We start from the raw sequence: 71,918 nt of genomic DNA on the forward strand, positions 1-71,918 counted from the left end.
GCCTCAGCTGTACTTTTTGTAATTAGCACGTTAGTATGCTAACACACTAAACAAAGAGGGTGAATATGGTCGACCTTCTACTCACTTAACATCAGCTGCTGATGTTAGCCTCACAGAGCTGCAAACATAGACTCTTGTGAAATATTGAATATTTTCCCCTCTTTAGACCTCTAAAATACTAAAACAATCTGCAGCTTGTTTTGATTTGCACAGGTTAAAATTGAAACTGACAAAGACTGACACACAAATACCAAAACTTTATGTGCAGGGTTAGGGAGAAAAGGCCTTATTGATGACCTCTCTGTTAAAAATATTTACGTTATGACGTAAATAGATTATTGAAGATTATGGAACAGATATTATGCTCTGTAGGATTTAAGGAAGATGTAATTATAATCAAATCTGGTTGAAAATGTACCCCTACTCACAATAAAGGTTTGAACACTGGCTGGTTGAGTAGGAGTGAATTTGTGAATTAGTTTGAAAATTAGACATGAAATAATATGGAATATTTGTCTCTTTGAATTGCATCTTGTATATAAAAGCATACAAACTATTATGCAACCAGCTATTGCTTTATTTTAAAGGGTCACAAGACAAAAAGGTTGGAAACCACTGGCTGATTTTCAGCTCATGTTAGTTTTCAAGGACAACACAAGCGGTGTTATTTCAACATGCATCTGTTTGAGAGTGCAGTCGGACAAAAGCATGAGGAATGAAGTCGATGTTTTGATTGACATCCGTCAACTTTGAGTGATGGATGTCACGGTGATGATGTTTCTGTTCGCCTATCGACAGCTTTTAGGCTGAGTGATGCGCTGTTTTCAACACTGATACACTTACATTCACATACACACAAAACACTGTTCTTTACACACAAAACACAGAGATACATGCACAACACCTACAGACACAATGCTGTGGCGCAGTCAGACACTCATCTCATGGACTAAATGAAAGATGAGCTTTTAGGAAAAGAAGAACTGGTGGTGTTTCAAAAGGTGCTAAAATTGTATCTGAAAATAAGAAAAATATATTGTTAGGAGTATAAATCAAGTTTGTCTTTACAATGACTGTATTTAAGTTTGTCGTAGTAATGAAAAGGCACTATTATTATTTTACTCTTGTATGAATATGAACTAATTAAAAAGGCATTTTAACTTTGTACTTGAACAATGTAAGAAATGAACCGTGAATAAAAAAAGGACTGTTTCTTGTGATTTAGCCTAAAGGCCCAGTGTTATCTAACTGTATGTTACAGTTAAAGGTTTAACTACTCAAATCCACTGTGTGATATCACTTTGAAGTCAAAAGTCAATGTGAGTTTCAATTTTTGGGGGATTTTTTTCCCCCCTTAGAAGCAGCTTACTAATCTGTCTTTGATGTCAGGTCCCTCTTCAGTCTCCACTGTGGCTCAGCAAAGTTTGCTGACATCAAATGAACACAGAGATACTCAGCATTTTCCTTGCCTGTTGTAAATGTGTGTGTGGAGAACACATCAAACTCTTGTGAGTGACAGTTTGTTGACTTGCAAGGGTTTGTTGAAGACAGCCGGAGTTGTCTTTCTGTGTCAAACTCTGGTTATTTTTAATAACTGTAAACAAAGAGGAATAATATGAATGATACAGTTTGAAGCCAAAATTGTCGCCCAGTGTCAGTGAACAGGGGCGGCACATGGCATAGGACACATAGGTAGTCGTCTAGGGTGCCAAATAAGGAAGGGGGCATCAAATGAGTGGGATATGTTTTTCTTTTGTTTTTTTCTTAGCGACAGGTGTGCTTGCTTTTATACAGCTTTTGGAAATACGCACTTACTGTCCTTTCTTAATGTTTTCCTTTTCTTTTTCCAATGAAACAAAATAATCGTGTGCACATCTGCAAAACCTCAGTGGGATAGGTGCTGGATACAAACAACAACTAAACTAGATACAAGGAGTACCTGCACATTGAATCAGAGCTCCCTTTTATTTATTTGCCACGTTTCGACCAACTACAACTCTTCCTTCAACTACCCCACTGAGGTTTTGTGGATGTGCACACCACTAATTTATTTCATTTAAAAAAAGGAAAAATATCCAGAAGGGAGAACAAGTCTGTATTTCCAAAAGTCAGAGTGAATAAGCAAGGTTCAAGTTTGTATTTTAGTTTTTGTAACAATGAGGAGTGTTGATTAACAAATATATCAGTTAAATACCAAAGGTAATAGCTTTTGTATATTCCCTGCAAACTGAGACTTTGTAAATCTAGATTATAATTATTTATCATACAGTACTTTATCACATAACATTCTGTACAGTAAGTCATTAGCTTCACTGTCTCTCTGAAAATGCTGTGAATCTGCAGACAGTTTTGTTGCTTAATTATTCATCACTTGAGACCTGTAACAGACCTCTGCTTGCACTTCTTGTAATTCCCACCACAGCGCCAGTCAGCCATGCTGCCAAGGAAAAAAGGCTTTCTCCATCCTGTGGCCCTTCAGCCTCATATTGATGCCTTCAAGAGCCCCTTGTAAGCTCTTGTCACTGGAAGTGCAGCATTCAAGTGCTCTGAGTCTGAAAACTTGAGCCTGTGAGAAAGTGCTTTTTTTTGTTGCTGTTGTTGTTATCTAGTGTTTCATCTCAGCAATCAATCAGTACAGAATGTCTTTGTGATGCAGCAACAGAACTAAATAAAGAAACCATAGCCTGCACTCCATCAGGGATGAAGGGCCATAAATGTTTTCATCAGTTTAGATCTTTGCAAATGAAATATCAGACTTAGCTTTTTTTCAGGGAGTTATTTAACTAGCTTAGGTTTGGTTGTGAACCAGTGTGGGCCTGTAAAGTCCAATGTGACATTGTAAAGTAATATTTTTTGTTTTTTTTTTTACAAAATACTATTCTGTGAAAAAAGATAACATAAGATAAGACTTAATTGATCCCCTGAAGAAAGTTCACTTTACAGCAGTACAAGAGAAAGGCTTAGAGGTAAGAAAACAGATATATAGTCTTTGAATGAAATTAAATAAATAAATAAGGCACATGGCATTAAATGACAAACCTGTATACATTATGGTACCTTAGACTATAAAGCAATGATGAGTCCAGTGGTGCAACTTTGAAATTCTTCTTGAGGTTGCAGAATGATGTGTTAGAGTCCTACTGATGTAAAAAATAATCTCATCACAAGATCCATTAGTAGCTTTTCTGGAGCTTTGATCATAGCACACAAACTTCCATAGCAAATGGAATTGCCAAGAAATTGATTTTTTAAAAAGTAAAAAGTTGAAAAATCTATTAAAATCTTTTTTTCCAATTTCTCTGTGCACTTTAATGACTTCTCATTCATTTTGGGTTGAAGGTTGAGATTAAAAATTCATTGATTCAAAAGCAGCAATACAGCTATGTAAACATACTCCATTACAAGTAAAAGTACATAAGTATTATGAACTTGATGTAGCTAAAGTATTGCAGTAAAAATACTGGTTTGGTCCCTCTGACTGATATATTATTATATATGACATCATTAGATTATTAGATTAATACTGAAGCATCAGTGTTAGAGCAGCATGTTACTGTTGTAGCTGCTGGAGGCGGAACTGGTTTCAACTATTTTATATACAGTTAGCTAGTTTAGTCCAGAGGTTCCCAAATTAGGAGTTGGGCCCCTCCATAGGGTCACCAGATAAATCTGAGGGGTCGTGAGATGTTAGTGGGAGAGGAAAGAAGAAAAAACAAAGTTCTGATACACAAATCTTTTTTCAGTTTTTGGACTTTTTCCTCTATCTTTGATTTTTGGTGAAATATTGGGTCATTTGAACATTTATTGAAATGAGACCACGTGAGAAGTTCAGAGGAAAAAAATCACTATTTGGTGGAGCTGTTAACAACTCATAGACATCTGAAATGTGACCCCAACTAAACACTGCTTTTTGTAAGACGTCAAAAGCCAAACAGGTTGGAAACCACTGGTTTCATCTTTAACGATGTGTTGTATTTTAAAAGCTTGTTATATTATCCATTTTGTCAAATCTTCATCTGAAAATTAACTAAAGCTGTCAGATAAATGTAGTGGAGTAGAAAGTACAATATTTCCCTCTGAAATGTAGTGGAGTGGAAGTATAAAGTAGCATTAAATGGAAATACTCAAGTAAAGTACAAGTACTTCAAATTGTACTTTAGTAAATGCACTTCAGTGTTTATACTTAACCGTTAAGAACTTCTATAATTAGTATTATCAGTTGCATTAGCAGCTCATCAGGTACTAACCGCTATATTTCCGACAGCATTTGAAGGCAACATACGTCTCCAGAGGCAGGAGACACGCCCCTGTCTACTCAGAAGAGGAGACCCCTTCGCTAGACACATCTCGTCTTCTATTGGTCAGTTTTTCCGTTGCTCTGTTTCGAACGGCCTCTGATTGGCTACTGCCGGACTGTCGGCAAAGAAGCATCTGCGGCTCGCGCTGTGGCAGCTGTCCTCGAGCACTCGGCAGGCGCTGGGCAACGGAGAGAGTCTCCTTTGGAGGAGGATCTGGGAACCTGGAAAAAAGGGTAAGAAGCCAAAAAAAAGGCAGAAAAATTGAGATGTCAGGCTTTCTTTTCAAAAGTCCATTAGCCGTTAACAAGAATTGATGCAATTTATTATACATATTTTTATTTTTACCATTAAAATTATGTATTCTATGTCGTGTAACATTAATAACCGTTAGGGTTTTAATGTCAGTTTATTTTCAAACAGGTACATTAACAGTAGTTAGCTTAAAATCAGAGATTTCTGTTCAGATACCTGATGATGCGTGTCTATATCTAATTTGAATGGGAATTTATTCATGCGAGCATTTTCTTTACAAATGAGAGAAAAAAATTAATGGCATTATATGATTTTCACATAAATCCGGCGATAAATCGATAATTTGTTCGTGTGTTACAAAATAGCATTGCGTGCTTTTCGGCGACGAAATATGGGTGAGATGTGAATGTGTGTGTGTGTGTGTGTGTGTGTGTGTGTGTGTGTTTGTGTGTGTGTGTATTTGGCGTGCCATCAGTGCAATAAGGCGATGTGTGTGTGTGTGTTGCCCGTTATGTAAGTCTGATATTCGTTTATGGGTTATTCTCCGTTCTCCCTAATAGATTGAGTCACGGTGATGATGAAGAGGAGGGTCTGAGATTGTCATGCATACAAACGAGTCTTTTGGTGTGGGTGTGTATGTGCACTGCATGATCATGTGTGTGTTTGTATGTAGGGAGCAGGTTGAGTACAGAATGTGAACTGAACAGGTGATTTGAGCCCCGGTTTTATATCCTTTGTTGGGTTCAGTGTGGAGAGGGTTTTGCATGCAGACTTACTCTGTTTTGTGCATCATGGGGTTTTGTAGATGCTCAAGGGTGCTTGAGGGGGGTCCGGGGGTCCTCCATGCAGCACAATGAAGTGAATATATTAGAAAGGATCCTAATGAGATGACGTAACTGTTGGCCTGCACAATATATTCCATTAGGGCTGAAAACATTTTTTTTTTATTAACTACATTATCTTTTAGTCTGCAATCACTCACATTTCAGAGGCAGCAATTACTTGATACAGTTTCTTGGTAAATGGGTGGCACAGTGGTCCAGTGAGCAAGATGGTTTCTGGGTTTCAGTGTTGAGCTTGAATGTTCTCGCTGTGTCTGTATGGGTTTCCTCCTGGTGTTTGGTTTCTTCCTTTAGTCCAAAGACAAGCAGCTCAGGTTAACTGGTGACTGTAAATTTCCCGTAGATGTGAATGCTCGTCTGTTTTAGCCCTGTGATAGACTGATGATCTGTCCAGGGTGTTCCCTGCTTCACACCCATGTCAGCAAGGACAGCAACCCATGTTCCTGCCAAGGATGATGGATGGCTGATACATGATATATGACTTAAACAATCGAGCTAATCAGTTATTAATTGTCCGCAATTAATAATTTTCCATCTACTGACTACCTGTGAAGTCAGCTAATTGTTTTAGTAAATGTTTCTATTCGACAATAGAGTATTCTATTCGGCTATAGAGTAAATCAAATCACCATATTTTAGAGTGGCTCCGTCAAACGAAGACTGGAGTCAAATTCACAAAACCTTTTTAGGAAGTCAGTGGATATAGATAATGAATGAATGAACGGATGGAAGAATAAATGTCTAAAGGCAGGGCTATGCTTGAAATGAATTAGTTCTTACAACACGTCCAACTGTGTCTAAAGCATAGATGTATTGTAGGAACTGGATACCTGACTCAAAGGTGGCACCCATTAACTCAAATGAAAACCGCTCACCTAGTGGGTTTTCTTCTGCATTGTGCGGCTCACTGCACATGTTCATTAATGTTTCTCCCACATTTAAAAAACACTTTTCTGGGTTCTGGCAAAGTTTTACAAATATAAAACCATAATGGATTCAAAATTCCTAATACAGAGAGTAATTATTGATGTTGTTTGCAGTTCTAAGTGTCTGGTCAACAGTTATACAGATGTCTCTTTTATAATAGTGGTATATAGGTGAAATCTCTTTTGGGCTACAGGGGATTTTTTTGTTGCACTACCACAAGTGGCCACTGTGTGATTTAGACCATTGAATACATCCATGGTCTAAGTCTTTATAGCACAAAGTGTTTATGGCTGTTCCCAGAGGCCACACTGTGAAAATGCTGCCATCATACAATAACCCTCTTGAACAGTACACGCTTTTGGACAGTATGTCCTCGAAGGCATTTACAGTTGGCGCTCGCCTGCATAAAAAATGACAGTTGTGAAGTTGAATCAAGTGGTGTGAAGAATAGGAAAACTGCATAAAGTGGGTGTGCTTGTCAGATTGTTGGTTTCAGAAAATTACAGAAATTGTTGTACACAACCCCCAAATCCGACATCAGAAAGGTGTGGGGAAGGAGGTTTCACACGCTGTTTAACCACTGTATAACATAGTTTGAGGCACTCTGACCCCCTTAAAAAACCATGAATGGTCCCTAGATGCTGCCATGCTAATTACATCCCTCAATATGGATGTACTATACTCTTCTCAGAGCCCGAATGTCACATTATATTTTCCATGTCCATGTAGGGTGAAGTGGTGCTGGTGGCATTAATTTCATCATCTGCTGTGGACTTGTAGCCCGAAATTTATAGTAGATCATACATGCCAACTGGACATGTACCAATGCAGACTACTGTAGTGCAAACTGTACTGTGTGGTCAGGTCAAGTTTGTCTTGATGGTGGTACTATAGGAAACATCCTTGGGGATAAATTCACAATTTTTCAAGTTTGTCTTAAAACAATAGTACCTGCAGTGGAAGGATTGTAACAAAAAGAGGGAAATTGGTACTAAAAAGACAGTAATTTGGAAAGATATCAACTTGATTTGCCTAATTTGGAAGACCAAAACCTCATATTTGCTTCTAGTTAACTTTTATTTACATTTTTTCACAGAGGGCAAGCTGTGGATTTTGTTCCCCATCACTAAAAGCACATTTGTAAGGGATATCTTAATGGCTAATGTGAACAAGGGGAATGATTATAGCAAGAAAAACATGTGTTATTATTTATTTGGGCAGCTGACTATTGGTTTTAGAGAAAACTTGAAAAATTGTGAATCTATCCTTTAAAATCAAAGGGGTTCATCCTCTAAGGAGCAGGAATGTGTTCAGTACATTTCATAGAAGCTTTCCCATTAGATTAGCTTTCCCAGTGGATATTTTAGCCTGATGGTGGCACAAGAGAAGGAGTCAAAGGGTGGTCCAGCTAAAGGTCAAAGATCAGACTACATGAAATAAATGCATAAAACAAAAACTGGTAGAATGCACTCAGTAGTGTCATTAACTTTATTCAGCTGATTTCTTCAGCAGTAGATTAGAGCAAAGGGAAAGGTGGAGACACACCTGTCCATCCTTCACAAAAGTACAGAATTGCAGCAGGATGGAGCGCATGTAGAGAGAGAGACGTGCCCCTAATCCTCAGAGTGATGCCCTAGTTAGTTGTGCGACTGCTGTTGTTATTGTCTGTTTATCTGTGTGTGATTCACTAATGGCTTATTCATCCATGAACCTCCAGTAGTACCCACGACCCTTTAAACCTCATTCTGTGACAGTGTGTGTGTGTGTGTGTGTGTGTGTGTGTGTGTGTGTGTGTGTGTGTGTGTGTGTGTGTGTGTGTGTGTGAGAGGGTGAGAGTGTTTTATGTCTATTCTTATCTCCAATCGGTTGTAAATTTGTTTGATGCACGTTTGTTCTGGCTTTTTAAATAGCTCACACACACACACACACACACACACACACACACATACATACATCCTGCACCTCCTCCAGATCAGACAGGAGTCAGCAGCTGTCTAGTCCGTTCTTCTCACTTACAGCATGCATCAACACACACATACATACATTTCCATGACACACGTAGGCCGCATTTACCCAGAAACAGACATCCGAGGATGTCAGCTGCTACGATGTCAGATTTAAACTGTTTCTAAACACGCAAGCTTTTCTTTCTTTTCATCACAGTTTCATTCTTTATTCTACCTTTTTTTTCTGATTGCATCTGGATCACATGTTGATAAGAATTAAACATGTCTATGATAAATTACTTCATTAGTTTAGTGTTTTTTTATGGAGTTTTTAGGTGCTTTTTGTGGAAGTGACTACTTTTATGTTACATGAGGATAAGCATTTTTAAGAAAGCATTAAATTGAAGCTTTAGATGTGCGTTTTCTCAGAACACTGTTATGCAACCTGACCAATTAAGAGTAAGCAACACTGATTGAAAACATGGAACTTGCATGAAAGAAAGCACATTTTTCTTGAATTTTATTTCATTTTAGTTTTGTAGCTCACATTTGTGTTTAATACTACTTTTTTGTCATCTTGTGCTGTATTTTAGTATATGCTTTGTTTAACTAAGAGGATTAACATCGAGATTCCTCAATGAAAGTATCACTTTTCTTATACAATAATGTCGATAACAGACAGTTTATACCTAAAATAGCAGCATGCAGGAACTGTAAAATGGCTGTGTGTCTGGGATGGCTATGTTGTCTGAGTGACTTTGTGAAGATGTGACTTTGGGAGGCAAAATCTGCCTCCTGCTCCTCATTCATAATTAATTAACACCCCCATTAAAAAACTGTCTGCATGAGGAGTGGAGAGAAATCAGGGTGTGTCTCAGCGTGTGCATGTGTTTAATTGTGTGTATCTACGTGTGTGTGTGTGTGTGTGTGTGTGTGTGTGTGTGTGTGTGTGTGTGTGTGTGTGTGTGCATGCTATGGCAGCTGGTCTGAGGGTGAGTAAGTAATGCTGCCCGGTGTATGTCTGTGTCTTTGGTTGTCTGTCTGTCATACCCACTATGACACAGCAGAAAGCACACACGCACACTGACTGCTGACCTACACTGAAGAACTCTAGAATAGCTCCGTGCTTTTAAGTCTGGTGTTCTTTGGAGTTGGTATTTTTGGGTGGAGTTGGGATAAGCCATCTAATTCAATTTTTCCTTTTCAAATTTGACCCCCTGTTCAAGCGTTAAAAGCATTTTTCCTAAGAAAATGCCTTTCCAATGTGACCAAATATGGTAACAGCAGTATCATGTTTTAGTGTAAACAACAACAAGTGTAGCTCTCCAAATTAGTATCGTGTGCCTTCACAGTTGCTGTATCCGGTCGTGTTCAGACCAAATCCAGCAATGCGGCACTACCATGCAGGTCTCTGCGGATGTGTGGGTGTGTCACTACATGGCCCATTTGTGTGATGTGAAATATCTGATCATAGCATAAGTAGAAATACTAACCAGAAATTCCGACTTGCAGCACAACTGAGTGCACAGCGATTTACATCCTCGTACTCCCTCATGGCAGGGTTGTACAGCTCTGGAAAGGTCATCATGGCGGCGATGGGTCTCTCTTCCATCCTCACAGTTCCTCGATAAGCAGCGGTAAATAAGGTTCCTCTTCCCTCGGGCGTCTTCAGTCTGATCACCGGCTTACATGATTGGCCAACACCGCGTGATGCTGGGTTTGCGTTACAGCAAAAGTTAATTCTGGTTCAACTTTCGCCATATGAGCGCTGCCTTTTTTTTGCTGAGCCCTATGAGGTCCTCACTCCTGCAGTCTAAACGCACTGCCTCCATTCAAATGAATGGGAGGGCTGCCGTTTGTCACACATTGCCAGATTTGGTCTGAACGTGGCCTTACAGTAATCTAAGGGCTATTGTTAAAGTCCTCCTCCACTAAAACATTTTTTTTCTTCTTGTTCCTTCAGTGGGATGTTTGAGCTTCACTGTGCAGAACGATGTATGTGCAGAGTTTAACACCAGATGGCTGTTTTCACATTCACCTGCTAAAAGTTGAAAGTGTCTCACCAAAAATCTAAGTTTAAGGTGTGAACCTGTGAGCATGATTAGTGACAGAACTAGTTTGGAGCCAGTTCTGGTCCAGTATTTAACTAACACAAGTGTGATGTGAAAACTTGAAGCCTCAAGTGCAGACAGACACTGAGAATGGACTCTACAGAGAAGTAGGAGACATCTTGTGTCCAGCAGTTAAAATTTTGAAAGGAAAATATTTATATAATATTTGCATATTATAGAGTCTGGGATTTTTAATTAGGGAGGGAGTAAATGCCATTTTAAGGATTTTAACTATATAATTAAACTTTTTTTTGTGGAAAAACCATATTAAACACAAATTATTATACATAAAGCATACATAAACTTATTTTATATACATCTTAAAACATGTATGAAGGGGATCTTCAGGCATTTTTTGTCATTTTTACTTGTATTGTTTAGGCTATCTCATCCTCTGAGGGAGCTACATGGTGGATTGAGACCTTCTGTCCTGTAGTAATTAAAATATGAGTTAAAATTAGTACAAAAATTATTCACATCAAGCCAGCTTCATATAACTAGCGGTGACAAAGATGTTTGCGCCTCCTCACGTCACATCACGGCACCTCACAACACTTCATGTGCACGCTGTTCCATCAGGTCGCATCACGTTGCTTGATGTCACCTCACGTCACTTCAAGTTGCCTCACGTCTCACATCTATAAAAAGTCTCTATTTTCTAATCCAAAAAAACGTAATTGAAGGTAAAACAAAGCTTTATTTGTAAGAAATAAGACAAAGACATTTGGTGAAACATAAGCAGAAACTGAACTACAAAGGTGAAATCACTGATACACTTGACTGGACAGCCAGTCCGACTGCCTGTGACGCCGATTCCTCACGCTAGATTGGCCGGCTTCTGATAACACCCACGTTACAGTTGATATTTTCATAATGTAAGATGTCTGTAAGTAAATAGTTATACATATTTCAATCATAAAGCATTTGGTGATGTCATAATTTAAATTATTTTCTTATTGAATTCATTAATTTTAGTGAAATTGTCAATATAGATAGAGAGACCATGTAGTGTGGTGGTGTATTAGTACCTCATTATTATTTTATTTACAATATTTTAGCAAGATTAGGGTGTATGGATTTGAATCTTTTTTTAAATAATCATAATGCAAGATGACTAATGGAGAATTCTGTTTTGTTTTTTATGACTATACATATGACAGACGTATTGTGAAAACTAAAAGTGACAGTAAAGAGAGATGTTTTTGTTCTCCTGTCCTCTGAGCAGCTGAAGGTTTTATTGTGTGCGTTTTTGTGAGGGTGAATGGTGTCAGTGTGCAGAATGTCAATTATATAAGTTGACTTTAATTTTCTTTGGCTTTACAGTCCTTACGGACACACAAAGCTTCCAGTGTCAGGCGCAGAGGTCTGTTTAGTCAGCGCTCCCAGTCCTACACACACAGTCAGTCAGCTGTGTGGGTTTGGACGGAGCTGACTGGAAAATAGTGACAACAGCAGCTTCAGCTTTAAAGTATCAGATATAGAGAACAGAATTTCATATAGACATCACTCTCTCTGCTGACCTCTCTCTGTCAACTTTACTATTTATATTTCTCTACTTTTCTCTCCATTTTCCCATAAGATTGAATGCAATTATGTGTCTGATAAAAGGAAGAGTTTGTGAAATTTATTAATCTTTTCCTTTTTGCGTTCTGATGTCATTCTTCAATGGGAATCTGCGGTGGAAGGAGACAATGCTTCTGCACTGCAGAACGTAGTTACCTTAACTGTAAACACTCAAATGAGAAACTAAGAAATTCAATTGTACTGCAGTTACATTTTTAACATGTCAACATGAAGTACTTAAAAAGAACAGAACAAACACTTGAGATGGGGACGTTGCAGTTAAATGGTATGCATCTTGACCTCTAGGCTACCAGGATGCCCCATTGTTTTGTCTTGTGTGTTATTTGCTAGTTTTATTGGGCTATAACTATCAGAATGGTATGCCAACAAAGTAGAATAACAACAGCAGACTGTATTTTCCCTGTAATATCCTGTGAGAGTGTAGAGATTTTAATATTAGAAGCTTAAACCCCAGCAGTACTAAAGTAGTCCTTTGATTTGGCCTGCTGGAACTATAACAATCCACTGTTTCTAGTATGGTCAGGTGTCAGTTTCTATTGGATTTGTTGGTTACAACTGTTTATTTGATATTTTCTATACATAAAAGAGACCTAGCGCCATCAGCATCACCTATGTTTTATTTTCATTTTGTAAAAAGAAGATGAACCCCAAACACAAAACTGGAGCATAAGACATTAAGAAGTCATTAAGATTGCATTTAAGACATTAAAAGCAAGAAGACAAAAAGACATTAAAATTGCATTTAAAAGACAATAGAAACAAAAACAAGCAAATAAATAGTTAAAGATAAAAAAGAAGTTATGTATTTAATTTATTGTATTATATTATAGCCGCCGTAAACAATAATGTCTTAGATAAGCTGACAGTTTTAGCAGACCTCAGGTATTCAGGAAGCTTGTTCCACAGGTGGGGAGCATAGAAACTAAAAGCTGCTTGGTTTTTATCCTGGGAACACTGAGTAAACCTGTCCCAGATGACCTGAGGGGTCTGGGGACTTCGTAATTTACAAGCAAATCAGAAATGTGTTTGGGCCCAAGACCATTTAGTGCTTAATAGGCTAGTGATAGGTTTTTAAAATCTATCCTTTGACACAGAGGAAGCCAGTGCAATGATTTAAGCACCGCTGTAATGTGCTACATTTTCTTGGTGTCAGTAAGGACTCTGGCAGCAGCATTCTGGATGAGCTGCAGCTGCCTGATTGATTTTAAGACCTTTGAAGACACTGTTACAATAGTCTAGCCTGCTGAAAATAAATGCATGAACTAGTTTTTCTGTATCGTGTTTCGATTTTGTAGTTGTCATTATGTGGCTGTTGAAATTTAAGTCCGAGTCTGTAACTACACCAAGATATCCAGCTTGATTTGTAGGATTTAGTGTCATTGGGTCAAAATGAGCACTGACTTTTAATCTTTCTTCTCTGGGGCAAAAAACAATTATTTCAGTTGTATAATAATTCTGGCACATCCACTCATTGATTTGTTCAATGCACTTATACAGCAAATGTAAGGGACTGTAGTCATGTGATGACATGTGTTATGTAGAGTTGTGTGTCATCTGCATAAGTATGTTGGGAAATGTTATAATGATCTATAATCTGAGCAAGGGGGGGCATGTTGATGTGAATAGAAGAGGCCTGAGAATGGACCCTTGAGGACCTCCGCATGTGATTTTTGTTCATTCAGATGCATAGTTGCCAATTGATACAAAGTAGTCCCTATCTTGTCAATATGATTAGAACCAATGTAGGACAGCATCAGAGAGTCCCACCCACTTTTCCACTCTGTCTAGCAGTATCTTCTGATCGACTGTGTTGAATGCCGCACTGAGATCCAGTAATACCAAAACCAAAATGAATATCGGAGCACAAATCTGCAATCCGTACAGGCAATATGAATTATGCAATTGCAAACATTTGCTGAAGCAAATCACAGTTTACCCTCTTCATTAAAATTAGAGATAATGGTTTTGATATACACACTCAACACTATGACATCAAATGGACTTAATGATGACTTCAGCTTAAAATGGTTTTAAGTTAGGACTGTTTGTGATCTATATGTCCCTTTATTGCCATCTAATGTATGTCCTTAATAATGAATCAATGATGGTCAGAAACAGTTTTGTGAAGTTACATATTGTATGTAATGGGGTTTAAATCAGAATTAACTATATACTTGTGATCGGTCCCTGTATCTAGAACCATGGGATCAGAAAAGTGACTCTGCCCTTGTACATATGACTGAATTAAACCTGTATACTTCAAACACTCTGAAGAAGGCTCTGTGCCGAAACGTGCAAGCGTTTTCTATCGTGATGTGAGCCAAATAGACAAGTGAAATGTTAGTATTTTGTTCCCCTTGACTGGAAATTTGAGATGTGCTACCTTTCCATATTTTTCGAACATGCTCACTTTCAAAAATGCTTGGCAAGAAATTGGATGAACCATTTGTCTATCACCATCTATCAGGGACTAATGTCTCACTGTCATCACACCTAAACCAGGCCCGTAGCTGCCAGTAGTTCCTCATAGGACACTGATTGGTCTGAACCACTTCAGTAGTAGTTCATAACTTGATCCCTGACAAGATGGATTCTCATGTGATTGCGTGATCGCGTGATCTCCAGCTGCCTGGCAAGGTAATGCTCAGATGAATGTCGTTTAAGACTTTCATGAGTGAGTCTCTGTGCTGTAGTGAGGTTGAAATCCAGACTGAAAAACACTGAAGAAATTATTTTGCACCAAGAAAGCGTTGAGTTGCTGAAAAACAACCTTTTCAAGGATCTTTCCTAAAAAAAAGTAGGTTTGATATGGGCCTGTAGTTATTTATTAATGAGGCATCCAGATTAGCCTTTTTTAAAAGCAATTTAATAACTGCAGTCTTCAGGGCCCTTGAGAAAAGTCCTGACTGAAGTGGTTTTATGCTGAGGCACAGGCAACATAGCCATTTTGCCTGAGGTGGAGTTACAGACTCTTTGCCTTATCCTCAGAATTTTATCTGTAAAAAAAGATGCAAAGTCATTGCACGACTTCGTGGATAGCAGTTCAAGAGGCACTGATGCTGAAGGGTTTGTCAATTTTTTCAGTGCCAGTAAATAAGGTGTGTGCATTGTTGTTTTATTAATAATCCTGGAGAAAAATGACTGCCTTGCCCTTTTAGATGCAAAGTCTCTCTTTATAGATGTTATAATGAATCTGGAGTTTGTTTTTTCGCCACCTTTTTTGAGCTGTGGTATTCCTCCATGGTTCTTTTTTCTTACCAGAGACAACTTTGGTCTTCACGGTATCAATAACATTTATAACTTCAGAGCTAAAGCTGTCCACGGGATCATTGACAGGAACTGAAGGCAGAGCTGGTGTGGGTTTAAAAGCCTGGGTAAATATTGTACAGGTGTTTATGTTGATATAGCGTTTTCTGATTATCTCTGTTTTACTTCTGCTGGTGTAAGCAGAGATGGTCATTTTAAAGAAGACAATAGCGATCAGAAAGGGATTTTTGCCAGTAAATGAGTGGGGGGCTCTGGGTGCAGGCAACATGGAGGGAAGGTAAACATTGTTCATTTGCATATACTGCCCACATTGTAATGATACAATGCTGGTTGAAAATTGGCAAAGTTTCCCTTTAGCAACAGAATGCAACATCTTCAGCATAACTGTGATGCTTTCCTCAAATCTTTCTAATACTCAAAATAGAAAATTGTTCCAAACCACTAACTGCCCTGACGGGAGCACTACGGGTAAAGGTCAGAAGGTCAGGCAGGTTGGGCTTTTATTTAAAGCAACCAAAACAATATCTGTCTGTGTTTGTGTTGATTTTATATCAATTTGACCTCAACTGGCAAAATCAGTCTTGGTGTTTTAGTATGCCTGACCATACTGGCATGTGTTTGCGTGTGTGTGCGTGTTTGCATGTGTGTGTATAGCCATTTTTCCACTGAAAGCCCTCCAGTTCCCATCTCCTGGGAAACCAATCTTTTATTCTGGCTGCCAGGCCTGTAGGGCACTGCTTTCCATACTGCACACCCCCACCACCATGTTTACCACCATCGCTGTGTCTTTCATCTCCACACAATCATCCCCTTCTACTCTTCTTCTTTCTATCAGTGGACTCATGGCTTTCTTCAGCCATCCCTATTCCTCAGGCTCTCTTTTTTTCATCTCATCTTTCTGTCCCCCTCATCTCAATCTTCTCTGAGCTCTCTAAAATCACACTGACCTTGAGCTTGACCCGCACCTCTGTGTTTTGAGCAATATACTGCTAGCACTGAGTGTACTATCGTTCAGACTAGTGAACACAAATGAGTTAGGATGCAGCACTGAAAGAGCTTTGATCTACCAGGCGTACATGGGTGATTTTTGGTCCATCATTGGTCCATTTGAGTCTCATCTGGTTTGGGATACAAATTTCAGGATCCAGATCTTTTCACTCATCAATATGTTCACTGTTTTCTTTCTTCCCCTGTCGTTCCCCTCTTCTCTCCTCTCTTTCCTCTCTCTATTCTCCTCCATCTCTTTGAGTTGATTCTGTGTGACTAGGAGACTATTGTGTCCTGCCATCAAACACATTACATACAGCCATCCATGCAGAACACACACACACACACACACACACACACACACACACAGTGGGATGTTTGTCGAAGGACCTCTCAGTTTGTTGATCCCGTTAGACTTACTCAAGCTGCTCTTTTCAATATCTAGCAGTTTCAGATATGAGAGCAATAAGTTCAACCCATGTGGTAAAAATACACTTTTCATGTACACATTTCAAGGTTTTATTGTCATTCCAACAAATTTCTTGGGTCCCAGTGCTAATATATTTAAAAAAAAAAAAACAGTTAAAATCACAAAATATTGGAATAAAATATTGAAAATAACAAATACAACTATAAATGATAAACATGAAGTGTCAATAATTTTTTGGCAATAATTTGTACAAATTTAGGCAATTGAAATGCTCAAAAAATTATTTTGATAATTTCAATTCATCATATTATTCTTACTCTTTCATTCAAATCTCCCTCTCATTATCTTAAGGTGTTTTAAACAAATTTGCTTAAAATTCCCAAACCATCAGTCATATGTCTTTGCTCACCTTTATTACTGTAATTATAACAGGTTTAAATATTTTGGAAAATGAAACAACAGGATCATACATTGAATAGGAGTCTATTAAAATTTCCAAAGCACATAAACTGAGTACCACATCTACTGTAACACAATCTAAAATTACCATAGCCAAAAGGTATAGTTATCTGTAGGAAAAGAGGGGGCAGGGACCAAAAAATGCACACAATAACCACCAGGCATTCATCTTGAAAAGTGCTCATTGTGCAACATACAGTAGAAATGCCTGAAATGAGGTTAATTAGATCCATGTTTCTTTACTAGAAGCTCTGTGGGATCATTAAAATTCATCTTGTTTTATATATCGGTAGCCAGCTGCATCCATTATTGAATGCTCAACATGTCCACTATGAAGTGAAGTCACATCTGCCTCCTTAACATCAATCTGTGGAGACAAACTTCAAAATAGTGCAACTATTAGTCATTGAACACCAACTTTCTGCCATTGAGCTCGTTAGTAGGATGGTATGTACTGTCCTTTATCAATCCCCTTATTATTAATAATGATGTATTAAGGAAGAGACCAGTGTAGGAAGTATGTTAAAGTCATGAACATCAACCATGTTTCCCTGTTCTCCACCAGTCTGTTATCAGTTATATCCAGATACTGTATCAGTTATACCGACACTATATCAGTTGTATGCAGATACAGTAATCCATTTGTAAATTATGTACTATGCACTGCTCACTACTTAATATTTCATAGGCTGACACACTCAAAGCTTGGAGGAAGTTTTCTGTCTCCTGAGATCAAAGACATGTCTCATAAACAGACGAGCAGACTTGCGTAATTATAGATGCTTTATCCTCTTGTGCTCTGGAAATAAGAGGCAACATGGTATCTGTTTTTTAATGTGTGAAAATGTTTTTTCTAGATTTTCGAGATTGTATTAATATAATTTCTGTAACAAAGGCTGTGAAACACACCACTTACTTTGCACTTGCCCTCTAAGCCACCATAACGCCACTCTGGATGTTTGTTTCCCCTTTTGCATTCATCCTTGTTGGCACTGGCTTTAGATTTGTTCAGGAATGACTGTTAAAGGGCTTCATGACTTCAGTAAGGCCAGGTTCCTTCCACATACCTATCTACCTCCTCGTCTGATTAAATCTCCCAGTCTCTCTGTCAAGACTAGAGCTGTTTTTTGTTGACCAAATAGTAATTCAGATAATACTTGCTTTTAATGCTGTTGTTTTTGTGGCTTACAAATGTCTCTGTATGTAAGGCCAAGTCTGGGAAGGAACTTGGCTTATGGTTGCCTAATGGTTTACATTAGGCAAAATATAATTTACTTTGTGGTCAAATTCATTTGTGCAGGAAAATATTGAAACACAGTCTTATGGAAGGAGTGTTGAGAGTTGAAAAAATATTTTTTTTTTCCATTTGGACTGCCACTCAGTCACAAAGATGCCAAATGAGTCATGCATGCATAACCCAGTTTTATTCCCACAAGTGGTTTCCCTTGCAGACGTCAGGCTATGTATTAAAGGATATGGCTGGTGATTTACTATATTTTTCTTATTGTCGAAAAATCTCATGTGCAGAGCCAAACCAACAATGAATTGATCTACTAACAAGTATTGTATGTGTATCCAAAGCCTCATATATCTTATTTTTCTGTGCTGCAGACCTCTGTTGTTTTCCAAAAACTATTCAAAACACGTCAATGAGCTACACTGTTCCGTTGTAAAAGGAAACACCACTATGCAAGGCAGACGCTATGCATAGTGTTGTCTGCCTTACACAAACAGAGTAAAAACATTTGCTTTTATTAGTCTTTGTAGCCGTTTCTAAACAAACTATTGTGACCATAGTCTTCAATATGAAGGAACATGCGTGGCTCATTAATGTGCTTTTAATCATTTTGGAACAACAACAGAGGTCTACAGCACAAAGGAATACGATATACCAAGCTTTTGATAGACACAATACTTGCAAGTGGGATCAATTCTTTGTTAGTTTGGCTCTGCACATGAGATTTTTTGACAATAAGAAAAAAATAGAATATAGCCAGCCCTATCCTTTAACAATGTCTTCATCCTACATGTATGTTAAATGCCCCTTTTTGTTCCTCTGGTAGGACAATGGCTACCAACATGGGGTCCATGCGTATCCTCATCAAGGGAGGGAAAGTGGTCAACGACGACTTCACCCAGGAAGCAGATGTCTACATTGAGAACGGCATCATTCAGCAGGTAGTCCACATTAACACACACACACATACACATACATGAGTAGGCTTTCTTATTCTGCATACACATGCACATGTATTTTTTTTTCAGGTACTCACATTCACTGTCCAGTACAGTATGTCCCCAGCTGTTATTGTGACTCACCTCACAATAATACAGTATGAAGAGAATGAACCACCCAGTGAACTCAGTGGCCCTATGCCATGATAATGAACACTATAATTATCTCACAGAATGTTGTCATGGAAATGAGCATCGGTTTGTGTGAAGATGATGCATTTGACTCAGAAACCTGGAAAGCTCAGCTTTACTCCCACTGAAACACTTTACTGCCATGGCAGCACATGAGCTTTCTCATATATTTTGTCAGCACTTGCTTCCATCGACACAATAGCATCATAAATCATACCGCTGTTGAAACAATCTGTAAGTAATCATTGAAAGAGGGTTCTGTATATCACCATGCTCAGTTAAACAGAGCCTCATACTGCTAAAAAGAACCATTTAAGAAAGCATAACTGAAAGAACACAAAGACACACACACTTACTAGGTTGTTTATTCTAATTTGCCAGTATCACAGTATCTGTTTTTCAAGGCATTATGTAAATGATAATGCAGATTAGGGAGTCCCAGTAAAAAAAAAGAGATTAGATGAAGGCCAAAAACACTTTGATGCAAAGTGGCATTCCCCCTCCAAGTCCATGATACTCCGGTGAAAATGCAAAGTACTGTATGTGTTGGCACAATGTTTGTCAGCTTCGCAGTGAACATTTATTACTCAAGCATGCAGGAGAAGCCAAAGCCAAGTAACAGGTGAAAGAAGTGGTGAAATATGAGAATTTAGGCCTGCAACTAACGACTATTTTCATTATCTATTAATATGCAGATTTTTTTCTTAATTAATCGATTAGATGTTTTGTCTATAAAATGTCAGAAAATGGTGAAAAATGACCATCACAACTTCCCAGAGCCCATGATGACGTCTTCAAATTCAAACCTCAAACATCATCAGTTTTGTATCTTGTATGACAAACAACAGCAGCAAATTCTCACATTTGAGCAGCTGGAGGCAATAAATGGTTGACATTAACCAACCATGACTGAAACAATGAATCAATTATAATTGGTAACCAATACAACAACAGAAAAAAATGTTAGTTACCAGCAGAGGAAGACCTTGTAAAATCCTTAAAGGGCAGATACCGGTATTCTCTAGTCCAGCTTAATGATCATGTTTATTACGGACCACATTCTGTGATTTCACGATGGTTAAAACTCTGTCCAGAACAGTGAAATTATAGAGGAGCACTGTAATTATTTTATTCCCCACGTCCCCATGTAATGATAATTCTGTACGAATGGGGCTTTAGTGTCTGTTAACATGGACTACTGCAGATTAAAAGCTCATGGATCCAAATATAGATGACCTTTATAGCTGTTAAATGTTCTCTGGTTCACATGCATGTTACGGAGACAAAAACATTAAATGTATTAATGAAGTTGTGTAATGTGTGTGTTTGTGTTCTCTCTGGCAAGGTTGGAAAAGAACTGATGATACCAGGTGGCGCCAAGGTGATTGACGCCTCCGGAAAGCTGGTGTTGCCGGGCGGAATAGACACCAGCGTGCATCTGCAGCAGACTTTCATGAACGCCACCATCCAGGATGACTTCTACAGCGGGACCAAGGTACACACACACACACACACACACACACACACACACACACACGCAGACACATTCACACACACGCTGTGTTATGACTAAGCTCGTCAGCATGCCTGTGATAATACATATTTAGAGTCCAGAGACAGCTGTCATACACAGACTTTCTCTCTCACTCTTTCTATAGTCAAATATCCATCCTATTCATATGTTCATCAAGACTAATGACCACATATGTTCTCACTCTGATCCTATAGGAAGACAACCCAAACAGCTGTCCCTAGTTACTGGTTGAAAGCAAAGACTTCTCTTTTTACACACTCACACTATCACTCACACACACACACACACACACACACACACACACACAGCTGTTCAGTCTTCATCTGCACTGAGTTTATTAGTTCATTTCCAATGGATGATCTGCATGTTTTCCACTGATCCCCTGAGACTCAGAGGAGGGAGGATGATTTAATAATAAGAAGACTTAAAAAATTCAAGAGGGAGTGTAGCTTTTGCCTGCATATTATGCGTCAGAGGATGTTTTGGGCTGGTTTACTTGTTGTTGCCTGGTATATTTTTGTCGCTAGGGGCTTTACTAATGGGTGTCAACTGGGTGTATGAAGGTGTGGCAGTCACTTTCTATACATAATACAATAACACAAGCCGGGAACAAGGCAGGAATCTATTCTGCTGAGACCATTTAGCAGAGAACTTTCCAAACCGAAAGATATTGTGATATATACATAGACTATATATAAAGATGGGCGTAGTGAGGTATGGCGTCACTCATTATCTTATGGTCGGCACCATCTTTTCCGTTTGGAGCTAGGACCTTCTAAGGATTGCCGGGTGTTGCCTTTCACGCTCTGGAAACACGCCTCACTACCTTGGACCGAAGTGAATGCTAGCTTACTGATAACTCAGAGTGGTGCACACTTGGGCTAACGTTAGCTACTTTAGCTAAATTACGCTAACATGGCAGGTATCATAATCAAGTAAGATTAAACTTTATGAAATATTGTGACAATAGTCTGACTCAGTGCAAGTCCCGCAGCTGGGGAGAGCAGCAGGTGAGTGAACTGTCAATCACAGCTGTCAATCAACACCCACACGGCAGACATCAAAGCTACTATAAGTCTTCAGATCTTATTAATGGAGCAATAATTTTCCTATTGACCTTATTAGAGGCCTGAATTTAGAGATTGAGACTATAATGACTCATTGATCAATTGAATGGTTGGTTATTGACTTGGTATTTCTAGAGAGAAGTGAACGCTTTTTGAATGGGAGCACCTAGTAGCTGTCAGCGGCACTTTAAGGTACTTCCACATTGGCTTCAACCTCAAGCTGTGGTAGTTGCCACTTGGATATATATCAATGTTAAAAAAGGCCTACTGGTTATTAAATTTAGTTTTTCCATCCATCCATCCATCCATCCCTGCATGTTTGCTGGCCTCCAACAACAGCAGGTGATTATCTGGAGAAGATCTTAAGCAGTGTTCTGGTATCTTTTCCAAATACCTGCAGTGCGCTTGGAAGATTTCATGGCAATTTACCCAGACTTTGCAGTGCCGTAGCTTAGTGAAATGACAGGCTGAATGCCAACTGAAGAAGGGTGAGAGGAATTTGGGGGAAGTCCTCCGTATGCCAGTTTACCCCAGCAAGCCCCCCAATCACCAACCCCTACCCACTGACCCCGCTACCATGGCAACTAACCCCCATTCTTAGTGTGGAAATCAGGATTGTGTGTATGCACGCATGGTCGTGGTAGTATTGTGTGGTATCTATGGTGGCTGCGTTACCATGACAACGGCTCGTGTGCAATTGTGATGGACCCCAAAACTATTTCGCTCCGCATCCTCTACTCACCCTCCCATCGTTTTGGAACATTCTGCTCCCTCTGCTGTTTTCCTTCCTTCCCCCTCTCTTCCCTTCACACTGTTTCCTCTGCTTCACCCCCTTCTGTCTCACCACCCTCCTTCATACAGACTCACAATGACCTGCAGTAGGAGGGTGATTTATATAACATGGTGAAATGGTGGAAAGTAGAAACAAGGAACATACAGTGTAGATAAAAAACACCCTGTTTTTGCATCCATACTTGTATTTTGTTTTGGTGTTTTGTCCATATATTTTGCTGGATTGTATGTACACCTGAAATCAACAAAGCACACTGACAAAAGACTTTACATACATTATAACAAGTTTGATCAAGCACCAGCTGCACACTGAAATATAGTCATGAAAATGATTTAAATCTAAAAATGTGCAATTTTGTTTGTTTTAACCTCAACATGGGTCAATCTTTGATTTGAATTTTCCAGAATACTGAACAACAGAGAGACTTTGCAGATGTGTCACAAAACTTCTACTTAGCTGAGAGAAGAGAAACCGTCAAAAGATTTCATTCAAGTTGCCATAAGGATTGTAGAGGGTATTATTTTTGGGGGCTTTTTAGTAAAGCCAAGCTAAAATAGACAATAGTATAAGATGCATTAGATGAACTGTCTGTGAATTTATAAAGCAAAAATTCAAGGCTGAACAAAGAGCATGTTTTCATCTTTGAAACTATTTAAGATATTTTGGGGCATTCTGCCTTTATTTGACAGTGACAGTGGAGGTACAGACAGGAAACACAGGGAGAGAGACAGAGAGAGATGAGATGCATCAAATCGCATATATTGCACATACTGTATAACACAGGGAACAAAACAACCAATGTTAATACAAATATATGAACACTAGCTACTTCTAACACTTTATGTAATGGAACCCAACATGAGAACATCATGTCGGGATGCATTACATCACCTGAAAGCCCTTTATCACATTAATATTATGTTGTTGATGCATTACAGTCAGAGGTCAGTTTTAAAAAGCCTTTTAAACACCATTTAGATCATTTTAACGACAAACTCAAAACCGAAACCATCATAACAGGTTTGACCCTATCTCACTGTTATTCACAGTCTGTCCAGTGCAATATTGATCATGTTATATGTTAGATCAACTGTACTGGACCAGATCAGTGGGACTAGTGGGAACTAGTATTGGCCTGAGTTATTGGCAGAGTAGTATCTATCACAGCAGGCTCTGCAGAGATCCTTTTAATGTCTCTGCAGGCGGGAGAGGCGGACGGGGGATGAGGAATAGGAGGGGATGAAAGAAGGTGAGGTGTTCAGCTGTAACGTGAAGTATGAGCAGAGCTGATAGAGGCTGATCAGAGAGCTGCGGTGGTAATCTGTCTGACATCGATAACCTCTCACAGAGTCTAACACACTGAGATCCTCTCATCCTCTCAGATCAGTCATGTCTCACTCACGCTCAAAGTCTCTCGCTCCCCCGTCTTTCCACCATATTGTAAATGTACTCATCCACCAGGACATTAATTGCTCTTTTGATCTGATTTTCCAAGGGCTTATTAGTTATTTTGGGGTAGTAGCTAAATTAATTATTGAGCTATGATATATTTTCACTGCATACTGGAAACTAGGTCTGCAACTAATGATTATATCCATTATCCATTAATCATTTGGTCTATAAACTGTCAGGAAATAGTGTAACCTCTTCAACTTGCTCTTTTAATGTTCTAAAACCCCAAATGTTTTAATTTACAATGATAAAAAATATATAAAGGCGTCAAATCCTCAGATTTGAGGAGCTTGAACTAGTGAAAGGTTGGTATGTTTGCTTGATAAATTACAATTGCTTATTAAAATAGCTGTTCATTCATTTTCTGTCTGTACCATCATCATCATATTGAGTGTTTTTTGTGCCAGTTGTTTCCTTTCTCTCTATCTCCTCCCCCCTCTCTGCTTCTCTTTTTATACTTTCTTTCCAGGGGATTATCTTCACAGTAGGGGTTGGAGGGTCTTTAATAGAGTGGGGGATTCATGTTAAAGCACTGTTTGGGTTTATGTGTCACCATCCACTTTAGCTGTGCTGTCAATGATCAGTAATATGCTTTAAGAGCCAAAAGGGAGGACAGCAGTTTGTTGGGTTTAGTGTAGCTTGATAAGAGAGCTATTAGATTAAAACCATGAAGGTAATATGATGGTGTAGTGCATCATAACACGCCCAACTTCACCATATGTATAGGAATATTTTACCCCTACTTCTGGATGTCAAACACAATGGCACCAAAATGTGTTTTGTTACACTGTGCTCCATAATTTACACAGCGTTGATTATTGCAAAATAAAACCACATGCTTAGTTAACCACCACTGATGTGTTGCAGCTGCAAACTATTAGTAAAGAAAATAGCATTTCAGAGAGATATTATGGCTGTTGACATTCATCGTAACATCTAGTGGGTTCATTTCTCTTAAAATCTAACAAATGGCGCGCCCTGGTAGCTCACTGATTAAAATGCATGTCAGGTAATCGCAGTGTTGGAATCTGGTAATGGAGCATCAGGTCTTATGAATAATAACAGGTTTCTCCTTAAATCCATCCAAAAAAATCCACATGTATGTTTTATTCTGTAATACTGCATAATGCTTGACAGAATGTTTAATCTAAAGTGTCTTTCATAACATAATATTACATAAAATACAGAATTATTGATGTCTTGTTAATCCTTTTCTTTGGAAATATCTCGTCCAGAATCTAAAACAAAAACATGTTGGAAGGATGTGATGATGAGATTAGGATGAAGAGGTTAAAGAAAGAAGAAAAAAAGTAAAATATCTGAAAAAAAGGGGATAATAGATGCTCATAATCAAATCTTTACAACAGAATTGGTTTTTATTATGTATAACCACAGCAAGTGCCTTGTCAGTGAGGAATTGAACTTTCTTGGATCTCCTTCACAGGTTTATAATTTAGCACAGTCTAAAATTGGAAGTTTATTTGGTGACTGTATTTGCATACGCAGCCTAAAAAGAACAAAACAGGGCAGGATGAAAGCCATTTCAACCAGTAGACAGCTTTTATAGCCCAGCAGAGAAACGTCTGCTACTGGCCGCTGAAACCCTCACACTGATAAACACGCACGCTCATACTGTTCAATATGTGTATATACCTTCCTTTCCCAGTCTCTCTTTCACTGTTTCCTTCTCTTTTTCTACTCTTACATTCCCTCTTCTTTAAAGAAGTAGACTGGCAGTAAATTTTAATTAAGGCCATGCAGACAGACAGTGTAAATCCCACAATCCCCAGCTGTGTCCACGTCCTCTGATCTCCTCCACACACACACACACACACTCACACATCGACAGTGATGGATGACACTACGCTCCTCGTGCACATACATACGCAGAGACCTTCGATGCTGACGCTGCAGATGATTCAGACTGGTTTCTATGGTAATGGGAAACCTGATAGCTCGTTGGCCGGCGGAGCTGTCACTCCAAAACAGAAGCTCCTTCCCTCTCGTCTGTGACACGTCTGGAGTCTGGAAGAACGAGTGCACGCTGACGTGCACAGACATCAGGCCCTAGTCACGCTTCATTCGAGTCGTATCAATCATGGAGAGAGATTTTAGTGGTGAACTTCAGTTTTAGTGTTTATTTTGACTCGTCTGGACTGAAAATTGAAGACAGAATGAGGCTCATTTGACCGATGTTTTCTATCTCTCTCTGTTTATTCCCTGTTTCATAAATGATTATTGCCAGTTTTTCATCACTCCTCAGTGCAGTAGCCCCGCTAGACTGTGAGGATATTGAACGGGTGACTGGCAGTGCAGTTGTGGACAGGGAGAGGGGGAGGAAGAGGAGGAGGAGGAGGAGGAGGAGGAGGAGGAGGAGGGTTGGAACATGCGACAGGCATGGCAGAGCAGTATCTGTTGTCATGGCTACAAAAAAGTGGATTTACCGTTCAGCCGACTGAGACGAGTCACGGCAGACCACTCCCTTCACCTCTTCAGTTTTCCATCCTGTCATCCTCTTCCTCTCGTTCTTTTGTGTTTTCTCCTCTAACCTCCACTTTCTTCCACTCTCTTCTTTTCTGCATCAATGATTTAATATGAATCTTCTCCTTTTCATATTTCATATTTTCCTTCATGTTGCTGCTGCCTTGCAGCTGCTTTGAAAAACTAGAACCAGATTTGAGAGTGTTCATGAGTTTTTTATGAAGAGGTTTCAGAAAGTTTTTGCAAAGGCTTCTTCTAAAGTGCTTTTCAAAAACAATGTCTGATTTTCAGAACAAAACCAAGAGGTTTCTATAGAGGGCGAATCAGTGACAGCAGTGCTAAAACAAAACACTTAAGAGACATGTTGATAAATTTAATTTGACTGTGGAAAACTGTTATTTTCCTGTGAATACTGTGTCTTAGAAAAAGTAAGATTTTAACACTTAACAGAACAGGAATTGAGAAGTATATTTATCAGAATATATACAGTTAGATTAGATTACAAGACACCTCTTATTAACTTAACTGTAACAAAGCATCCACCGGTAACAAAACTAACAGAAAAATATTAATTCTAAACATTATACATAGGCTATCACTACAAACTTTCAAATAACTTATTTATTTATCTGCAAAACATCAAATAAATTGTGCTCTGAATAGCAGAGGAGAAGTTCATCCTGATAAAGGGCGTTTTTCCTCATTTCTCAGGCTTCCTCTGCTTAACTTAAATGTTTTGTATAATAGCATCCTCAGTGTTGGTGCATGAAGTAGACCATGATGAGAAAACAGTAAATAAGGAAGGACTATCAGTCATTGTCACCAGGACAAACACTATCTATGTGCTTTACACTGGAATCATTGTTCTCTTGTTTAATTAATCTTTTCTCTCTTCCTTCCTTCCTTCCTCTCTAACTCACCCCCGCTCACCCTCTCGCTTCACTCAGGCTGCTCTGATGGGTGGTACCACCATGGTGATGGCAATGGTCCTGCCTGAACAACACTGCTCCCTGCTGGACGCCTACGAGCAGTGCCGAGCTCTGGCCGACGCCAAGACGTGCTGCGACTACGCTCTGCATGTCGGGGTGACCTGGTGGGGACCAAAGGTAAGACTGAAAGAGGGGTTCGAGTGTGAGATGTACCAGGAAACACTTCCACCAAGATCTTTACAGACTGATGTTCATTCTTCTCCATTCGCCTCTTCAAGCTTTTATCCTTCCTGAATGAATAATCAGGCAGTCAAACCATTTTCATTTATGGGTGAAATGTGTGATGACCTAGATTAAACCTTACAGGAACTAGGTTAACATGCTCACTGGGCACGTTAGGCAGATTCTGTGAGTCAGTATGCTTCATTCAGCCTTTGGCTGTAATGTCTCTACTATATCATCTGCTCACTGTGTGCATGTGCCATATCTTATTATATACAGTAAAGTCATATACAGTTCAGTTTAAGGCCAGACTGTCTAAAATCTAACCGTTACCCTTTAATACCATGATAATGGCAACAAGGCCTGCAACTAAGGATTATTTTCATTGTCAATCAATCTGACAGTTATTTTCTCATAATTCATTGATCATTTGGTTTATTAAATTTCAGAAAATATTGAAAAATGCCCATAGCAAATTCCCAGATCCCAGGCTGATGTTTAAAGTTCAGTTCAAAACCCAAAGATATTCATTTCAAATATATAAAACAGACAAAAGCAGCAAATCTCCACATCAGAGAAGCTGAAACCAGAGAATTTTCTCCTCAAAACCACCATTATTAATTAAATGTTTAACATTAATATATGAAAAGCACGTTATTTATCTTTTATGATACCCTGCCGGTGTTTATATCAACTCTTGGATCAACACTTTGATGCTTAATGTGATATTATGTTCCTGCAGCTGTGGAAACGCTTGACAAGCATCACTGACAAAAGAAATTACATTTACAAGAACGTACATCCTTGCTGATGACTGTGTGGTTCATAAGTGCAACTCTTGTTGTTTCTCAGGTATTAAATCAAGGCAGATACATATACAGGTGTTCATTTGCCACCATGTTTACATCAAGATGTTTAAGGGATGCTGTCAAACTGTCAAAGTGAAGGAATATTCATTGTTTGAATTTTGCTTCCATCAACAAAACTATGATGTGCTTTTATCCACTTTTTTATCATTGGATTTACAACCATTTTACCGCAAATACTTTGTCTTTCCTGCATTTTTTAATGAATTAAATTAAATAGATTCCTCTGTGTGGTGAACATCTCTTTGGGACCGTGATCATCACCAATGTGAAATCAGTCGGATCTCATTCTGGCTGCTCTCCAAGCTCATTTCACACCCCATATAACACACACACACACACACACACACACACACACTAACACACTTTCCCTCCATGCCCATACTCACACTGGATAATGCGCTTCACTGTTTATCTTTGCCAAACTTACAAACTTTGTACAGTCAGTTCAGATCCCTGATCCCAGACCTTTGCCCTGTGATCAGGTGCGTAACGAGATGGAGACCCTGGTGAGGGAACATGGGGTCAACTCCTTCCAGATGTTCATGGCCTACAAGGACATGATGATGCTGAGGGACTCTGAGCTGTACCAGACACTGCAGACCTGTAAGGACATTGGGGCCATCGCACGCGTCCATGCCGAGAATGGAGAGCTGGTGGCAGAGGTACACAACACACAAACACTCACATAGGCACAAAATAGCACAATAATCTTAAAAATATGTTTCTGTGTTGAGTATGATTATTTTATTGTGATACAATGCCTGGCGTTATCTGTTTTGGGCACATGAGTTGAATAATTTTAGAGGCATCTGTATGTGTGTGTTCTTAGGGTGCCAAAGAGGCTCTGGATTTGGGAATCAGTGGACCGGAAGGTATTGAGGTCAGCCGACCAGAGGAGGTGAGATTATTTTCTCTCATTTGTTTGTATATTAGCCTGCTGGTATAACATGCACAGCGAGGGTTTGCATTATCTTCTGCATTTACTTCTCCTACCGCTGCTTTTTTATCCATTCCTTTTGATTAGCAGCTTAATATGTTGATAGTTGAACATAAATTTAGCGTTATTTATGTGGAATATGTAAAACTAGAAGCCAGATTTTGAGAAAACATGTAGGGGTGATGAGTTCTGGTGACATTTAAAAACACTTAGAGGTTGGATGCAGATGTTATAATTGAAGCTACAATATGACCATTTTCAAAAAAGTGTTTATACACTATGAGTTAGCACAAAAGCTAACAAACAAAATCCAGCTATAATTATTGATTACATGATCTACTATGAGATGCATCATTCTCTTAAGAGAATACTCCGACAAAGATAAATCGGCAACCTAACTCAATTCTACATGTTACTACCAGTTATTACTGTATTTTATAGACAGAAGTTTCTGATAAAAACATTCAAATATATACTCGGTTCATATTAAATTTCTCATCCTGTGATTCTATCTTTGTCCTGTCTACAGCTGGAGTCTGAGGCGACTCACAGAGCCGTCACCATCGCCAACAGGGTAAACACTAGATTTTAATATCCTGTCTGTGTGCGGGGGTCTGTGTGTCATTGATACATGAATACATGAATGAATGAATGTCTTTGTGACTGTAGGCTCACTGCCCAATCTACCTGGTCAATGTATCCAGTATGCCTGCTGGAGACATGATTGCTGCTGCAAAGATGCAGGGTGAGTTACCTGCCCAGTGAAAAATACCAGCAGAAAGATGGTGACTGTGATGATGATGATCTTCTTCCTCTTCTCCTTCTCTCTTCTTGCTGTCTCTCCAGGTAAGGTGGTCCATGCAGAGACCACAGTGGCTCACGCTGTGTTGAACGGGATGCAGTATTACCACCAGGACTGGGCTCACGCTGCCGCCCACGTCCTCGTCCCTCCTCTCCGCCTTGACCCCAACACACCCAACTACCTCATGGGCCTGTTGGGCAAGTAAGTGCACAGAACACACACGAACATACTGTGCTGCTGCTTATAAACGATGGAAGTCAATGATCAGTGATCGTTTCGGCTGCTGTCTTAGATATTAACATGCATATCCTGTTTCCAGTGACACTCTGAGCGTTGTGGCATCAGAGCACCGTCCATTTAGCACCAAGCAGAGAGCTTTGGGCAAGGAGGACTTCACCAAGATCCCTCACGGAGTGTCTGGAGTCCAGGACAGGATGAGTGTCATCTGGGAGAGGGGAGTGGTACGTGCACTCCCACACACACACACACACTCACACACACTCACACAAACCTTGTCTTCACTAGTTAGCATTTTAGTATTTGAGTGACAGTAACAGGAAGAGACCAGGTTCCTCATCTTTTGTCTGCAGGTTTAATGCCAAAAGAGATTACTTTAACAGTATGATATGTGCTGAAATGTTTCCTTTCATTTCAATGCATCGATGTCTGTAGGTTACAGGAAAGATGGATGAGAATCGTTTCGTGGCAGTGACGAGCTCTAACGCCGCCAAGATCTACAACCTGTACCCACGCAAGGGTCGCATCATCGCCGGGGCCGACGCTGACGTGGTGGTGTGGGATCCAGACGCAACAAGGTACTATATTTACAGCGTGCAGGTGTGGTTCACGAACACAAAGTGCTGTGCAGAACACACACACGCACAAACACACACTGATGCCTTCTCTCTTTGTGCAGGACGATCTCTGTGAGCACTCAGGTGCAGGGTGGAGACTTCAACCTGTATGAGGGGCTGCGCTGCCACGGTGTCCCTCTGGTCACCATCAGCCGAGGACGTCTGGTGTGTGAGAACGGTGTGTTCATGTGCGCCGAGGGTTCTGGAAAATTCTACCCACAGCGCACCTTCCCTGACTACCTCTACAAGAAGATGGTGCAGAGAGAAAAGGTGCGTTCACTTTTGCTCAGATGATGAAAGTGTTTTCCCAGGAAGTAAACTAGTTCCGGCAGAACACCAAGGCTCATACAGTGCTATGATATGCTGTGTCAGGTGACAGCTAGCCAACTGCATACACACCCATCATGCTGTGTCTAACTGCACTGATTTGACAGTCTATATAAAGGATTTAATGCTCATGCTCTCTCTGTACGCTGACACTGTTTTTCTGCAGCTGCTGCTGCTGTCTGCAAAACCTCCGTCTCAGCTTCTGCATGTTCAGTTCTGCCCTGATTTATGTGCACGAAATGATTTATACTACTAACTTGTGGGGATTTACTTGATATGCTTTCTGCATGTCATTTTGCTTTCAGAGCTTGTTACTTTTGCTTTCTATCTTTTAAAAATATGTGAATTTATCTATTATAAATATGAAAATATGTGAGAATCAGAAACAAATGCAGGAAAGGTGGATGCAAATATAATATTTATAACTGATGTTTGCATAAAAAAAACAATGGTATTTTTCTTTGAGACTCTGTAACCGCCCACTAATAATGATGAAGTTAGTCTGCTCTCGTAAATACACCTCAAGATTAGAACCATTACTGTCAAGTCAGATAAATATCCATCACAAGTTTCATCTGCATTTGAAAAGCATGATGAGATTGTTATTGACAGGATTATTATTATTGTGTCTCTTACTTAATACCCCCCTGCAACCAGAAAGTCTAGATGATAAAGTTTGTGTTCACATTTCACTCTTCATGGAAATTACAGCTCTCAACAGTAGAGACACATTTTTACACGTGTTAATCTTCACAAACCACCTCCCACCTCTATGTTTCAGACTCAGGCTTATAAAAAGGTTGCCAGGGATCCCTACTCTGGTGACGTGGTCAAGGTGGCAAACACCATGAAGAAGGAGCTCGGTTTGGGCCCCATTGATGGAGATAACCCCAACAAACCCTGTGCTCGGGCACACCAGGGGGTCCGAGACCTCCATGAGTCCTCCTTTAGCCTCTCAGGTAGGTAGAATAAAGATAAAAAACCTCATAACCCCTAGTTTTGGTGATTTCTGTGACTTCAAACACATCTAAACGTATGTTGTGTTTTTCTCTCAGGATCTCAGGTTGACGACCACATCCCGAAGAGGTCCTCGGCTCGGATCCTGGCCCCACCCGGCGGGCGCTCCAGTGGCATCTGGTAAACTCCCGTCCCGGAGCTTCAACCTTCCGAGCCTCCATGTTTTCTATGTTTCTGAGCAACCAGGAAAACTGCACTGATTTTCAAACACAGGATTAAAGTTAAGAAGGGAAAACAAATTAATAAAGCATGTGTCTGTGATTGGTGACGACCTAACTGATGATCAGTGATTTGCCAAAGTGACTTTTACAAGAACTAATTTGTGTCTTAATTGGAGTGACTGACCTGATTAACTACACGATGAGTGAAGGGCTACGTATGAATTCAAATGTTTTTTCCAAATTCAAGCTGATCACACTAACATTGACAAAGTTTGCTCATTATCACACTGCTCGTATCCCGCGAAGAATCACAAACTAAACAAACTGTGAAAGATCAAAACCAGTACAGTTTTTGATGGTTTGAACTGAAGTGATGTCGACTGAATTATTTAAAAATAGTAGAACCGGATTCAGTGAAGTATCTATTCCCCCCTGTCACACACAAATGCAGTACACTGTAGACACCATAGACTCATATGAAGATGTGTGTGGATTCTCTTTGTGATTTAAATCACCCGCTGTGCTCGGCTTCCTGCTGCATCGTGGGTCCCTCTAACAGTGTTTTTGTTTCCAATGGATGAACCGTGCTGTGTGGTGATGAAATCCAACTGCTTCAAACACCCTGCTCTCAATAGAGTCAGACTTGACCCCCACCTATCCTTACACTTTCACCGCTCCTGACTTACAAACACACGTCACAGAAACATCCCAGCCTCACCTGCAATGAAGCAGAGTCTATAGTCTTGTACTATATAGTTATAGAAGTACACAACCTGTGGGCTCTCCTGGGATCAGATAAATGTAGGCATCACTGTCATAGAAACTTCATTATCTCAGTCATATCTGTAGGCCTTACAAAGTGATAGAAGAGAGAGTAACCGAAAGAATTTAGATGAAGTAGCATCTGCCGGATTGCATTTTGAGAGTAAACTTCCTGTTCCAATAGGAAAATAAAAGGGGGGGTTTGTTATTAGAGCGGTGTCTCTACAGAGCAGGAAGATTGAGCTGCACAGGCTGAAGAAAACCACTGATCCTCTCACCTCCTTATGATGTCTCATTCCTGCCTAGCAGTATTATATTTATTCATGAACACGTCTTCTTCTTGTCTGTGTACTGTATATTTAGGATGTTTTTGTTTTATTAGTTGAAAGAATAAATGTGCCAATGTGAATCACCCGTGCCACACACACACACACACACACACACACACACACACACCGACACCCGTGCATGAAGAGCACCACATGGAGACGGAGGAGTCAGATCTGTCTGGAACGCCACAGGTTCACAACAACTGGTGCTGTTTTTTTACGATTATCTACGATGATATGATTTTATTGTTGGATGGTTTTGTGGTTTTGAAGGCACTGTGACTGGTCAGTGGCTGTGTGTGTTTGTAGATTCTTGTTGTGTTGGACAGTGAACCTGTTGAATCTGTAAGTGGCTGTTTCTTACCACGAATAATGGCAAAAGAATAAAGTGAAAAAATAACCTTCCTTTGTGTCTTCTCTTGTTTTCAAGATACCTAAATTTGTGGTCACTGCAGGACTATATATATGTATATATATATAGATAGATAGATCGATCGATAGATAGATAGATAGATAGATAGATAGATAGATAGATAGATAGATAGATAGATAGACATAATAAATAATTGAATAGATTAACAGATTTGATACAAAAAGCAAAATCACATAAATTAGGATGAAATTAAACTTTATTCGTCCGAAAGGAAATGTGTCCCAGATGCTTAGTATAGAAAATATTTATGTTTGTGTAAACATAAATAAACTGTGTACAAGTCTGTCTGTGTAGCACTAGATATTGATATCTGGTCAACTATTTCATGTAGTTAATCTTTTTGCATTGTCATCCTCTGCATAGAGGATGACAATGCAAAAAGAAAATTGGATAAAACAGTTGGAATACAAATGGAAAATAATGAGATATCCATAAAAACACAAATATAAACATTTTCCTGCCATACTTCAATTTCTACCACGGTGAAAAATGTGTTTGCTATTTTATTTTTTACATATCACATGCAGAAACAGAAAATCAGGGTTATTTTACAGAAAGAAATAAATATTAATAAAAATATTTAACCAGAATCCTGTTCAAATAAATGAGAATCCTTGGTTCAAAAAGGAAAACTCCAAAATATCAGCTCTGTTATAATGAATGAAACCAGGCTGCACCCTGGTTGACCTGCTACTGTAAAAAGTAAATCAAAACTGAATCACATTGTGCAGAAAAATGCAGCTGTAATGCTCACTGCAGGTGGAAATATTGCACCTTTTGACCACTTCCACATCATTACTGTCAGTGCAGAAAAATGTGTTCCTAACATCTGTATCTTCATCCTCCTCCTCCAAATCCTCCAACACTACAACTTCAGAGGTGTGAAAGTTTTCCTTGTCTGTATAAAATCAAAATTCATTAAATGTTTAGAAATTCATGCAGTTTTGGTTCTTTTAAATAGTACATGCTGATTATGTTGTTTAGCCTTGTGAATCCCAGTCTGTTTATTCTTAGATAATAACACCTCAGCTGTTGGTATAGAAAGTTCACTATGACTCAGTAAGTAGAATAATATTAGAATAAAAATACTATTATACAATATTACTGTTATAACCATATTAGGAATACTTCTTATTGCTTTTATTTATTTAGATGAATTGTAATGTGTGTTGTTGTAACTGAAACTTAAATAAATCTGTTATATTTCTCTGTGGTTTATTTATTGATTTGTTTTATAGTCTTTTACTTTATATTTGTTGTTAATGATATACATGTGGGAATGTGTGTGTATCTGACATTGTGTTCTATCTTTTGTTCTTTTTATCTCTGCCTTGTAAAGCACTTTGTAATTGCAATAAACAGAGAAAGACGGAGAAGCAGCAGCGGTCAGCTCAGGTTAATCATCAAACATGGGCCGCAGCTGACGCGCTCGCGGACCTTTTCTCCATCATGTCTGCTCATCGGGATGCCAGTTTCACTAAAAGTAAAAAGAAAATCCTGCAACTGCACCGCGCAGGCGCACGCATGCCAGCAGCTTAGGTTGGAGCGATCTCGCGCAGTTTACCGAGGCAACAGTCGGGATTGTGGGTTGTAGCAACGGAAAGCCCATCATCTGAAACAACGGGACAGTGTCTCGCTTCTGTGAGTAATATTAACTCAACTTAACTTAGAATAAGCTTCTTTACAGTTGAAACGGGGTTATTTTACCGCTGATTTGACTTATACCTTAGACATAATAGTTGTACCGTCCCGTCGGTGAAATTAGTAATGTGCGTGTGTAACGTTATGATCGAAAAGGCCTCCAGAGGGGGTAACGTTAGGCTCAAAGAGTCGATTTCAGTTGCACTTTTTTGTATTTTGAGCTCGGTAATATTGCTGTGGTGAAACTAAATCCGCTGGAAACCCTCCAATTTCAACAACAATAGCGAATTGCCAACTTAGCAACGTTAGCAGAAGTCAGCTAGGAGCTAGCATTATAATACTGCCTGTCGCACCGTCGGCTGCTGTAACGTTAACTGTCAGAGCAGCCAGGCTGAGCCGTGAAGCGGACCGGTGTTACACCGTATTTGGTGACCCAGCAGATAACCATCTCACTCCTCATGCCTGTAACTTACCAACACTACAGGTCAGAGAATCTGACGAGTCACCAAATACGGTGTAACACCGTTTCTAGCCTGGAAAGTTTCAAACACAGCAGGGGGTTTCATGTGTTATGACGTTATCATATCTACTGTCATGCCACAGTAATAATAAGTTAATGTTTTTCCTGCTGCCGGTGTTGCACCAAATTATGCGACACATCAGATTCTGTGGTCTAATAACATTTTTTTATCATACTTTTATCACATAATGTAGCAACTGCTTTCAAATAGGATGCATCCATAGTCGATTGTATTTAGTTTAGATCAAAAACTTTAATATGTGTAAAGAGAAAAAACTCCAGAGGACACAGATAGGGTCACACATTCTTATAAGCTTTATATCAGAAACTATAGTGTACAGGTCTTTCCACTTGACAAGAATGAGGCAGCTGGCCAAAAGAGTTATTCAGTTTTTCATATGATTTGATTTTGCAGGTTTTAGAGTGACACAGCAGTTGCAGATGGTTTGACAGACGGAGATAATTTGTAAGACTGTATTGAATATTTCCAACCAAATGTTATGCAAAGAGGGGCATGTGAAGACTGACGACATCTATCATAGTTCCAGCTTCTTAAATGTGAATATTTTCTCTGTGATAGTAAACAGAATATCTTTGCATTGCGGACTGCAAAACAAGATATTTTAAGTTGCATCTTGGCCTTTGGGAAACAATGATAGAAAATTTTTCACCATTTTTTTGACATTTTATAGACCAAACAAAATAATCAACAGATGAATCAATAATATAAATAATTGTTGGTTGCAGCCCTTGTCCTTTGACATCACAGAATCTAGATTCAACCACAGCTTGCAAATGCTTTCAAAGCATTTGCAGCTGCAGTATAGCTGAGACTCCTTATCAGGTCAAAGAATCTGATTGGTCACAGAAATTGGTTTAACGCCTGCTTTTTAGTTGCAGGAAATGTCCAGCTCTTCAAAGAAGTACTAATTTAATTCACTTAATTTGTGTGAGAGATTGTGGTATGAAAGGAACTTGCCTTTTTAGGATTTTTTTTTTTTTTTTATCAGGAGAGACTCCTGATAAGAGTTAGTGTGATGTGTTGAAGATCGAGGGAATGTTTTAGAAATTAAAATAAAAATAGAGAAAGGGTGTCATTGCTAAAGTCCTGGTTTGAGGTTACATTCCTACATTCATGCATCTTATTGTAAATCACTGACACTATACTCAAGGTCTGTAGAATTAATAGCCTACATTTAATACAGCTATAGTTTACTATCAGTCAACTGTGGCTTCAACCAATGATTATTTCCATGATCATTGTAATTACTCTGCAGAATTATTTGTCAATTAATAGATTAATTGTTTGATCAATGAAATGTGATAGAACAGTCCCAGAGGCCAAGCTGATGACTTCACACGTCTTGTTTTGTCTGAGCAACAGTTCAAGACCCAAATGGATTTAAATGATTATAATTTAAGACAAATTAAAGCAGGAAATCTTCACATTTGATTTTGGCCTGGAAAATAATTTAAAACACTTCATCAATATTCATAATTATTAATCAACTAATCTTTTTAGCACCACTGTTAACTAATGAATGAAAAGGTTACGTAGTAGTCATTGTTTGCAGTGTCACTGTCACTCCTGGTTAATTTGCTACAAATGGACTTTGTGTCTTTCACATGGATTGTTGTTTGTTTTCAATGTGTGTGCAGTTTCCTTGTTTCCTTGTGTGCAAACAGCCAGGAAGCCAAAATAAAAGTCTCAGATCAACATGTGATTAGTGACCATTATGCAAAGTCAATCCGAAAATAAGTCAAAGTAGATTTCTGGAGTATTTTTCTAGACTGATAGCACGCTGTATGAAGACCAGCAGATTCACCAGTCACAGCCAAATTAGCAGCATTTGCCTGCTGGACAGTGTTACCTCTGTGAAGCCCTGCAGTCAGGAAGTGATTGTTCAGCACAGCAGCCTGTATGGTGTTTATTTTGGAGTCGGTTAGTTCACAGGAAACGCTTTGGTACTGTTGGATTTTTCCTTATCTGTGGCTGTCAGTGTGATGAATCGTAGCTGTATTAGTTTTTATGCCTGTTGGATACACTTACTGGTGATCTCAGCTGCCTTTGTGAACTATGATGAGTTACATCATGTTGAACCTGGAAGAGGATTAACCGAGGCAGAGATTAATGGCCTGTTGAGTGAACTAGTGACTTGCTGCTTGGTTATCTGTGCTGTATCTCCTTGTAAGCTTGTGAAGGTGCTCTTGAGAAGGACGCTACTGTCCTGACTCCTCAGTTGTTCACAGTGCAGTTTGAATATGAGCAGGACTGATATGATGGTTTCTGTCTCCAGGTCTTTCTATAAAGTGGTCCAGCACAACCCGGTTCTTAACAGTTTGCACCAACACACACCCAGCACAGGTGAGTAACATTCAGTCTTTGTATGTCTGTTAGTTTTAAATACTCAAGAGGCCTTACATTTGCACAATATATGACTCTTACTTTACTAATATGAGTGCTAAAGAGAGTAAGGCAATAAAAAACAGAACAACTACCTGTCAGTAGTGTCTGCAGTTGTCTGTGTACGCATCTGCTCGGGAGTATAAATGAAGCTTAATACCCAAAAAATATAAACAAGCACAGAGATTGACTCATGTTTCAGAACAGAACTGCACAGAAGCTCCCAAACGCTATTGATTTCCGTGTGCATGGATATTTGCCGTTATTTTTGGCATTATAAAAAGGCCTGGCGGGGGTTCTCGTTGGCCTGGCGGCCTGCCAGAGCTGTACAGTTATGGGGGAAACACTGCAGTCAGTGTCAGTGAGGACTACCTCTCTTACGCAACAGAAGTCACCCGGCTCTCCTCATCCCTGAAAGTAGCTTGTCACAGCCTCTGTGTTGTGGCTTCATAGTTACCGCTGCTCCCCTCGCCACTCAGTTGTATGTTGTCCTCGCTTTTTAGCTCCTCTCATCTGACAGGCTGAAGAGACAGAAGAACATGGAGACAAATTGAAAAGAATCCAATGTCGTTCTACTGTAAATTGGCACAAAAAGCATCTTAAACTGCGTACTTATATTTATCAGCCTTCAGAAACTGCTCATTCAAACTGTTGCTTACAATATTGTGCGTCGCAGGAGGATGGCGGTGAATGTCTACTCCACCTCTATGACCATAGAGAACCTGAGTCGTCATGACATGTTAGCGTGGGTCAACGACTCTCTACAGCTGACCTACACAAAGATCGAGCAGCTCTGTTCAGGTAAACAAACGCATCTTTTAATTCGACCTGCAATTCAATCGAAAGTGCAGATGAAGCTCTGGTATTAAATGTGTGTTTGTGTGTGTGATCTGTTCTCTTCAGGTGCTGCATACTGCCAGTTCATGGACATGCTGTTTCCAGGGTGCATATTGATGAAGAAAGTCAAGTTCAATGCTAAATTGGAACATGAATACATCCACAATTTCAAGGTCTTACAGGCTGCGTTCAAGAGGATGAATGTGGACAAGGTGAGAGCACACACACACACACACACACACACACACACACACACACACACACACACACACACACACACACACACACACACACACACACAGGTTAACAGAGCTGTTGAAGCAGTAAGTGGACATACTATACATCAAAGGAAAAGATTGTGCATTTAAATTTTTTCATTTTTTCATCAATGTTTAAAGGACTTTTGCGGAGAATGTAACAATCCTACAAGTTTATGTCGTGTCCACCAGTTTGAATTATTTCAACTTTGTTTCTGAGGAGTCGTTTCTGGTGGACGGCTTGAAATACTAAATTACCCATGAGCCTCAGCTGCAGTTTCTATGGAGAAGAAGCCAGTCAGAGGCACAAATCACAGCAGTAGCAAATTCAGCTGTAGCAAAAGGTGCCATAATTGCTGATGTTTAATTTATTCATAACTGACCCAGAATTCATAAATGAATTAATTTAAGCTGTAGGTTATGTTTTCAGTTTTCTAGCTGCTGTTAGTGATGCACTTAACAGAATTTTAAGCCTGGATGTTTTGTTTTTTTTAACCAAAATGTACCTTGGGTGTCATATTTAACTTTTCACCTTGCTTTTTTGCAGACTTGTACCTCCAATTTTTTGTCAAAGAACCAGTTTCTAACACAGTTGTTCATCCTTTGTACTGATAATTTAAACAGGATCATTTAAAGCTGGTCAAAGCCATAGAAATACTCCAACTGTCAGTCACCTCTCATTGTCTATGGAGAAAATGATGCTTTTACTTTCAGCAACCAGAGGAGCCTGAAATAGCTCTTCCTGCTTACAACTCTATTATTACTTTCTGATCATCACTTTATCCCCAAACTTCCTGTTTAGAATTTGAAATTCCAACTAGTGACCCTTCAATCTCAAGTTGGTCTCTCTGTCTCCAGGGCAGTGTTCTCCTTTGCATTGCAAGCATGACTGTTCTTAGATAAATACCCAGCTGTTGTCTCTTCTGTGTTTTAACAATCATAACAGATTCTCATCACATTGTGATGACTCCTTTTTCCGTGTCTCAGATCATCCCTGTAGAGAGGCTGGTGAAGGGGAAATTCCAGGACAACTTTGAGTTCCTTCAGTGGTTTAAGAAGTTTTTCGACGCCAACTACGACGGGAAAGAATACGACCCTCTACAGACACGGCAGGGCCAGGAGGGAACGCCGCCTCCGCCCAACCCAGGTAAGATACACACACACACATACACTGACACACGAGTCAGCTGTGTGAAAACATGCTTCATTTCATTGCTCTCACCTCTTCATGCAACCACATCCCCACCTCTAACCCAGGTGAACCCATTCTCCACAAACCTAAAAGACCCATCCGCTCAGGTAACATCCCCTCCATCGAGCATGTGTGTGTGTGTGTGTGTGTGTGCTTGTCAGTGCTTGCAGAGAGAGTCTTACCCACATTCACCCTGTGTGTTACTTTTGGATTGGCCTTTTCTGACTTTTTGTGGGCATTGAATGCATCTCTGTGGTTGTGTGCAGCTGCAAAGCCATATTTTTTGTTTCTTCTGTTCTTTGTTTTATACAATATCACATGTTTTACAGATGTAAAAACTATAAAGCAGTCTGTGGCTTCCTTCACACTTAAAACAGATTTGTGTTTATTGTTGTTATTGATTTGATTCAGCCAAACAATTCCTTGAGTTTCTGTATGTGAAGAGTATGACAAAGAGGAAAAAAACAATGAAATGAATGAAATCCGACATGAGTTATCAACTGTCTCAAGGAGAAATGTCCTTTTGTTTGGTTCTGGTGTTCAACCTTGTTGACAGGCAAGACAAAAACTAAAACAGTACAATGTAGTGAACGGGCTAAAACCTGCAAAAATATATGAAAGTATTCTACTTTAAGGTAATCAATCAAAACACAGTGTAAAGACATCCTAATAAGGATTAATCAGTGTGTGTGTGTGTATGTGTGTTTGCTCTTGTACTTCTGTCTTTATGAGATAGAAGTAATTATGCTTTTACAAAGGAAACCTTTGCAAAGTGAGGACATGTTTAGAGCTGCAATGATTAGTTGATAGTCAGAAAATTAATTGGCAACTATTTTGAAAATCGATTAATTGTCATTTTTCAAGAGAAAATGCCAAATATTTGATTTTCTGTTTTTCCTTTTCATATATGACAGTTAATTGAATATCTTAGACTTTTAGACTGTAAATCAGGCAAAACAAGCAATTTGAAGACATCACCATGGCTTCTGAAAAATTGCAAATGTCATTTTCTAACATTTCATAGTCTAAATGATGAATTGACTAATCGTGAAAATCATTGACAGATAATCGATAATCGACAGTCGATAATAAAGATAATGGTTAGTTGCAGCCCTAGACATTTTGGCTTGTCCTCACGTCCTGAAGGGGCTGGTTGATGACTAGTTGATGACTGGTTGATGACTGGTTGATGACTGGTTGATGGTTAGGACTTTTAAGGTTAATCTTAGAAGTGGGTAGGGTAAAAGTTTGACATTTATTCACACAATACACAGTAAATATGTAACCTGGCAACAGTTATGCATGTAAAATGTAAATAAAGCATGAGATTAAGAGGCCAGGTTAGAGAGCTGCATTGCTTAAAATGAAGTGTTTCTGTAAACGCAGACTGACTGACGGATGACTGAAAAAAAACACAACTACAACTAGTCTGGAGCATAGATCCAATTGGAGTTAATTTCTACACAATACAGTGTAGAAATACTAATGTACGTGTTTGTTTCTGTCTTCCAGGCCCCATGAGAACATCCCCCACAGTACCGAAGACTGTCCCCACCCCCCAGAGGCAGATAAATTTGGCATCAGCCCGCAGGAGTGCTCCCGTGACCCGCAACGGAGGAGATGCTGAGCTCATGGAGCTCAACCAGCAGGTACCACTGCTGTGATTTGTTAAGGCGTTTCTAATAACACCCTCTAGTTTCTCACCTTGGCACCGCACCAAGGTACCAGCATCCCTGTGCAGCTCACACATGAAACTGCGTCATCAGATAAATATGCAGTATGACACTGCAGTTGTCTTCCTGTTGCATTGGTGCCTTTCAGTGGTTTGGAAGTTTCTGAGAATCCTTTTTGGCAAAAAAACCCCAAAAACATAGTGTTGAGAATATCAAATGTGTCCATGTTGGATGAATACAGCTCTGACATAATGAAATAATTCACAAGGTCACAACAGGGTCAAGTGATTTGGGGACTGACTCAACACATTCTCACATTGTTACAGACTATTGTTCATTTTCTGTTAATAACATTCATTTTTTGCAGGTATATTACAGTAATTATTAGCTTTTACCTTTTCACTGTTTATCTTTTTTTTTGTAATATTTTTATCTCAATCTCACAACCCTCTTGACCTGTCTCTGCACACAGCTGCTGGATCTGAAGCTGACTGTAGATGGGCTGGAGAAGGAGAGGGACTTCTACTTCGGAAAGCTGAGAGACATTGAACTCATCTGCCAGGAAAGCGAAGATGAAACCAACCCAGTCATCAACAAAATCATTGACATACTGTATGCTACAGAGGTAAATACAAGCGAATCAGACACACCGATGTCAAGCACCAGTATGTGGATTTTACAGTGTAAAACTAACATGCAGTAATAGCAGCTTAATCAATCTTAATCAATACATTTACATGCACACAAGAAACCAGGTTACTTGGAGAGATCAGGTTATGCAGGTAATCAGAGAACATGATTACCTGCTCTGTCTTTAACTGGTTATTGTAAATCTGTGTAAACATGCAGCAGGTCAGTAATCAGATTTTTGGAACCATAGCTTTTTATTTTTGCCGTATAAACGATACAAGACGCTGCTTCCTGATTTTTCTTTCTTTCTTTCTTGAATGTTGAGTTTTAGCTCAGAATGTCAGAGGTGTTGATTTAACTCTGTGATCATATTTGAAGCAGTTGTTTGTAGTGTTGTCAGTTGTTATGTCTTTTTATATGAGGCTCTTTCATTCATCACTGTTCCTCTTTGCCACTGCAGCTTTTTTTTCCTCTTGATCCATCACAACATTTTACAGTGTTGCTGACTGATGTAACTGTAGTTCAGACATGCAGCAACCAGAAAAAAAAACAACAAGTAGCAGTATGTGTAAGATGTAATAGAGGTCTGATGATTAACTATTTTCAAAGTGAGGTTTCAAAGCCACATAAAGTAGCTTGCTGAAAAAATGAGGATATATGCAAACACAAAGGAGAAGACCCTCATTATCACCAACTAGAATGATCTAACGGGCTCAAAAAACAAATGTTATAACCACTCATCCTGCTGTACGCTGACCTACGTCTTATCTTTTGCAGGAGGGATTTGCACCACCAGAGGATGAAGAAATTGATGAAGGGGCACAGGGAGACCAGGAGGAGTTCTGAGCTGATCCTCTTCACCATCACCACGTGTGATCGTCCCGTTCTCCTCCCACCTCTCACCCTTTAATCTCCCTAATCATTATTGTCATCTCCCCCCCCCCCTCTTCGTTTCACCCTTTTCTTTTACTTTCTCCAATCTCCCCTTACGTCTCCCATCTTGTCTGTGGCTGTCCATATCCATGACGACTTTATTGTACAGCCTAGCTTCCACAACTTCTACTAGCAAAGGACACTTTACCCAGACCTGTCGGGACTAGGGCCCAGCAGCCTAGCTTGGCTTATTCGACTGATTCTTGCTTGTTACCAGAGGGGACAGCTGCACTGCAGGGCTGCTAGTCTGTCAAAGGTTTAAGGTTAACAGCAATGAGATTACAGGGATCCAGCACTGACAGCCTGGAGCCAACAGTGCAATCAATCTGTGTGTCTGAAGAGGCAGGTCACTTTCTCTCACCGTGCACTCTGATTGGGTGAAAACACACATGCATCAGGGTTCTCTGCAGAGTTTATATATAAAAAAAAACACACACACACAATGTTTTCCACACAATGTGATTAGAATGAGGATATTTTTGACTGACAAAGTGAGATTATAGATGGTCCCTTAAGAGAGAGAGGCCTGCACATGCATATATTTTGAATATATCGCATATGATGACACATGTGAACGTACATTTAGCACGCAGACATATCACAAACTTTGAACTGCTCATATGTACATGCATTCAAAAAAAAAAAAAGTCATCATTCCAAGGTTAAAGCAAAACTATCACAGAGTATGTTTTTATCCATTAAGTTGTCCCACCAGAGAGGGTTTGCTCATGAAACAGTTTTGACAGCTTGTTTATGAGGCAGCATGATATATTTATGTTTTTATTTATTTATCTTTTTTTAATCTGCTCTATACATTTTCTGAAAAAAAAAAAGTGGTTTTGGATTTGGGGAAATTGAAGGATTTGCACTAAATGTAGCGAAACAAACTGACTGAAATGATCCAAAATGCCAACACGCAGTGACTGGCTGCAGCCAGAAAGATAAAGGAAGATGCAATTTTTTTATTTTGTAGATTTGTTTTTTATTTGCATTGAATTCCTCAATGGCCACGTCAGTGTAAAACGTATTTATCAGACAAATGTCAGGCTTTGAATTCTATGAATGAACAAATGTTAAAAAAACAAAAGCAAAAAAAAAAAAAAAAAGAGTACAGACAGACACTACTAAATACTAATGTTTGACTGTGTTCATCGAGTTAAACATTTTTAGCTGCTATCTCTATTTTTCTGTTGCCGTATTTAAGTTTTCATATTTTGTGTAGCGTTAAAACGCCACAGTGGCTGCCAAGGAACTATGGGTGTGGTTTATTGTGATTGGCAGCCAGGCTGAGTGTGATTGACATTAGTTGGACCAGTCTGAGAGAACATAACATCAAACCCTCTCTCACCGTTTGTTGCCATGGCAGCCACGTGATAAACTTGCATCATTTGGAGTTACTGCTTGAATGAAATAAAGCTCTGAGGTTCAACAAAAGCAACTAACCTGTGTGCTATCTGCCATGTTTCTGCTGTATTTCTCATTTATCAGGATTTTATTTCTAGCAAACTGTTCACCTTACACACACAAACACATTTATAGTGCAACCACAAGTATGTTCTGTCTACTTCAACAGATATTTTTGTGATGTATTGCTATGAGAACAAAAGTACAATAGACTTGCAAAATACGAACATATTGAACCCAGTATGATGTCCACTGTGATCAGTGTTTAAGCTTCCTCTCACACTGAATGAAGGAGGTCTTGAAAGAGATCCAGGAGAGTTGTGCCAAACACTAAGCGACTCATTTGAGCGACACTAAGTGCCGCTTTTGAGAGACATTGCAGCCAACACTGACCGTCTGTTCCCCAGTTGGTGGCCAGACAGAAAATTGTAGCAGGTCAGCTGGTTTAACTAAACCATTTGTCAACGATGCAGCCCACAACACCCAGCTCACAGGGATGAGACATAACTCACAAATATAGTTCATTTTACTGTTTAGTATCCTGATGACATCTCAGATCTCACTTCACATCAAGAATAGACTTACGTCAGTAGGAGAGCTGAACTTTTTTTTGCCTAAAACTAACTGGACTAAATGTCTTGGCTATTGCTTGAGCAAAGATTAAATGTTAAACATATTCTTAAAGATGCAAACAAGAAAATTATTAGCAGATCATTATTAGCAAGTCATGTATCTGGGGCATGGTCTGGGCTGATTATATTATTACAATCTGCCAAAAGGTTTAATTTTAGGTCCATCTGAGGATGTATTTATTTATCTATATATTTAGATCCTCATTAACTGTCACCAGTACCACAGATACTCTTATTATTTAAAAAATCTAGACCAAACTACTAAATTTTCATTAACTCTGTCCTGATTTGAAATCCATTTTGTGCCAAAATCCATATTTTATGCAAATAAAAGTTTATCTGAAGCTTATATGAGGCTTCAGCAGTCTGAGTTAGTCATATCAAGTGGATATCTGCCACATTTACAGTCTCTTTAGCATCAAATTCCCTCTTTGTGTTTCCTTGGACAGTGTTTCCCTGTTGAGCTGTGGTGGAAGTATAGTAACAAAAGGAGGAACTTTGGCACTAAAAAGACTAATGTTGAAAGATGTCTATTTGATTTGACTCATTTGGATGCTGAAGCTTCATATTAGCTTCAGATAAACTTTTAAATACAATTTTGCACAGAAGGAGGACTGTGGATTTGGTCCCCCGTCACTTCCATTGTAAGTGCATCATGAAGGGATCTTCAAATGGTTTCAACAGGTTTTTCTGAACCTCCTGTTCATACTGATTATTATCAATACTGAAGCATCAGTGTTAGAGCAGCATGTTACTGTTGTAGCTGCTGGAGGTGGAGCTAGTTTCAACTATTTTATATACAGTTAGCTAGTTAAGTTCAGTGGTTCCCAACTTAGGGGTCGGGCTCCTCCAAAGGGTCACCAGGTAAATCTGAGGGGTCGTGAGATGATTAATGTCACTATCTTTGATTTGTGGTGAAATATTGGATCATTTGAACATTTATTGAAATGAAACCATGTGAGAAGTTTAAAGGGAAAAATCACTATTTGGTGGAGCTGGTAACAACTCATAGACATCTGAAATATGACCCCGACTACACACTGCTTTTTGTAAGACGTCAAAAGCCAAAAAGGTTGGAAACCACTGGTTTCATCTTTAACGATGTGTTGTATTTTAAAAGCTTGTTATATTGGCCATTGTGTCAAACTTCACCGAAAAAGTAACTAAAGCTGTCAGATAAATGTAGTGGAGTGGAGGTGGAGTGGAAGTATAAAGTAGCATCAAATGGAAATACTCAATCAAAGTACAAGTACCTCAAAATTGTACTTAAGTACAGTACTTGAATAAATGTACTTTTCACCACTACTATTTCACATATCACTGCTAATTATATGTAAATATAATTTTGACCTAAACAGTAAGAGAACTTACACTGATTTTCAAATAACCACGGTTACTTGGGGTGAAGCATTAAGATATGTTCAATAAAAACAAAGACATGTATCAACTCGTCCACTTACAGAAATATGAAAGTAACGGATCGGACGCATCACTCTGACGTCATGCCGACAAAGAGACGTGGCACGCTGACGGTTAAATGATCAGAGCGTTTCATTTCAAACCGTCGTCGTCCTGTGTCATTCAGCAGGGAGGAAGGAGCTAAAACACCCCGTCCGGACCAGAGACATGGCTTCAAATAACGGCTCAGTCGGTAAATGGGAGGTAGTGAAGAAAGGGAAGAAAAACAGTAGCTCGGGAGGAGGTAAAAACCCGACTGACAAGAAGCCCGGCGGCGGCAGCGGGGGAAGGAAAGCCCTGGGCGAGTCCAACCAGCAAGCTAGACGTAAGTGAAGTGAACATGGCCCACTGTTAGCTGCTCCGTGACTCCTTTACCCCACCACCAGGGTTCATACGAAACACCGAGGATGGGGCCACCTGCGCGGCTGTATTCACACTCTAAACCGACTCCTTTCAAGTGAAATTTTCGTGCGCTACGTGCGAGAACGGCTCATAACGGTCATCTGACTTGACGAGCTAGCTAGCTTTAGCATCGCGCAGTATTTCCTGTGATAATTTTATGTTAGTCCGAGTGGCAGTACTGTAGCTTCTCTGATGACACTCTTATTTCACAATAACAGCAAGCTAAGCCGTTCTGGGTTGTGTTGTCCTGCCACATACAGCTAGAAGTAATTGATAGTCAGCTAGCTATTCGCAGTTAGCTGGCTAGTAGCCGTGTGTCAACAAAGGCAACGTCATCTCTGAGGAGCTGCATCTGTGAAGTATGTGTCTGTGACCTTTTGTCTTTCTGCTGCTTTCACACTATTTGCATCTTCAGACTGTTGTTACATTGTAGTTGAAGAGTTTGGCTGACGAATCAGCAGTGCTGCAAAGTAAATACATTTACTCAAGTACTGTACAATTTTGAGGTACTTGACAGCTTTAGTTACTTTTCAGATGAAGATTTGACATAATGGATACTAGAACAAGCTTTTAAAATACTATACACATACAAATACATCGTTAAAGATGAAACCAGTGGTTTCCAACCTTTTTGGCTTTTGACGTCTGACAAAAAGCAGTGTGTAGTCGTGGTCACATTTCAGATGTCTGAGTTGTTAACAGCTCTACCGAATAGTGATTTTTCCCTTTGAACTTCTCACATGGTTTCATTTCAATAAATGTTCAAATGATCCAATATTTTACCACAAATCAAAGATAGTGACATTAATCATCTCACGACCCCTCAGATTTACCTGGTGACCCTTTGGAGGAGCCCGACCCCCAGGTTGGGAACCACTGGAGTAAACTAGCTAACTGTATATAAAGTAGTTGAAACTAGCTCCACCTCCAGCAGCTACAACAGTAACATGCTGATACATTAAAGGTGTACTCCAATGATTTAGTAGTGCATTTTTTATGAAGTTGGTAGACTTTAGAGACTGATTGTTGTAAAGAATGGTTGAAATCAAAGGAGCAGAGCAGATTTTTCTGTACCTAAATGACTCAACCTTTGAAAAATGCTAGTGTATTTCAGTCTATGTCTGGTAAACGCCACGTTGTTGAAATTTCACCCCCCCCAGTTTGTAGCACAAACTCTCTGTCTCCAAGCCCAAGCTGAGCTAAACCTGATGACCTCATGAGGGTTATTTATTTCAGACATAAAATCAGAAACTCCTTCCAAAGGCACAGAAATAGTTTGAATAGCACTCCTCATGATGAATTAAAGGTAGATTCAGTCATACAGGAGAAAGATTGTTGGATGCGCATTGCTATGCAAATGCTATTTATTTGGCTATGACCAAAAGAGAAATATGGCAGAATCCAGAGCGATGCAACAGCTGTGGAGTCACTACTGTTCTTCTTACATTTTATCACAAGTGGAAAAAAAACAGTCCATCCACACTGTCTGTCTCTCTGCGGCCTCCTCACTTCTCACTCGACATGCATTCAGCGTCTCTGTCCACAGAAGCAGCCGTCTGTCACCTGCAGCTCCTGGAGAGCTGAGAGAACAGCGGCCAGACAAACTGCCTTCACTAGGATGACTGACAGCAGAAATATACTGAACCAAAATCATTTTCATGTCGGCTCCATGGGAAGAAATCAACTGTGTTTGTATTTATTGATTCATTGATACGGTTAGTAAGTTGAAAACACATATACAGCGAGATATTTGTGTGATTGAAACAGCTGCCTGCTCAGATTATGTCTCACTAAACGTGACGGAAACAGACTCGGAGCGTAAAAAAACGTGAGGGGTCTCTGTGAGACTCTCGGATTCAGTGTGAATCGATACATTTAATAAAATGGAAGTGTATCTGTTCCGTGAGAAAACATTTCCTATGTGAATTGGCCACAGCCTCTTTCTCTCCAGTTCTCCAGCTCTCTCCCACCATTCAATGGGGGCTGGAGACGGGAGACTGTCATGTCCCCATACAGACAGCTGCTCTGGTGACTTCCCCCTGTCCTGTGCACGAGCACACACAGAACGGACAGCTAGCGGGCTGTGAGGAGATATTCACTGAATATGACAAAAAGTGTATCGAACAATCTTTCTCCAGAATCACTGACTCTACCTTTAACTGATACTCATGCAAAGTCGGTGGTTTGCCAGAACAATTACTTGCACGCAAAATTAATTTCGGGACTGTTTCAGTATTTTGGTAGATGCCTGAATTTGCAGGGTTTATGTTTATCCTTCCTTTCATAGTTCAGTTTTCATCCGTAGATCTTAGCTAAATTGCACTAGAGCTCAAATTAGGGGTTGATTGATTCGTTTACAGACAAGTAATCAGCAATTATACTGATAATTGATTAACAATCGATTTGAACTGATTAGTTGTTTGGTCCATAAAATGTCAGAAAATGGTGAAAACTGTCAATCACTGTTTCCTAGAGCCCAAGGTGACATCTTGGGCTCTAGAAACCAGAAAAATATTCACATTTGAGAAGCTGGAATCAGAGAATTATGGCATTTAAAAAAAAAAAAATAAAAAAAAAAAGACTCAAAGTGATAAATCGATTATCCAAATAATGGCCAATTAATTATCTGTCGATTAACTAATCATTGCAGCTCTAGTCTCAGTCTTTTTTCATGCATAAAAAACAGAAAACATAAGTGCAGGATTATCAACAAAGTGGGCATCTTTCCCTGGGACCCAGAACTCAAGGCTCATAGTGTGTTGACTGGTTTGAGCTGATTTTATTTCAGATTTGACTGGGAACATGCACCAGTTAAGTACATTATCTGCTGACATGACAAGGGACTTTAGGTGGGTCTTGCTTTATTACCTGATCACGACGCCCTGTATCAAAATCTAGTTTCAGTATCTTGATTATATCAGTTTAGTGCTTGATTAATCAAATTACCATACAGAACACCTGCAGCCGGGTAGATTTCCAGCATAGAAAAAATGTACATGTTGCAAATAGATAAAACATCACAGCAAACCTTTCAACTTTGGCTGTGTCTGATTGTATCATTAATTCACTGGCCTCCAGCCCAGCAGAACATAATTACAGACCTTTGATGGATTGATTGGTTTTATATTCAGCATACGTCATAATCAATAAATCAGCTAGCACACGTGTTCCCTAAATCACTGCACCCTCTCCACAAGTATGGTCATATAAATAATGTAATATTGATAAGGCTGATAGAAGAGATTAAATCACACTCTGCCGCTGCTATTTGTTTATTTACCAGTTTTATCAGTGAATCAGTCTGACCAAAGTCTCTCTGGCTTGTAGAAGAGCAGAGCACAGTGACCATGACCGTGTCAGTGGAGAGGTGGTGTAAAGGTTTTGTCTAAAAGAAATACTCTTTTTGGTAAGTAAACTTTGTAACCACCATGATATTTATGCAAAGTATTTAATCTACATTGCTGTTGAGACAATATAACCTGGCTTGTACTTTTGTCTGAATACTTTACTTACTACTGAACCTGTAGAAATAATCAATATTCTAACACAATCAACAGGCCTTGTTGCTATATCTCAGTCTATTCCTTGAAGGCTTCCAACACTTGGATCATGAGACTGATACTGTTGAGTTTGTGGTTTTGGCACATTTAAAATAATCCTCCAGCCTCAAGTTCAGCTTTAGGCTTTATGTTCTATTAGAGCAGGTTCCCAAATCTTTGTGGGTGGCATCTTAGCAAGGAAACATAAGAGAGAAAATAATACATCAGAAATATCTTTTTAAAATGATAGAAATTTCATATTTTGCTGGAAACCTTTTTTAACAGGCAATATTAGATATACTATTTGTTATTTTACTCGGAGCCCCTCTCTTCTTAAACACTTCATGATACAAATGAGAGTAAAACATATAAAAGGTTTTCAGGGCAGTTTCTTTGTGCTCCTGTTAAATGGCCCTGCAGCCATGGGTCTAGTTTACAACGTCTGTAATGACATTTTACATACACGCTGGACCTTGAGAGGGTCATATGTAAGACAGCTGAGACCATACCTATGTTGGACCACATTATAGCATGTCTGACGAGGGCTCTTCTTTCAACAAAGCTGATTATGTCAGACCAAGTTCAATATGAACTGTATTTAAAAGGTTTTAAAAGACATTGTCAGAAGCTATTACTAATCACTCTTACCAGCTGTTATTATAAATAATCAACAGGTCTTCCACCAATTTGATTTCTCACTTAATAAAAACTGAAATAATGCCTGTGCACTTATGATCTCACTGGAAATAGTTTTGTATCTGTTGTGTCACTGAATAGTTTGTCTGTCCTCTATTCAGTAAATACCAGAAAAACGGCTTAATACACAATTCATGTGTGTTTTAGTGTTAACTGCCAGACGACCGTTGAAAATCCAACCGTTTTTAAAGACAGAAGACAGCCTGTTCTGTTTTGTTGAGCAGTGTCTTTTTGTCTACATGTGAATAATCCTGCCAGCTATTCTTCTGCTGGTGTGAGAATTCATTCTGGTCCACCCTGTTAGAGGGCCATGTTGGGTACTGTACACCTCCTCAAATTACACCCCACCACACCACCGAGAAACTCTGCTGACAGACACTGAGTCTCCCACATTTCTTCAACAAAATCCGCCTGCATTCTCGTGTCAGTGTGTGTACAGTTTTACGTTGCGATGTATAGTATATGTCAACACTTAGATTGATGCCAGTCTCTATAGCTAGATAAATTGCTACTGAATTGTTTCTTAATCAAGTCCTCAGGGACCATCTTGCAAGTTTTCTCTCCGCTGTGTTCTTGAACACCTGAGCCAATAAAGGTCTATGCACCATCATGACAATTTGATTTGATCAGGTGTTCATCAACGGGGCTTGATATAAACTCTTGCAAGACAGGTGGACTGAAAACCATTTTTGTCAGATGTCCTAAAAAGGCACAGGCCATGGTTTAATTAAAATATAAATAATTTATTTCAATTAAACACTTGCCGACCAAAATAGGCACAGAAAATCAGTAAAAAGTCAGTAAATCAGTCTGCAGTGATCTATAAATGAATGTGGGTGATTCTTACAGTATCTGTTGTCCACAGCTGCTTTATACTGTATGAAGAACTTCTTCAGTTCATTAAATCCCTGCAGCACCTGGTCAGCAGGACTGATACGTTGATAAATCCGCAGCCTCTGAGAAGTGCCGTGTCAGAGTGCAGTGCCGTTACACTGTGATTGGCTCAGCTGTTTCAGAGTTATGAGAGCAGTGATGTGACTGGCTGAGAGAGTATTTAATAATCACCACACCTGCTGATCTATATTCACCTTCACTCAGTCCTTTTGCACATTGCCTTGTGGCACATATATGAACTAAAATAGCAGGTGCGCATGGAGATGCCCACAGAGTCTGTGCACCTTTGCACTTGGCATTTATTATTCAAATTTCAACAGAGGGTGCAAAATATTAAACTGAGGGTGCAGTGCATGCTTCTGCACCCTTGTAGAATCGGGCTTGGCCACTGAGGAGGAAAATTTATGGACATTTACTGTAAAATAATCAAAGCAAGATATCACTACTTAGGATAGATGATCCATCAATAAAGAAGCCATCGTCTGATTTCACCTTTGCATTTCACATCTCTCTCTCTTCTTTCATATCTCTCTTACTGACATGTAACATAGTCTAAATAGCCAGTGCTGTAGTGGACATGTTATGCTATAATATCACTACCATTCCGACAAATCGCCAGTGTGCTAGAATGGCAATCTGATTGCCATGGTAATGGATTATGTCAGACTACTAGCCACACCGCCATTCTCTGTTTGAGGAAGAACGCTAACCATTAAACAGGAAGTAATGCTGGCTGGAGTGGGGCTTCAAAAGACTGTAGAGATAGTTTGTGTTAAATCCTTTAAGGTTTCCACAGAGACAGTTGGGAGTAAAATAGGAATATCGCTCTCTACAAGGACACAGAACTGACATTCTTTAATTTAATATTCACATAATGTAACTTCTGCATGCCAGCAGCTATCAAGACAGTCACCAAGTTAACATGTTTCCCATGAAGGGACTCATAAAAATACTGTTTTGAATAATGTTTGTGGGATTTTTTTCACTAAAACATTTAATTATCTCGCTAAATACTCTTAATGACAATTATGACATCTCCTCCTTCTCCCTCATTCTCCCTATCATCGGTTCAAAGTTGTCCAGTATTTTGGTTTATTTTGCCAATTAGCAATGTTAGCATGCTACATTAAGATGAAATATTATACTTGCTAAACATCAACATGTTAGCATTGTCGTTGTGTCATTGCTAGCATGTTGACGTTAGCATTTAGCTTAAAGCACATGGCTGTAGATTCTCACTCTGTTTCGTTCTAATTCATTAGTCACTTCACTCGGTGTCACCCTCTCACTGTTTCACTCAAGCAGATGTCTTCTCATGTCAGGAGCTGCCACTGGAAATGACCGACTTCCTGACTTTTGTTTTGTATTAATAGACACAAACACCTGGTTCCCTTATTCTCAGCTTTCAGTACTTTCCTGGTTCTTCAGCTCTGCTTACTAAGCTGTTTATGATTACATGCCTGAGCCCCATTTTTAGCTGACACATTCAGAGATCACTATTGGCTTCAGTCTGGAGAAAAAAAAAAGTCTCCAAAATGTTACCAATGAGTTCAACCTGCTTGAAGTGGTGGCCTTACTTCAGTTCAGGAATGTGAAGAATGATCCTGACTGACTGATGTTTGAATGGGGAAGTTGTGGTGGTAAAGTCATTCCAGTTGAAGAAATAGGAGACGCTGTGATGAAACTAGTCCCTTCTTTGCGTCACAGCTGTGTGTTGTGCCGACACACACATATAGATCCCCGATATAGATTTAGGTTTCTCAGCGGCATGTACAGCTAAATGATCAGTGAACAACTGGTGACCTCTGTCAACAACCAACTCAAGATTGCGGGAGGGTCTGACTGGAATTCCTGTGTGCAATCATGTAGACCCATAGTTAAATACTGTAAATGTGTTGGCTACATGATTTAGGGTTAGAGCCTTATTGAGCAGATTTTAATAGTATGGGTTCCAATAATTCATTAATCCTGTTAAAAAAGTATTGTTTCTGTAGCCAAAGCCCTGATAAAGCTTATTTCTCTGTGTCATTGAGCTCCATTGTTATTTAAAAACTGTTAGAAAACACATAAATGAGCCAAACTATTACACTGGGTGAGAAGTTTCTTCATTATGAACATGGGCACTGTAGTTTTGAGTCAGCCCCACATATAGTGCCGCAACAATTAGTCGATCGGCGGAAACTTAATCGGTAACATAAAAAGAACATATTACACATTGCATGACATATTTTAAGGTTGAATTGAATATTGGTGTATCGGCGTAAAATATCTGGAATTAATAACCTTTGTACACAAATATTGGTATTGACCATCAAAACTGAGTTCCAGCTGAGCTCTAATATGACGAGTGGTTTAACTTAGTTGAACTGGACTAGTTTGTTTACAAGAGGGTCTTAACAAGTAACACACTGGGGAATACTTGGAATGTGCTTAACTCTATTCCCTTGTGGATTGTAACTTGTGTTGCATGAATATTGTCTAACACAGTCCATTACGCAAGCTATAGAGGGAGGGATAAGAAAAGCACTGAATGCGAGGGGGGCAAGTAAGAGGGGCGGGGAATGCCATGGTTTTATGGATTAACTCGACTTTCAGGGCACAGGGAGGATAAGATGAGAAGGTGTTTGAAGAATAAAGAAGTTTGAAAAGACGCCGTGTTCAATATCCGCAAAGAGGCGTGTCTAACCACAACTGCCTTGTCTCTCTCAGCACCCCTGAAGATGTCAGAAACTCTGTATGACGGCTTCGAGAAGATGGGCAAGAAACAGAACAAGGAGCAGGTTCCACCACCAGCCGAGCCTCAAAACAAGAAGCCCTCATCAAGTAAACCATCCAAGAAGTCACACTCCAGCAATACAGACACTCGGGCAACTCACAAGACCCTCGAGGAAGCCTTCAAAGCTGTGAGTAATGCACATTCCCAGGAGTTTTCTCCATCAGAGCATTTTGAAATTTGTTTACAAAACTAATGCATGTATGAAATGCTTAAAACAAAGTTAGACTTGTTTATTTATTGATGTTTTATGAGAGGAGGAACGTCATTGGACTTATTAAAATATTCTGCATGTGCTTTTTGCCCTTTATCACCTTATCTGTGTCTAAAAGCTAAAATTAAAAAAAGCACTGATGTAAGAACTTGTTTGACCTTTGTGAACATAAAGGCTTTTGTAAAACTTTTCCAGGTTCTAAATATCTTCATACAATCACACAGAAACAATCCTGCATTGTGGTGTCTTGAAAGCAAACTATCACATGCTGAATCACAGTCTCATCTTTGCATAATGGACACTGTTGTTTGAGTGGAGTTTTAATGTTTCCTCTGTCCTGTTCTGTCCTACCTTTTTAGTTGGATGTCGCAGACCTGAAGCAGCAGTTGGCTCGCAGTCAGACCTTGTTCCCAGAGAACCCATCAGTGTGGGTCAAAGATCTGGCAGGATACCTCAACCTCAATCTGACTGCACCAGAGACTGAGCCCACACTCAGCAGCTATGCTCACGGTCTGTCAAACTAAGACATGTTTTATTTTTGATAAGCCAGAAAAATATTGTACATGTTCAGTGTAGCTTTTTACTATTTTCTACTTTTCTCATGGTTTCCTGCAGCTTTTTATAGTTTGTTTGTTTATTTAGATCCCAATTAGTTACTGTGTTGTAGTGGAGAAGCCCAGGCTTGGTGGTGTCTCAGCTAATGTCAGAAGAAATTATTACATTTTCATGATGTATAAAATGATACTTATTAATGTTCAAGGAAAACAATCAGTGACGCTACATCACACAGCAATGGCCACAAATCCTTGTACCTAACTTTTTACTATGCAGGTTGGAAAAGTAGAAATTATTACAAAACTTTAATATATTGCTTGACTCAGTTTCTAACAAACTGACAGATATTACAAGTTTGTGAAGGACTCTGATACTGTACACTTACCAAAAGTCAGCCTTTTTAATTTCATATCCATCTTTTTCTGTCTTTTGTCCCCAGACTACCCATACTGCCTTATAGGAAAGGAGCTGAAGGGCGTGATCAAAGGCCTCATTGGACGTTGCAGTGACATTCTGCCAGATTTCTTCGACCACTGTATTTACACTATGCTCAGGGAGCTGGACAGACAGTCAGGTATGGACAAGAACTTGGAAATCATTCATCTCTCCTTTTTGCTGTCTCCACTGTCACCATACCTATCTTCAATATTATTTGCAATGTAGAATTATGTGTTTTCAGTAAAACGAGCAAATTTGAAGCTTTGGCTTACCATTTCCCCTAATTACTCCTGTTTGTCATCCTTCAAGTTTGTCATTGATCATGGACTGACATGTGGTAGAACATGTAAGGTCAGCTGACCTTAAAGGACCAGTGTGTAGGATTTAGTGGCATCTAGAGGTGAGGTTGCAGATTGAAACTGACTGAGTACCCTTCCCCTCACCCTCCCCTTCCAAGCATGTAGGAGAACCTATGGGGCCGCAAAACTTGTGAAAAACGTGAAAGGCCCTCTCTAGAGCCAGTGTTTGGTATGTCTGTTCTGGGCTACTGTAGACACATGGCGGTGCAACATGGCAGCCTCCATGGAAGAGGACCCGCTCCCTATGTAGATATAAAGGGCTCATTCTAAGAGTCCGTTCTGCTAGGTGCCACTAAATTCTACACACTGGTCCTTTAACAGTGGAGAAATAAAAAATGCTCCTGTTTTGTGTAGAGCATTGAAACTATCAGTAAATCCGTTTGTTTTGCTTATGGTCAGAATACACAGTATGGGGATCAGCAGTGTCAATGTTCAAGAACAGACAAAAACTAAACTTTCAAAAACACCAAACTATGGCTGAAACTGTTAGTTTCATAATCGATTAATCTGCTGATTATGTTCACGATTAATCATGTTTATAAAATGTCAGAAAATTGTTGTCATCACAGTTTACAAGTTGACATCTCGAAATTGTCTGACCAACAGTCCAAAACCCAAAGAAATTCAGTTTACTGTTGCATAAGACAAAGAAAAGTGAGAAATCCTCACAATTTAGATGCTGGAAGTAAAGAATGTTTGGCAAACCATCAATTGATTGTGAAAATCTGATTGTTTCAGCTCTATACCCAACAGTCTTTTCTCTTTATTTTCAGGAGAACCACTGCACGGCTACAGAGTTTGCATTCAAGCAATTTTACAAGACAAACCCAGAATAGCCACCCAGAACCTGCCCGAGGTGAGCAAATGTGTTTGTGTGTGTCATTTAATTCTGCAGGATTCACTCCCCCTGTCTGCTATGAATGTACTTGTTAAAGATTAAATAACAAAACAAATTGTACAATTGCTTTCTTTTCTAAAAACACTCTCAGTTGCTTTTTTGGGCTGTAAACTGACCAACCAACCAATCTGTGCATAAACTGGCAGTTTCAGTTCCATTGTTCAGTGTACTAGGGATTTCTCTGTTGCAATATCTGTCTAACATGTTGTAATACCTTCTCCCCTGTTCTTCCTCTCTAGTATTTGGAGTTGTTGAGGTCGGTTCAGAATCGTCCAGTGAAGTGTTTGACCATCATGTGGGCTCTGGGTCAAGCTGGATTTTACGATCTCAGCCAGGGACTAAGAGGTGATACACGGTCGAAAAAACACTGAAGAATTTACATACATTTGCACACAAACACAAAGCCATATATTCTTTTCATACATGTAGACACGGTATTTCACAGTCCTCTGTGCTGTACTAGTGCTGTTGACTGTGTCTCTCCCCTTTCTCCCACTTTCCCAACAATGTGTGCTGATAGAAATTCTGGGTTGGGGGTTAATGAAGCAACAGTGCACATTAGAGCAGTAGCACATGTCTGACAGACATCTGCAAGCCAAACACACTAGGTAACTTCAAAAACTCAGCTGCTGCCACCAGGTCTTTGGTGAGGCTTTGAGGTGGGTGTTAGTATGTGGACATGGGAGGATGAATATTCTCGGAAGATTACATAACAACCTTCGTCTGCGGGAGAAAAACAAGGTTATAGAATATCATTTGACTCCCCTTAGGGAAGGAAAGACACAGTTTGTCTCATTCTGAGGCAGTTTGCAAAGCTACAAACGCAAAACGTTCTGCATATTACCATGATGTTGATTTATTTAATCAGGATTAAAAAAATTCTCTCTGAAAATGTGAACATAACCCTGTTCAGGAACACTCTAATCTTGTCATCAGGAATTTAAAAAGCAATCAAGACTTTCCTGTTTGAGCGGTAGTGTTTGATATGACCTGACTTGGCAAATGTTATACTGATACTGACGTATAACGAGGGGGGAAAGGATATCTAAAACGGCAGCAGTGAAAGTCACAACAACAAAATTACACCTGGAATGCATTTAACATCACAGACTTTCGATACACAGTTTTCCTTTGATACTACACAGAAGAATGCCTGCTGGGCTATCTTCTTCCTCCCTCATGCTGCTGCAGTTTTCATCCTGTTAGCTAACTGTGTGTTTTGTTTCATCATGTACTTACAAGGACAAAAGCCACATTTTTCTGGCTGTAGTTGCTTTCAGGCTTTTTTTTTAAAAGGCAAAGCTGAAGAGGCTAACTGTTTAGTTCTGTAACTAAAGTAAAGTTCTGGGGGGTAATTATGGACTTGATTTGTGTTTCAGTGTGGCTGGGAATCATGCTTCCTGTGCTGGGAGTGAAGTCCTTATCTTCATATGCCATCGCCTATCTGGAGAGACTTCTACTGTAAGTGTGACTGATGAATGTGTTTTTGTTCAAAATCTTTCCCTTTTTTCACCATATTTATCCACATGGACAGAGAGTATATTGTCTCTCCTGGATATGACACTTTAATTTTGTAGATACAGTAGGATGTTTTATAGTTGTGCTATTTTATGGAGGGCATAATTTGTTATTGACTAAGGTGGCTATTTTAAGCATCATTTTAACTTTACCATGACTTTTCTTTTTTTTTTTCTAAAGCTGCTTTACATTCTACCTCTATAATACGTGTGTTTGCTTTCTTTTCCCAGACTTCATGCAAACCTGACAAAGGGATTTGGCATCATGGGTCCTAAAGAGTTCTTTCCTTTACTGGATTTTGCCTTCATGCCCAAGAATGCCCTTTCATCAAGGTAAATGTCAGCTCACTTCACAAAGGCTTGTGATTGGGAACAGCAGTTACAGGAAGGGGATGCTCGGATTTAATGCACAGCAGAAACAATGAGAGAGTCTGCTGAACTGAATGCATGGTCAGGAAGTACACTCCAGTAGCAACACTGCACGGTCCGACATTGAGAATTGTTGATCTGACACCAGATCCATGCACAATAATTATGCATAGGTGCACAGAACAGAAGCCAATGAGCCATGATACATAAACACACCCTGAACATGTCCATCAATCATGTTATGCTCATTACTGACACATGATAAAGTCATATTGAGCACACACATTTAAAATGACTGATGACAGGACATTAGATTTTAAATATATTTCATGTATTTCGTACATCATTCATTGCATCAATGATGGAGCATATAATCATTCAAAAATGACAATCGTTGGGAAAAATGTAAATTTGCAAATACTATATTGTGGTTACATTTATCATTTCTGTTATTCCCCTTTGGAAGTAAAAGCTGTTTACTTGTACTGTACAGTTCAGTCTGTGAGTGATTTTTACCTCCCAGTGCGAAAAGAAAAACTGTTTTTGTTTGTTTACAGTCTGCAGGAGCAGCTGAGGCGTCTGTACCCTCGACTAAAAGTTCTCGCATTCGGAGCCAAACCTGAGAGCACATTACACACATACCTGCCATCGTTTCTGTCCAGAGCCACGCCACACTGTCCAGATGACATGAAGAGAGAGGTAAGACTCACATGACGCACATGTGCTAAAGTACCGCTGCTACAGAACTCTGAGTGTAGGTTAGCTCAGTGCAACAGGAGAAATGAAACTGATAAGAAACCTATCACATGTTGTTAACAGCCTCATTATGGTGATAAGCGTCATAAATAGTCATTATAGCATATTGGCAAATAGCTAATCATGAAGGGAAAATGGAAAAAACAGCCACCAGCTATGTATTATACATTTCTGAGTCCACTTGCTATATTTATTCCATATTATTCCATAGATGACATAACTGCCAAATATTGTCACTGACAAATATTAGTAGTTCCAGGTTAGCTGTCATGTAAAAAATGTGTTGGTTATCTAAAACATAAAAGACTTCAGGTTAAATTGTGAGTCTTTCAGAATCAAAAAGTGGCCTTTTGAACTGAACCAACCAGAGACTGTTGTAGTCATCAACAGTAGTACAATACTTGCAATATGTGCAATATAGCTACAAGACATATTGTATTTTTGGCTAGGATGTGGTCTTGATTTGCTACTGCTGCCACTATTGATTTTACATTTACATAAAAACCCCACAAGTGAATGCTTCTCTGGTAGTTAAAAGAAGGTATTGTGTGGAATATAGAGCTTAAAAATGTTGTTATCCCTGAGAATAATCACTCTCTGTGTCTAATTCTTCCTCTCATATGTTTCTCACAGCTTCTCAGCAGTATGACAGAGTGTTTGTGTGTGGATGTACAGAGTCTTGGAGTGTGGAGGCAGCTCTATACCAAACACTTACCCCAGTCCAGGTCAGTTATACACACTCAACATAGACCTTTTGCTAATTTTGCATTGATTTTGAAACTCTTTCCTTTTTTCAAATTAAGCTTTTATAGATAAAACCATTTTTTCTCTCTGTATAAAAAGAAATTTAAAGATTTTGGCGCTGACTGTTCATTCTTCTCTCCTCCTCTGCAGTCTGCTGTTGAACCATTTACTGAAGTCCTGGAGAGTCCTGCCACCAAAGGTATGACTGTTGCCATGAGGTCTAATTGTTTGTAAAGCAAACTCGCCTCCCTAGAGATGGTAGAATTAGGGCATGTTTACACTCCCGCTGGCAACAAGAGCCACTGCTTTAATCAAGCCAAACTATGTCTCATTGTTGAGGTTGAGATAAAAATGAAAAATGCCCTTTTAAACCTTTTAGGTCACATCCCCAGTCATACTGTGCACTTATTTAAAAATACAAAGAAAATCAATTTCTTTGTATTCTTATATACAATCATGTTTTCCTCCTGTAAAACAAAATATGATGTGCTTACGTAGGCTTAAACCAACCGATTGCAACCAATAATATCATGACATCCACCAATCAATCAATCTTCAACTTTTTAGCAGCACAGAGCAAAGATTCATTATGACATGCTTACTTAATCAACTTACAAATCAAATTCCTCTCAACGTTATGTCCCGCCTGTCTGTCACCATGCAGAAGTTAGATGCTCTTAGAATGCTGTTTCATCTGGACTTAAAAAAAATGAACAGTGTGGAGAGATGTAAACACTCATTAAATTAATTTACCTTCATCTTGGGACATGCTGTGTTTGACTGTTTATTTTCCATCTTTAGCTGAGGAAGAACCTTGAAGAAACTGTCCAGTCTTTCAAAGTGACCAATGAGGAGATGAGAGACACCGTTGAATCTCAGGACCTTCAAGAATGCAATAACCTGTGTCAGGTAAGATACACAGTCACTGCAAAAGCTGAAATAATAATCATTAAGTTATGATTAAAACTTAACTGATTGTCAGAATTCAGTCCAAGAGTCCTGGGTTCGATTTAGGACACAATACAAATGTAGACATATAAGCAGTCCTTATATTTGACTTGCAATTGAGACTTTAATTTATCTGCTAAACACATGACAAACAACAAAATGGAAATCTCCCGCTCTACAAAGCACCTCTAGTATACACGTGAATATGCCAAATATTCACGTAGATTTGGATTTTGCTCAGTATTACCTTGTCTGTCTCCAGAATCTGCAGGTGAAGATGCGTGGTCACGGGTTCCCCTGGTCCAAGCTGCTCATGGTCCTGCTCGTGTTTGCTGCCGGCTTCATCGCTCATGATGTCAGATCTCACGGCTCCTTCGCAGGTCTGACTCCAGTCGTTTCCTCCTCATAACGACCAGTCTTCATATTTACCGACATGTTCATGGTCTTCAGATGTTATTGTGGGGTAAAAAGGTCTTATGATATGTGTTGTATTTCAGATTCAACAGCAGCCAGGTATCTGCGCAGCTCAGGGGTTACAGCTGTTTCTCAGCAGGCTTGGAGTAAAATAACAGTCTACTCTAAGCAGGGCTTCAGGTACGACCTCACTCACCTTCAAACATTCATCCTCAACACGTAACATGGACGTAAAACAAGCTACTGAGGGATATACTTTATGTTAGCAGCTCTCTCCACAGACAAATGTACTGAATTTTTATTATCAAATCCTGGCCCTAATCCTCATCTGTATGTGCCAGATACTGGTGAACTCTGTCTCTGGATCTTTTCAGACTTTGTTCTTGTTGACCTCGGTACACTCTGACCATGAGCCAGTCCACCCTAAGCATAAAAATAGCTTTTTCATCTAGCAGGCTTCTGACTCACTTCCTGTTCAGGCTTCTGTACACACGATAGTTTTTTCACTGTCTGGTTGACTGGCCAGATGTCAGCTGAAACATTTTCCATACTTAATGTTTTCAATATTTTTATTCTGTTTCAAGTTTCTTTACTACGTTATGATGCTACTGATGTTGATACTACTTGGTTCCATATTCTAACTATGAAACTACATATAAATGAGACTGGCACACATCAAGAACAGAGCAATAGTCTTGCTTTGCATTGCCAACAACTGATGACAACATACTTACGTATAGAAGTAACAAGATAAAGTGAGTAATCAATCCCAAAACAACAGTTATCTGAGGAACATAAACCTTTTGGAGCTGTTGGCCAAAGAGAGTACTTTAAACTTATTGTGTGTATAAATGGTTTATTCAGATAAAGCATTGTCTTACAGTGTTTCTGTTTTCTCTTTAGTTGGATAGAGACAAACACTCCTCATTATTACTCTGAGTGTGTGCGGGTGTTGGGGCCATTAATGGAACAAGGTTTGGAAAAGGCAAAAACAGCAGCCATCTTCATCTCTGAAAACACCACCCAGTTAATCCTCTGGGTGAAAGAAAAGACACCGCTGGTCATAGAATGGGTAAGACTGTGCATTAATCTTTTCAGTTATGCAACAAATCAGTCTTATATTATGTCATTGTGACTATTATTTCCCTCCATGTCTTTGCACAGGTGAACACCAACACTCCAGACAGTGTATTCCAGGTGTTGGCATACCTGAAAGAGCTCCTCCTCCTCCTTCACCAGAACTACATCCTGCCAGCGCTGGCGTACATGTCTGACCTGCTACAACGAGCGTGGACCAACCTTCAGGAGTCCTGCAAGTCAGTACTCTGAGGCATCCTTGTTACCTGGCTTTAACATTTATTAAGTGTCCCTATTTTTCTTGGTGTGAACTGGCTAGAATATATTTACATCTGGCATTGAAAAGTGTTTTTTGCATATACTTAATTGTTAACATATTTTGATGTCTTTGTTAGCCAAGACATTCTTAAATTTTAGTAAATCACTAGTTTTAAACTAGCTAGTAGTCTCTAAGAACTTTGAAAAGACTTAATACACAAGCCTAGTGATGGATTTTGGAAGAGCTGGTGAAACTCAGCCCTGTTGCCCAAATCAAAATCATATTTGGTTTTATTTAAATCCGCACTAAGTGATTTTTAACCTGTACTGTGTCTTTGTTTTTCCTACAGTGGCGAGGTTTCCGTATCGTGTCTGCAGGGTCACGCGTTGTCTTTCACCAACTCAACGTGGCAGCTGCTCCAACACACAACCTCCGCCATCAAGACGTGGGCTCAGGAGCTGTTGACACGAGCATGATAACGCAACAGATGCTGACTAATTTACACACATTCAAAATATACACACACAAAGTTATATACACACACACACTGACCCAGTCTGAGACTGCCTTTCAGTGCGTCGGCTCCCCTCTTAAGCCGTGATTGGACACTGTGGGGCCTGACAGCGAACTCTCACTCAAAAAAAGGACCCTTCTATCACTTGTTTTGGCTAAATTTTATCAACCAGTTTGCTGTTATATGGATGTTTTTTTTCTACCAATCTTTTTGTCACCGCTGGATGCAGAGGTCGTCTCCCTCTCCCTGAGTTTTCTACTGCAAATTTCAGCTGTTTCTTTAACTGCTGGGTTAAAAAAAAATATATGTAATTTATAGAAAATGTAGGTTTGTAGATGATTTATAAACCATTTTTATTTAAAGATATAAAAAGGTGTTCTGTGAAAACTTGGAAAAGGGCAGGGAAATGACCAAAAAGATATTCCAGACTTCTCCAAGCCACAGACCTCATCGGTTAAATTCTGAGAGCCACTTCATCTTCTACACGTGGTCCTTCTCACCAGAAAGATGCGGTATGTGTGTGTGTGAGTGTGTGTCAGCCTGTGCAAAGCCATCATCAAGCCTTGGGAAGCTGTCCAGCAGGTGGCGCACAATGTAAAGCCTCCAACAAGAAAGATGAATTCAGATAATAGTGGGGTCAAATCTGCTGGTGGATTGACTCCTTCAGAGTGAAAAGCATGAACCAGAATGGGACACGAGGAGTCTCACATCAATCCAGGAAGTCCAGAGGATGAAGAAATCTTACCTACTGTCTCTCTATCCTGCACATCACCTCGTCTTTGCTGCTTCATCTTCTGCTTCTCATGCTGCTTCGTCCATCCTCCTCCTCCTCTGCTGCAGTCAGTAGCTCCACACCTGAGCTAACAGCAGCACAACGGTTGTGCGCTCATACTTGAAGGCTGATGACATTCTGTGTGTGTCTGTGTGTGTGTGTGTCTGCATGGATGCTTAGTCTAAATAATTGTATGGTGATTAACCCCCTCGTGCCAATGTGTTCTTGTACACTGCAATACGACAAAATACCCCTCTTCTGACCGGCTGATTCACTAACCCCTCCTTGTAAACAAGATGTTTGGATGGATATGGCAATGACTTACTTTGTATGTAAATGATTTATAATAAAGAATTCAACCCCATTCACTGTTTTTTTTTAATTTGTTCAACTGTATTTTTCCAGCAGAGTGGTTATTCTGTAGCTTTGCATTTATGCTACATTCAGTTAGAGCAATGATCAATAAGTCAATACAGAGAATTAATCACCAACTATTTTTTAAATTGTTTAATTATTTTTAATAAAAAATATCCAAGTTCTCTGGTTTTAATGTGAATATTTTCAGGTTTCTTCTGTGATAGTTAACAGAATGTCTTTGGGTTGTGGACAAAACAACATTTTAGGTTGTATCTTGGGCTTTGGGTAACAGTGACTGACATTTTTCACCATTTTCTTAAATTTTATAGACCAAACGACTAATAAGTCCTTTAAAGGAGAAATTAACAATTTGTCAAACATAAAACAACAGTCAGGTGTCCATATGAACAGTGAAAGAAGTTTTCCTTGCTGTAATCATTTCTCCTGTTCATACTGGCTATTAGAAGATCCTCTTTGAATGTGCTTTCAATGTAAGTGACGGAGGCCAAAATCCGCAATGTGTCCACACAGTCATTTTGTGCAAAAATACATTTAAAAGTCTATCTGAAGCTTATATGAGGCTTCAGCAGTCTGAGTTAGTCAAATCAAGTAGATATCTGCCACATTTACAGTCTTTTTAGCATCAAATTCCCCCTTTGTGTTTCCTCAGACAGTGTTTCCCTGTTGAACTGCAGTGGAAGTATAGTAACAAAAAAAGGAACTTTGGCACTAAAAAGACTGTAAAGTTGAAAGATATCTACTTGATTTGACTCATTTTTTATTTTGATTTGATTCATTGAACAGGACAGTGTGCAGTTTTAAGCATAAATGATGCACTGCACCAAAGTTAGCTTGAAGCTAATTTGCATCTGTAGTCCATTACAGTCAAAACATACAACAGCACAACAACAAACAGTACAAAGCAAAAAAACAAAACAAAACAAAACCCAAAACAAACAAAAAAAACCCCACAAAAAACACACCATACAAAACACAAAGCTACACACAACAGCACATCACATACACCCACAATGTCAACTGGACGCTGAAACTTCATATTAGCTTCAGATAAACTTTTAGATACATTTTTTTCACAGGAGGACGACTGTGGATTTTGTCCTCCATCACTTACATTGTAAATACATTATGAAGAGATCTTCTAATGGTCAGTATGAACAGGAGGAATGATTACTGCAAGAAAAACGTGTTTCAATGTTCATTTGGGTTCCAGACAGTTGTTTTAAGACATACTTGAAAAGATGTGGAGCTGTACAGGGGGGGTATTTGATTAATTACAATTTTGTTATGAAATTCAAACCACTAAAGTACAATATAAACTAAAAGGCAAGTCTTCTACTATTAGCTAATTTTATGTCTGTCATATAGAGGGTTCAAAATATAGTTAGGGCATGCAGCATCGTGGCAGTGCTGTAGGGGGCGCTAGGGAAAGACGGGTTACGGTAAACTTTTCTGCTCAGGTTTATCTACGCCATTAGAGAGAATTGAGGTTAAATTGTACTGTACCTAATTGTACAAACAGTATTTCAGCCCCTTCGATAGCTCAGTTGGTAGAGCGGAGGACTGTAGAGTAATATGGAAGAAATCCTTAGGTCGCTGGTTCAAATCCGGCTCGAAGGAGGTGACTTTTTCGGCTGGACCGCAACAGCGTCGAGTTTTGAAGGTAATTTGACTCAAGCGGGCAGCTAGCTCCAGGTCTGAAAAGTGAAGCTAATGCGGAAGTGCCTTAAACCTGCATTCTTCCTAATGGCCATCAGGGGGCGACTCCACTGGCTCCAAAAAGAAGTCTGATTGTATAGAAGTCAATGAGAGAATAACCCTACTTCTCACTTAATTAATTACAGTAAACTTTTTCCTAATCAGTTTATGGTCTCAATAGCTAGTATCAAGTCTTATTCAATACAGCATGATGTTCATTTTGTAAATTATGGACCCATTTTGATAGACGATTAGACGATAAAGCTGCGTATGCTTTAGGGCGTGGCTACGTTGTGATAGACCAATCACTACCAAGGTGACAACGTTGATTACGTAACGTAACCATGGCGTAAAGACATTGATGTCATCTCACAGCGCGTTTTCAGTTCATGAAAGTTAATTGTAACATTTTGGTCGCCTAAAAAAATCTTGTTCTGCGTTTGGTCGTGATAAAAGACCAAAGACCCTCTAAGGAGTCGGATGTTCAGGTTTTCCGGTGAGTATATTTTGTTTTAATTGTTTTAGGCCTGTTTTTCGCTAGCGGAAATTAGCATTAGCATTAACATTGTTAACTAAAGATTGTAAATGCAACGGTCTAACCAAGCTAGCAGCTAACGCTAGGTCACCGCCACTTCTGGCTCCAAAAATCAAACATGGCGATGGCCATTAAACTCGAGCCTTCAAAACGGCACCTACTAAGCAGAAACTTCTGGAGGACATTGCCAATATTTACAAAGGAAACAATGGCTTGGTAATTGTTTAAGTTCACCTGTCAAAGAATAAAAATATATACCTGCATTTGGACAGATCTTAGTGCTATTCGTGCAAAGGTTTGCTTGCCTAATGATAGCCAAACACCCGCAGGCTTTATTCCGTTTTATTATTTGTTTATTTCATAGAAACCCTCTCTTTTAGACATTTTTATCGAAGAGGTATTTGTTTATTAGGAGACATTTTTTTATGTGGTTGGGAACTGGTTCTCAGGGTTCTTCCCGATCAGCTGAAATCTGGAGAATCAGTACCGCCACAACTAATTCCTGTGAAACAGACAGCCAGAGAATATTGTTGCCTTCCACTTGTCATAAACGTCCATAGATGCTTTCAAGTGAAGTATATATCCGGAGTCTTCATACTCTTTCAGCAGAGCAGTGTGGAGGTTATTTGATAGTGAAGTTTACCCACTCATACCCAATGCACCTATGTGCACGAAGCTATAATGTGAATGTGAATGCTCATTCTGCTTTGAAACTCCACTTTTGCCGTAAAGTTGTCCTCCCTGTCTTCAGGCAAAGTTATATAATGTGCAGTCCTCAAATCGGTAGTAAGCAAGACATATCAAGGCTTGCTTTTTCTTATCCTAAAACCTTTAGTCTGTGCCTTTTGAATGCATTTGAGCAGTAAGGATGGATGGTCCTCAGTCCTTTAGATATTAAATTTGTCCACTGCAGTCCTTTGAACCCTCTTTGTTGTCTTTTTCTTTCGATGATATTCCAATCTTTCCCGTCAATGAAAAAGTATGATGGTCTCTGCCGGAGTCTTGATAATCTTGATAAATCTGCGTTCATCAGATGTGTTTGTCATTGTGCCCTAATGAAAATGCAAAATGTTATTCCCTTGCCATAAAATGTACCAAATAGCTGTTATTTGGTAATAAATATCAAGTAGAGTATGCTATTGTGCGATAAAGTAAATATTTGCAGCGGCAGGTCACATAAAGTGACAGGTCACAGAATTTGTTGTAACATCGGACCCTTCTCATCCCTCACTTCTTGTCACAGGAGTAACGTAAATATTTTTTAACCTCACAATCAAATGGCAGGTAAGATGAGGAGTTGTTAGTTTGGCGTTGACCAAGTGCAATGCATCACGGGGGATTAGCTCAAATGGTAGAGCGCTCGCTTAGCATGCGAGAGGTAGCGGGATCGATGCCCGCATCCTCCAATCAACCTTTTCTTTCATGGATGTTACGTCTCAATTCTCATTTCTTGTTAACTTTACCGTACACCGCACGTGTAAGTCACGCCAAGATGATTTCACTCCATTCGGTGAGTTCATAGTTTCAGCTTTCCTCGTTCCTGGGTAACAAGAAAGGTGCTCACAAGAACAAGCAGTATAGATGTTCAGTGAGAAACTGGAGAAATAACGGCTAGCAAAGGTTTCTTTTATTACCTCCGTCAACTTTATTGAAAACAGTCAACAGTAGTATGTAGTCTGAAGAATAAAAAGAGGAAACTATGTGCCAGGGAATCCGATTATGACATAATAAAATAAATAGATTAAAAAAATAAGTAAAAGGATTGTGTAAGCTTTTGAATTCAGCAATTATCATTCAAATTTACTGTCCCTGTTTACACATATGACATGCCTTCCTGAAAAGTTGTGCAACATGGGGGATTAGCTCAAATGGTAGAGCGCTCGCTTAGCATGCGAGAGGTAGCGGGATCGATGCCCGCATCCTCCAATCCACTTTTTCTTTGTCTTTCGCTAACTTTATACATATTACCATTAAGAATACTACAATAAGACGAACCAATCACATTAGATTGACTGGTTGTATTAACTTTATTTTAAGTCTCCATCTGTATAAAACTAATTACTCAAAAATTCAAACAATTATTTGCCATAGATTCAACTATGATGCACCATTACTACCTTCAAGTCTCAAATAGTGGCAGAAGTATTTAATAACCTAAATTACAAGAGACACCAAACCTTTATTTACAGCAGGCTCATAACAGACAGACCTTTATTTCTAATTCTTTGTTTGATAAGTATATTTGGTAACCACTGAATCTAAATGTAATGTCATGGTCTTCTCAAATAGTCTTGTTTTTAATTTGACATGCTTACATTATTAATTCCTAGTTGACATTGTGGGTGTATGTGATGTGCTATTGTGTGTAGCTTTGTATGCGTCCTGTATGTTTTTTTACTTTGTACTGTTATTGTGTTGTTATGTGTTTTAATTGCAAGGGACTGCAGATGAAATTTTGCTTTAAAGCTAACTCTGGTGCAGTGCATCAACATTTATCTTTAAAACTGTACATTGTCCCAATAAATACGATACCATTTTTAAATATATATAATACCTCTATTCTTTCTGATCGGCTCCCGTTTCATTTTTGATGTAGTTAATTAGTGAACTCAATACTTCCTGTATCCATTTCAAATTAAAAGCCCTCTAGCCTTTCAGTGAACAGAATCCAGTCATTTCTCAACAAGGCTTTTATTGTGAAACCTTTACGGCAATGAAGACTTCAGTAACTTTTAACACACGTGCACCTGCAGTGACCAAAACCGGACAGTAACATTTGAGATGTGTAATCCAGAGCAACAAAATGTCGAAAATAGCATGATACTGCTGAATTAGTCAAATTAGAGCGATGGAAATAGACTATTAATAAAAATAAAAAAAGACGATATGACTGAACAAATATAACGGGGGATTAGCTCAAATGGTAGAGCGCTCGCTTAGCATGCGAGAGGTAGCGGGATCGATGCCCGCATCCTCCAGATACATTTATTCTTTTCCTCAAAAACAACATGGACAGAAAACCCTTCCACATATATATGTAACACCAAGATTTGTTATGAGGGAAAAAAAGAGCTGAAGAAGTGAAAACAACAACCAATAGTATATTAATTACATATTTAATAGAAAAATAGTGAAAATCAGTATATTATGTT

The 71,918-nt window shown here is 39.3% G+C and overlaps 3 protein-coding genes and 4 non-coding genes across 9 annotated transcripts; all 7 read left to right on the top strand.

Annotated features, from left to right (window-relative positions):
* The first annotated feature begins 4,424 nt into the window (after positions 1–4,424).
* On the top strand, positions 4,425–34,411 carry LOC121882689 (dihydropyrimidinase-related protein 5-like). Its single transcript, XM_042391105.1, has 14 exons — positions 4,425–4,531; positions 19,167–19,281; positions 20,816–20,965; positions 27,745–27,903; positions 29,300–29,479; positions 29,647–29,715; positions 30,284–30,328; positions 30,424–30,499; positions 30,601–30,757; positions 30,876–31,017; positions 31,229–31,371; positions 31,473–31,680; positions 32,519–32,696; positions 32,793–34,411. Exons 2-14 carry the CDS (start codon positions 19,171–19,173, stop codon positions 32,876–32,878), a joined length of 1,704 nt encoding a protein of 567 aa, XP_042247039.1. The 5' UTR covers positions 4,425–4,531; positions 19,167–19,170; the 3' UTR covers positions 32,879–34,411.
* Positions 34,412–35,973: 1,562 nt separating this feature from the next.
* On the top strand, positions 35,974–45,964 carry LOC121882859 (microtubule-associated protein RP/EB family member 3-like). Of its 2 annotated transcripts, XM_042391330.1 has the most exons (9): positions 35,974–36,080; positions 38,898–38,965; positions 39,681–39,805; positions 39,908–40,053; positions 41,086–41,245; positions 41,356–41,397; positions 42,803–42,939; positions 43,436–43,588; positions 44,371–45,964. In XM_042391330.1, exons 3-9 carry the CDS (start codon positions 39,685–39,687, stop codon positions 44,437–44,439), a joined length of 828 nt encoding a protein of 275 aa, XP_042247264.1. In that variant the 5' UTR covers positions 35,974–36,080; positions 38,898–38,965; positions 39,681–39,684; the 3' UTR covers positions 44,440–45,964. The 2 variants fall into 2 exon arrangements, with proteins under 2 accessions (XP_042247264.1, XP_042247265.1); XM_042391331.1 differs by lacking the exon at positions 41,356–41,397.
* A 2,100-nt stretch (positions 45,965–48,064) lies between these two features.
* On the top strand, positions 48,065–66,522 carry tmem214 (transmembrane protein 214). Of its 2 annotated transcripts, XM_042391138.1 has the most exons (18): positions 48,266–48,345; positions 51,750–51,828; positions 56,261–56,454; positions 56,898–57,048; positions 57,533–57,667; positions 58,664–58,746; positions 59,028–59,133; positions 60,168–60,249; positions 60,537–60,638; positions 61,232–61,373; positions 62,064–62,155; positions 62,325–62,373; positions 62,976–63,083; positions 63,385–63,502; positions 63,620–63,716; positions 64,440–64,608; positions 64,701–64,852; positions 65,222–66,522. In XM_042391138.1, the coding sequence occupies exons 3-18, from the start codon at positions 56,272–56,274 to the stop codon at positions 65,346–65,348; spliced, it is 1,896 nt and encodes a 631-aa protein (XP_042247072.1). In that variant the 5' UTR covers positions 48,266–48,345; positions 51,750–51,828; positions 56,261–56,271; the 3' UTR covers positions 65,349–66,522. The 2 variants fall into 2 exon arrangements, with proteins under 2 accessions (XP_042247071.1, XP_042247072.1); XM_042391137.1 differs by lacking the exon at positions 51,750–51,828 and having other exon boundaries at positions 48,065–48,345.
* Positions 66,523–68,065: 1,543 nt separating this feature from the next.
* trnay-gua lies at positions 68,066–68,153 on the top strand. Its single transcript is given in 2 exon segments — positions 68,066–68,102; positions 68,118–68,153. It is a non-coding gene; the product is annotated as a tRNA-Tyr (tRNA).
* A 1,946-nt stretch (positions 68,154–70,099) lies between these two features.
* Positions 70,100–70,172, top strand: trnaa-agc. The gene has a single exon. It is a non-coding gene; the product is annotated as a tRNA-Ala (tRNA).
* Positions 70,173–70,619: 447 nt separating this feature from the next.
* Positions 70,620–70,692, top strand: trnaa-agc. The gene has a single exon. It is a non-coding gene; the product is annotated as a tRNA-Ala (tRNA).
* A 979-nt stretch (positions 70,693–71,671) lies between these two features.
* Positions 71,672–71,744, top strand: trnaa-agc. Its single transcript has one exon. It is a non-coding gene; the product is annotated as a tRNA-Ala (tRNA).
* The last annotated feature ends 174 nt before the right edge of the window (positions 71,745–71,918 follow it).

The sequence above is a fragment of the Thunnus maccoyii genome, chromosome 17, assembly GCF_910596095.1.
Source record: "Thunnus maccoyii chromosome 17, fThuMac1.1, whole genome shotgun sequence".
Lineage (NCBI taxonomy): Eukaryota > Metazoa > Chordata > Actinopteri > Scombriformes > Scombridae > Thunnus > Thunnus maccoyii.

Coding starts and splice junctions, on each gene's coding strand:
- LOC121882689 (XM_042391105.1), top strand. CDS start 19,171: ATGGCTACCAACATGGGGTCCATGCGTATCCTCATCAAGGGAGGGAAA. Junction 31,018..31,228: donor TCATCTGGGAGAGGGGAGTG/GTACGTGCACTC, acceptor CGATGTCTGTAG/GTTACAGGAAAGATGGATGA. Junction 31,681..32,518: donor AGATGGTGCAGAGAGAAAAG/GTGCGTTCACTT, acceptor TCTATGTTTCAG/ACTCAGGCTTATAAAAAGGT.
- LOC121882859 (XM_042391330.1), top strand. CDS start 39,685: ATGGCGGTGAATGTCTACTCCACCTCTATGACCATAGAGAACCTGAGT. Junction 39,806..39,907: donor GATCGAGCAGCTCTGTTCAG/GTAAACAAACGC, acceptor TGTTCTCTTCAG/GTGCTGCATACTGCCAGTTC. Junction 41,398..42,802: donor TAAAAGACCCATCCGCTCAG/GTAACATCCCCT, acceptor TCTGTCTTCCAG/GCCCCATGAGAACATCCCCC.
- tmem214 (XM_042391137.1), top strand. CDS start 48,189: ATGGCTTCAAATAACGGCTCAGTCGGTAAATGGGAGGTAGTGAAGAAA. Junction 63,717..64,439: donor TACTCTAAGCAGGGCTTCAG/GTACGACCTCAC, acceptor TTTTCTCTTTAG/TTGGATAGAGACAAACACTC. Junction 64,609..64,700: donor CACCGCTGGTCATAGAATGG/GTAAGACTGTGC, acceptor GTCTTTGCACAG/GTGAACACCAACACTCCAGA.